General features: G+C 43.7%; 3 protein-coding genes, 1 long non-coding RNA gene and 1 other non-coding gene across 10 annotated transcripts; 2 read left to right on the top strand and 3 right to left on the bottom strand.

Annotated features, from left to right (window-relative positions):
- Positions 1-2,465: 2,465 nt before the first annotated feature.
- LOC4345166 (uncharacterized) lies at positions 2,466-5,470 on the bottom strand. Of its 3 annotated transcripts, XR_010734659.1 has the most exons (6): positions 5,269-5,470; positions 5,052-5,165; positions 4,889-4,973; positions 3,956-4,074; positions 3,348-3,437; positions 2,466-2,777 (listed from the first exon to the last, which is right to left on the bottom strand). It is a non-coding gene; the product is annotated as an uncharacterized lncRNA (long non-coding RNA). The 3 variants fall into 3 exon arrangements; XR_001547894.3 differs by lacking the exon at positions 3,348-3,437; XR_010734660.1 differs by lacking the exons at positions 2,466-2,777; positions 3,348-3,437 and adding an exon at positions 3,487-3,805.
- An 11,560-nt stretch (positions 5,471-17,030) lies between these two features.
- Positions 17,031-24,071, top strand: LOC4345165 (tobamovirus multiplication protein 2A). The gene is made up of 7 exons (XM_015795483.3): positions 17,031-17,220; positions 17,337-17,635; positions 18,087-18,186; positions 18,758-18,838; positions 18,934-19,038; positions 23,337-23,549; positions 23,628-24,071. Exons 2-7 carry the CDS (start codon positions 17,388-17,390, stop codon positions 23,733-23,735), a joined length of 855 nt encoding a protein of 284 aa, XP_015650969.1. The 5' UTR covers positions 17,031-17,220; positions 17,337-17,387; the 3' UTR covers positions 23,736-24,071.
- Positions 24,072-28,236: 4,165 nt separating this feature from the next.
- Positions 28,237-43,958, top strand: LOC9270913 (putative F-box/LRR-repeat protein At5g38386). 4 transcript variants are annotated; one of them, XM_015793654.3, is made up of 6 exons: positions 28,237-28,386; positions 29,336-29,447; positions 41,633-41,837; positions 42,319-43,079; positions 43,183-43,335; positions 43,444-43,958. In XM_015793654.3, exons 1-6 carry the CDS (start codon positions 28,244-28,246, stop codon positions 43,627-43,629), a joined length of 1,560 nt encoding a protein of 519 aa, XP_015649140.1. In that variant the 5' UTR covers positions 28,237-28,243; the 3' UTR covers positions 43,630-43,958. The 4 variants fall into 4 exon arrangements, with proteins under 4 accessions (XP_015649140.1, XP_015649139.1, XP_066159400.1 ...); XM_015793653.3 differs by having other exon boundaries at positions 43,183-43,353; XM_066303303.1 differs by lacking the exon at positions 29,336-29,447.
- Positions 43,959-47,785: 3,827 nt separating this feature from the next.
- On the bottom strand, positions 47,786-49,481 carry LOC112936220 (uncharacterized). Its single transcript, XM_026020036.2, has one exon. The coding sequence runs from the start codon at positions 49,341-49,343 to the stop codon at positions 48,000-48,002; it is 1,344 nt and encodes a 447-aa protein (XP_025875821.1). The 5' UTR covers positions 49,344-49,481; the 3' UTR covers positions 47,786-47,999.
- Positions 49,482-53,452: 3,971 nt separating this feature from the next.
- LOC112936281 (small nucleolar RNA Z247) lies at positions 53,453-53,591 on the bottom strand. The gene has a single exon (XR_003238408.1). It is a non-coding gene; the product is annotated as a small nucleolar RNA Z247 (small nucleolar RNA).
- Positions 53,592-71,761: the final 18,170 nt, after the last annotated feature.

Below are 71,761 nucleotides of genomic sequence, written 5' to 3'. Positions count from 1 at the left end.
TAATATTCACATATTGTCTTACTTTACCGTCCTTTTGCTTTCACTACAAACTATTCTTCTAAATTTTTTCTACAAGGTTCCGCAGCAACGCGCGGGGTACCTTCTAGTTCATTTTATTTCAAACCCACAACGACGGCGAGCACAGCTTGACGCTGGTGGCTGCGTCCAAAACACCCTTGGCCTTCAGCGATGACGGCAGCTCCTGGTGACCTTCAGCGACGATGACGATGACGCATAGTGCCGCCTGTTGACGGTCCTTAAATCATAATATTTGACCATCAATGCTTGCATATAATGAAGTAAAAAATATGGTATCCAACTTAGTGGTAGGGATTATTACTAATCATTTCTACTAGTGTTGATGAAATATGTATATGTAGGTATTTTATGGATGAAAACCACTCGTCATGTGAAGAAATACACCTCCGAAAAATCAGGATGCGTTTTACATGGATTGGAGGGCCCATATGTCAATCAAAATCACTTAGAATTAAGCCAAATCATAGCACAGGATGTTAGGGCCCCATTAAGCAACCTTTCGGCCGAAGAAGAGGCCGGGAGGTGGGTTTTTGGGTTTAGCCAAACCACCAGTTTGGCCGAACCCATCCTGAGGCCGCTAATCGCCATCTTTCAGTGTACGCTCCTGATTACTTCCCGATGATGATTGTAGAGTAGTTTGGACATTTCTTATGGCTGTAACCGTCATATGGATGCTATAAAAGGAGGACTCCATCACACTTCACAACACACAACTTTGAGCTAAATTTACAAGATGCTCTATTGTATCTTTTGTACATTAGAAAATAGGGTTAATTTGATCCATGCCATTACAAATGTAGCATATTAAAAAAATACCATTACAATTCGCGTTATCGGTTAGATGCCACTGAAAATTTCTAATATTGGAACCATGCCACTCCCGTCACTATTTCCATCCTTCTCCCTCATGCCGCCAATCTCACCGTCACAGCCGCCCCCAACGCCACTTCTGCTGGCCACGGATTGGGAACCATAGGAAGAAGCGCCTGTGCTGCTGCTGCCGACTGTCGCCGCCGGGAGACCGTGCTGCTGCTGTCGGCTATCACTGCTGCCGCCGCCGCCGCCGGAAGAGCGTTCTGCTGTGGTTGCCGGTTGCTGCTGCCGCTCGTGTGGGGACGGCGTGTTGCTGCTGCTGCCGATGCTGCTGCCGGCTGCTGCTGCCGCCGCCGGCGGGAGAGGAGAATGAGGACACTTCACCTGCAGATACATATACCCACAGTTTCTGACTTTCTTCTCACTTCAGTTGGCCATGCTGCCTTGATGATCGATCGATGCAAACGCAGGCAGGAGGATTCATTTTCATGGCGTGGTCAGTGTCGCGGCTGGATTTGTTCGCCGCCGTGCTGGCGCTGGAGCAAGCTGTCGCCGGCGCCGCGACCGGAGACTGCCCGACCACCTGCGGCGACGTGGCCGTGCCGTTCCCGTTCGGCATCGGCGCCGACTGCTACCACTCGGCCGGGTTCAACCTCACTTGCGACTGGAGCAACGACCCGCCGCGACTGCTCCTCGGCGACGCCGCCGCGTTCCAGGTGCTCAACGTCCGCCGAGGATGGGACTCCACGCGGGCGGGCACAGCGCCGCCGCCGTGGTCCACGCTGACGCGTGAAGCTGTGCGGACGCCGTGCTCGCCGCCGCAGCTGTCGCAGACGTGCTCGTCTTCGCTGCCGGATTAAGAAGAAGACGGGAGAAGGAAGGATGAAGACGGAAAATGAAAGAATGGATGGAAAACGTGACAGCAGTGGCACGGTTTTAATTTTATAAAATTTCAATGGCACAGTTACGAATAGATAAATTGTAATAGCATTTTTTTGAATAGGCAAATTTGTAATGGCATGGATCCAATTAACCCTAGAAAATAGGTAGAGAGTGAGGGGAAGCTCTGTAGGAGTGCCTAGAAGTTTGGCGCACTCTTCGACTTCTACCTCGACGAGTATAGCTTTCTATGAGGAATTATAGAGGAGTACCGGAGCTGTTAGTACACTCTACTCTGGATTCGGAGAAACTTCTTCTATTAAGTAAGCATTCTGCATCTTTTCTTATGTCATTTAATTACTTAGTATAAGTAAGATAGATGTCAATCTTTGCGGCTTCATTGTTTAGTCTTCGTACTAAGTGCTATAGTACTAGGACTCTGGATAAAGAAGGAAGTACATGCGCAAGTATTAGAGTAGTAATTAATACCTTAGACGTGGTGCCTAGGTTAGAGATTACATATGTTTGCTGTGCATCCCACGGATTTGTCAAAGGTAGACGACAGGTGGTGACAGCCCTGAATTCCCATATTCGATGATTCAGGATACCGTATGTCGTATGATGTGAACTAGAAAGAGCCACGCGCTACGCTGCGTGTGTTGGTGCTGACATTAGAAGGTTTGTCATAATAAAAGCAACAGAAGGTAGATATAGCCAACATTACATTCGAACCATGCCACCAAAGTTCAAATATGAGTTGTTTTGATCAATTTGTTTGGAGTGCTATCTGTATGATCATGTACACTTGAGCAAAAATAGCAACCACAGAAAAGTGGCGCATACGTACAGTGGATTATATTAGGGAAACTAAGTGGTTACAAACCGTAATTAGAAGATGGTCTGACATATGTACAAACGGATCTCTTCAATAGAACTTGCATTGCAAAGAAATGTAGTGCTTTAGCTCGATAAAAACATCACATCATAACGTTTATCCATAGCAATTTTGCACATGAGCTGGTACTGGATGCTGCTAAAGCTATCCCCTACATTATGTCCAAAAATTTCATATTAGATGGGCATTCATAAGTATTCTCAAGAAATATTTTCAGCTCACGAAAAGGGGAACAAAACATTGAATCTATAAAACAAAAAAATGATTAATGAAATCATTGCATGAAGTCAACTTATAATGAAGGCCTCATAATCATATTTGTGAAAACAAAAAAAATTCAATCCAAAAGGATCGATCTTCTAAAATTCCAATAACATGCAGTGCAAGGCCAAAAAAAAAAATCAAAGCAGGAATATTACTTTAGAGGGAAAGAAATATTAACTGTCCCAACTACACCCATTGGAGCATATGGCAGGACCTATCTAGAATGGTTTGAACTAAGAAGGGATTTCAACGAATTGAATGTCACATGCCATAATATACTGAAGTAGAACTTCATTTGCAAAGCACAAGAGATCCACGCAGTATAGCTAGAGATATGGAGGCATGATCAATTCAGGTATAACATATACTCTTGATGTGAACGCTGATAAGAAGTTCAATAAATCATGGTCATTAATACAAATCAACTGAGGTTGATACTTTTCTAGCATAAAAGTACCTATGGGAAATGCAAGCATTGATCCTTTGGGGTGACCACTTGATGTAATAACTTATTGAAACACCATGGAAAGAACCTCTGGACTGAGCACTGGATGTAATGTGTTATTGAAACACCATATTGAAAGAAAACTAAGGTATGAGTAAACTATGCCATGAAATGAAAACATGGTTATTTTGGTCTATTAAAGTTCTGACAGATATCAGATATCAGATATATCCTTTTTTGGGTTTGGGATTGTTGTGACCTACAAAAACCCAGTTTTAAACTACTGCAGCTGTTACAATATGCATGATTCACACATAATTATACAGCTTGATCTAGAAACGATTGCCGACAGGTTTGCACCAAAACAATAAAAGCCATCTAGTTTATTTTTACACAAACGATCTATCTGAATATCCTTCATTCCAGAATTTTGAGGCTGGAAAAGAAAAGCACAAACCTCCCCTGTTTTGCTGAAAGAAGAACATAAGCAGGGCATGGATAGAACATAAGCAATTGTCTCATGCATCAAAATATAGTATGAAGTCTAGATCCATCTATTGCACCTGCAAATAAAAACTGGGAAAGTGTACTATTCCATACAGTGGAATGCAGATAATTACCTTGTTGTGCAGATCTGTATAAAGGTACCACAACACATTTTCATCCGAAAGAAACAATTGCTCATGTTTGCCACAATGCATCGAGTTGTTGATGTCAACTACTATTATAAATGGCAAACCTGAAATTAGGAACATATGTTTTAATGTGAGGATGGGCACCATCACTATCAATAAGTTCCAAAATGCTTGTGTGAATCACATATAATAGTAATTGCGTAAGAAAGACCACATAAATATTGTAGATTCTATCATAAAGAAATAGCCAAAGATAACAGGTTACATATTTAGGAACCGGAGGTAACATTTTGCAAAAATCAGTAGAAAAACAAACAGAGAACTATAAATCTATGGACCTAGAGTAACCTCTATTCAAAATGCATATGGAGTTAAATAGATTAAGTCAACTAAGATTTGGATGTATAAGAACGGTACCTATCCAAATTCAATGGTTGGATTTGGTTAACTGGTAATATGCCAGGATTGTAACTTGTCAGGTTTACAAATAATGCTTGATGGTGTATGCATAAAAATTGCTAAAGATTGTCCAAATGAACACCATTAATGCACTGGTACTCTGTCAATTCTACCAAAAAAAATGATGGGCAATAAATTCACAAATTTTAAATATAATTTGTTGGAAATGGAAGGAAGCTGAGGAAACTGAAGAGACGCATCATCTGCTCATAGCATAAACATAGTACATTGCCATTAAGCTAAACCTAAGTAATCTGATGAGAAATCTAATGACCACATATAACACCACCCTAGTGAAGACAGGAAAAGAGCATCTATGTCTCAAAATAGAAACACAGCTGTAAGCACAACAATTAGCAAGTGAAAACTGCAAGAAGATGGGGTTGTCTTTCCACATCATCCATGTGAAACTGAATGGACAGGAAGGTATGAACAGGGGGATAGCAGCGTTGTGCATACCGATATGGGATCAGTCCAAGAGTTGATGGGTCATGGTCTGCTAGATGTGGAGGAAGCACCGGTGGCCAGCGGAATCGATCAGAACCTGCGTCAGCATGAACATATGGAGCGAAAAATTAGGACTCCGGAAAGGGAGGGAAGGGGAAGGGAGTGTAGACCTCACCTCACCATAGACGACTAGAAGGTCGAGATCGTCAGGCGGAGATGAACTAGCGTCGGCAGCTTGCGATGACACCTAGCCCACGGTCGAGGCGGAGATGCTGAAGAGGTCGGAGTGCTGGCAAGGCCCAAATCCATGCCAGCGCAAGGACATGACTACAGGGGAGGGGAAGGGAAAAAGGGCGGCGGATGGTCCAAACCAGGAGGGAGAGCACGCGTACCTCCTCAGCTGTGAGGCGCTGGATCCAACAGCCGGTGAAACTTGGACGACGAACGGTGGTTGCGGTGAAGAAGCTCGGCAGAATTAGGGAGTTAGAGGGAGGAAAAAGGATGGCGGCGGAGGAGGCGACGCGGGTGAAGCGGCGGCGCTTTCTTCGCTGATTCCTCCTCTCGTGAGAGAAAACGCGAGGAGACGGTGTGGTCGGCTGGGTCGGGAGTGCGGCTAGGGTTTTTGTGTGCTGACGTACTTCAGAGATCTGGACCATCCAATCTCGCTTTGCCGATCCTACGGCTCCGAAAGAGCAACCAAGCTGGCCACGTGGATAACTGGATCGCTCCTAGCCCGAGATCGAACGGGTCACGATAGCTGGAATCAAAATGCAATTAACCAGAGCTCAAGGTGTTTTCTATAAAAATCGATGACGTGGCAAGCTAATTTTTCACCTATCCTATGGCGTTTAGGTAAACAAATAATCTCGCTTTGCCGATCCTACGGCTCCGAAAGAGCAGCCAAGCTGGCCACGTGGATAGCTGGATCGCTCCTAGCCCGAGATCGAACGGGTCACGATAGCTGGAATCAAAATGCAATTAACCAGAGCTCAGGGTGTTTTCTATAAAAATCGATGATGTGGCAAGCTAACTTTTCACCGATCCTATGGCGTTTAGGTAAACAAATATACAGGATGTGTTTTAATCCCCATTATGTACGCCCGTACGAGTATATGACGTCTGACTCTTGCCTGAAATCTTCACTGCAGGATGTGTTTTAATCCCCATTATTATATTTTTTAGATAATTTTAATCCCCATTATTATGTTTTTTATGTATGTTCTGCATCCGGCCGCCGGTGCAAGCGACGAGCCGATGGCAAATCATCGTTTGGCCTGTCTATCTATCACTGTTTACTAAATATCCATAAAAGTTCTTAAGCTACCACTTGACATCCTACAAAACGCTTTTAAGTCATCCTACGATACTCTAATAAATTAAAAAAATTCCTAAAAATTATAAAAAAAAACAAAACATGTAACCGTTGATTTTTATTAAATTGGTGAACTTTATCTATAACCATTAGATTTATCTTAAACAAAATAATCCACCACCCAAACCGGGGTCCACCTGGGCCACTAGGAACGTACGTGCGTACGTTATTGGTAACGTGGTCCTCGTCTCAATTCCTTCCTCTTTTTCCACGTGTTCCTTCTTCTATTTTTATGTTCTATTAGTTAGAAAAGAAAAAAAATTGTGTTAAACCTATAACATTTAAATCATACATCTAATTTCTGATGCTCTTATATCTTTCAATTATTTATAACTAAATTTAAAGTTAAAGCCTAAATTTCACTGTAATTCCACTTTGATAAGAAATGTTATTTTGGGTTATATTTTCTGACTTTTGTGTGCCCCTAAAGAAATTATAAAAAAATATGAAACAATAATATTATTATAGATTTTTTATCATCGTACATAACTTCAAAATAATTAAATTAGATCTACAATCATAAAAAGTAAAATGAACATAACTGTAAGTAATGCTCCCAAAATATATTAAAAAGCAATAGTTTTGCTAAAAAATAAGCAATAACATCTAAATCAAACAACCAATATTGATCCGCTTATTTCTTTAGATTATTTCAAATCTAAAGACATATATTCACTCTAATTCAACTTTGAAAAGAAATACGTCACTTTAGGGTTATATTTTCTGATTTTTGTGTGCCATTCAAACAATTATAAGATTATTAGAATTAATAATGCTATATATTTTATTATCGTGTATAACTTCACAATAATTAAATTAAATCTATAATGATAAAAGTACAATGAACCTAACTCTGAGTAATGTTCCAAAAAATTACTCCCCCGTTCTACAATGAATATATTGAAGAAAAGACGAGTAAAAAGATGTATCTTAATCAATCTTTTCTTATATTTAGTTAATAAAGTAATAGTAACTAAGACACTATAATATATAAAAAAATATATATTATAATCATTTGCAGTCATACTGTCTTGTCACGCCCAGAAATTCACGAACCAGAAATTCTAAGCTGAATGTGCATTAAACCCCTGTCCAGGACCAGCCAGGGTACACAAACGACAATTGTTGACATAGAGATCCACGTCTTACAAAAATATAAAAGATTACAAATGCAGCGGAAAAGATAAAAGCGAGCTAAGCCTGAAGACTTGACTCCTGCAGCGGGCGACTCCATTCCACAGGCATCCTTGACGGCAGTGACGAAACCAACTTCTTCGAGACATCTCCAACTGAGAAGCACTTCAACTCTGGTGTGGGGGAAAAGAGAGCAAGACTGAGTACTACCCACTGTACTCAGCAAGTCATACCGGAAGAAGAGGTATGATGCAGGATATATCCAAAGAAGGCTAACGATTCTTTTGCATAGAGCAAGCATTTAAAAGCAGTAGTTGAAAGCAGTAAAACAACTGTATTAATTAATCAATATTAACCAATCACTACTCAACGCTACACCATATTGAGTCAGACCCAAACCACTACCTGAACTAACTAGTTCATTAGCTAACTAGGGGTGAGACTAATCACGGTGAATCTGGTCGACCGCCCATAACCGCGGGCACGGCTATTCGAATAGTTTTACTCTGATTAGAGGTGTACAACTATACCCACAAGACATAGCTCCACGACACGTTTCCGTGCGCCGACATGCCACCACGGCATACCGGAAAGAGGCCGTGATAGGACCCTTCGCATAACCCCCTCTAACCGATCGCACCACACCTCAGGGTTCGCCCCAGTCCCCAGCAGGCAACGGGCAGCCCCCCTCTCGTGCCGCGGTGAATCCGGAAGCCGATCAACCGGACACCCCGGCCGACCCAACCCCATCACGCCCACCCTTGTCTGGGTACGTCGGCTAGAGGAAAGCTACACTACAAGCCCAGCCGTTGCCCACACTGGCTTGTGGTAAGTACGATAAGTTCTTCCAGGGCATCCCGCGAACCGGTCCTTAATCGCCATGGGCACGACTAGCAAAACCATGCACCCACAGCCCACCATGTAGTGTATTTTAATTAAGGGTTTGTTGGAACCATGCCACCCTATATTTGCAAAATTTGAGATATGCCACCCGTATCTCAATGACATGTAGGACCCACATGAGTCAATGACATGTAGGTCAGGGTGGCATATCACAAATTTTGTAAAATTTGTGTGGCATGGTTCAAATTGTCCCTTTAATTAACTAACACCATTACGGTGGCACTAATCCAAAGCTATACCAATAATCAAAGTTTATGCATTAATGTGATCCCCCTTTGTGTACTAGTTGAACTAAGCATGGCTAAGCATTCCCTAAACCAACATCTAATCATTTTGATACCCAAGTTATCAATGGCATAAGGTAAACAATATATGGCTGAGTAGTAGGACCCATCCCACATGATATTATAAAACAATGCAACATTTAATAGAAATGCGGGACATTTGTAAATTGGGTACAATATGATCAATTGTAATGCATGACTTGCCTTGCTCTCGCATTGATGAGGCCACAGCAACGTCTTCGAGAAACTGTGGATCGACGAAAAGGCCAAAATCTACGCGACAAACAAAGCACACAAGCAAAACATGCTATAAGTCTACTGAAACAGGGAACAAAACCATTTTTAATGGATTCTAGGGATTTTTATGAATTTACTGAGACTTGAATGGACTTAATCGGAGCTCGGATGAATTAGTTATAAATTTTAGAAGATTCTATGTGTTTATTACTATAAAGAAAAACCCTTAATTATTTATTACGCAATAACTCATCCCAGGGCTGACGTCATCAAGGAGGGGGGCGGCGCCGGCAAGCGGGCCCCGCATGTCAGTGGCTCAAGGGGGAGGAGGTGGCACCGGCTGGTGGGTGGGCCCCACCAGGCAGTGGCTCAAGGGGAGGGGGAGACGCCCGGTCGGCTCGGCTCGGCTTCAAACCGGCCAGCCGGTTAGGCGATGCGGCGGCGGCAAGCGGCCACCGACGGCGCAGGCGGCCGGCGGCGCGGGCGGCGGTGCATCGCGGCGACGCGCATGCGGGGAGTAGCGGCGCACGCGAGAGGAAGCTAAGGGGAGAGAGTTCTCACCGAGGGGTTCGGCCAGCCGGGGGAAAGGCGACGGCGAACGGCGACGACGAGCGACTGGGAGACGGCGACGAGTGGCGAACGAACTCCGGATGGGCCTAAGGAGCATAATGAGGAGGATTAGAGAGAGAGAGAGAAGGTTTACTGTGAGCGGAAACCATGGCTGAAGGCGGCGGCAATGGTGGTGCTCACCGGCGCGAGGTGGACGGCAATCTCCGGCGACGGATTGCGACGGACGAGGAGTGGACGAGGCGGCCCTCAGGCTTGCGAACCTGATGGCGGCGGCCCTAGCGGCGGCGAGCGGCGACCGGAGGCGGTGGTTGGCGGCGGCACTAGGGGAAAACAGTGCGGCGGCGATAGAGGGCTCGGGAGAGCGCGGCAAAAAGGGGAAAATGGAGAAGGGGACATGGGGTTGCTTTTTATGGGCGAGGAAGGGGCGGACGAGGTCGGGAGGTGGCTGGATTTCTCACCGACGTGGGGGATGGAGAGAGAGAGTGGGGGGAATTCGAATTGAATCCCGCCCTTGCGAGCGCGCGCGCGTGGGCGGGAGAAGGCGGGGCGTGAGGGCGGCGACGTGGGCGCGGGCGCAGGTGCGGAGTGGGGCGCGAGAGTAGCGGCGAAAGTGGCGGCGTGGGCGCACTGATGAGATCTCAGCAACGTCTTCGAGAAACCGCGGATCGACGAAACGGCCGAAATCTATGCGACAAACAAAGCACACAAGCAAAACATGCTATAAGACTTCTGAAACAGGAAACAAAACCATTTTTAATGGATTCTAGGGAATTTTATGAATTTACTGAGACTTGAATGGACTTAAACGGAGCTCGGATGAATTATTTATGAATTTTAGAAGATAATCTATGTTTTTACTAATAAAGAAAAGTCCTTAAACAATTTATTGCGCAATATTACCCAGGGCTGACGTCATCAAGCGGGGGGGGGGGGGGGGCGCCGACAGGTGGGCTCGCACGTCAGCGGCTTGAGGGAGAGAGGGAGGGAGCGCCGGCATGCGGGCCCCATGGACAGTGGCTCAAAGGGGAGGATGTGTGCGGCTGGTGGCTCGGCACGGCTCAAGCCGACCGGCCATGGAGCGGCGGCGGCGACGCGCAGCCACCAGCGGCGGCCGGCGGTCGGCGAGACGGCGGCGGGCGGCGCACATGCCGACGATGGCGGCCGAAGACGACAGCGCACGCGCGGAGGGCGGCGGCGCTCATGGGAGAGAGGAAAGGAGGGAGGAAAAGGGATCCTCACTGGCAAGTATGGCGGCCGGCCCGGCGACGCGGAGGGCAAACGGGCGGCGGCGATACCTACGGGGTGAGCGGGGAGGGGTTATGAATCTAGGGTACGACCGCGACGACCAAAATGGCCGGTCGGAGATGGATGAAAATGGCGAGCTCACCGGCGAACGTGGGGAACGGAGCTCCGACAGCAATTTGCGGCAACCGAGCGGTGGACGAGGAGCGGCCGGCGCCGGGGATCGCGAAGGCGGCGGTGGCAAGGCTATACAACGGCCCTAGCGGCGGCTAGCGGCTGCCGGAGGCGGCGACGCGTGGGGAGAGCGGTACGGCGACTGCGCACGGCAAGCGAGCGGTGGCCGATGTAGCTCTCGTGGTGGCGAAGCTATAGGCGGCGGTGGTGCGGCGTGTGGCCGGAGGTGGGTGGCAGGCGGCGGAGCTCGGGTGCGCGGCGCGAGCGCGGTAGAAGGCACGGGAGAGTGCGGCGAATGGGGAAAACACGAGTGGGGGCTCAGGGAAGTGTTTTTATGGGCGCTTGAGGGGGCGGAAACGGCCGGGAATGGCCCCTATTTAGCCGGCGACATGGGGAGTTGAGGGAGAGAGAGAGAGGGGTGGATTCGAATGCGAGGTGCGGGCGCGAGGTGCGGGCGGAGTGGGGGCGCGAAGAAGGGTGGGAAACAGCGGCGGCGTGGGCGGTTTCAGTGGCAGAGACGGTTGCCGCCGGCTGGAGGAGGAAGACGGGGCCGACAGGTGGGCCCCACCTGTCGGTGACCCGGGGATAGGAGGGAGGTGGGAACGAGCCGGCCCAGCAAAGGGGAGGGGCGCGGGAGAGAGATGGGCCGACGGCCCATCAAGAGAAAAAGAAAAAGGATTTTTCCTGGGATTAAAATTGCACTTTGATGATTTTAATTGGTTAAAATTACTTATAGGGCTCTGAAAATTCCACTAAAAATCCTGTTAATGTATTGCGACATGTGGAAACCAAGAAAAATCCCACAATATCATTTCCAATTATTAATTGCATTGATTAATTAAGGAATTAGCTTTAGGTTAATTAGAACAATTTCTTCGGATGATTTATTCAACCAACTTTTAAAAAGAAGAAGGGGGAAACTCAATCTTTTCTTATATTTAGTTAATAAAGTAATAGTAACTAAGACACTATAATATATAAAAAATATATATTATAATCATTTTTTTTACCAGGATATATTATAATCATTTGCAGTCATACTGTCTCCCCTTCGACTTTCTCTTCCTCTTCTCTCTCATTCAATTCGTTTCTCTTCTAATTTTTAACTAATTAACAATTTGATATAAAAAGATCAATAATTAGAAAGCTAAATGATTATAATTTTTAAGTTATACCTTATTTTTAGTTTATTTGAAAGGTTGTTTCATTTATAATTAAATAAATAAAAATATTACCCATATTTCACTATAAAAATAAAAATACGCCATCTGAACATGGATACCTAACCTTTGGATGGTAACCAAATACTAGTATATATCCTCTGTAGTGTACTTAATGCATCATATGTTACATCTTAATAAAAAGTAAAACCTTAGAAATTGTAAGAAAAGCCATCTGATCATTCGTTTCCACTTAAATAGGTGTATCCATTATTTTTAGCCAATAGGTATACTTTTAGAAAGATCTTAAGCCGCCATGTGTTATATCTTAAATTAGAAAAAAGCATATATCCTATGTAGTGCACTTAATGCATCATATGTTACGTCTTAATAAAAAGTAAAACCTTAGAAATTGGAAGAAAAGCCATCTGATCATTCGTTTCCACTTAAATAGGTGGATCCATTATTTTTAGCCAATAGGTATACTTTTAGAAAAATCTTAAGCCGCAATGTGTTATATCTTAAATTAGAAAAAAAATATATTAGAAATTTTGGGGAAAAATGGGATCATCAGTTTTCACTTGGAAAATAATAGGAAAAAAACACCTCTCCACTTTGCCCTCACTTCACATGCGCCACCACAACACTACCCATTCCTTCGTCTCTCGGCTTGAGATGTCCACTCTCCCCTCCACCCCTCCCTAATTTTTTTATGACTTGAGATCCATAGCGCCTATATTTTGAAAGAGAAAATGTGAATAGAGACTAAATTAAATATTTGGAGAAAATCTAATAAGTTCGTAAAAAATGGTTCTTCTTTTCGCTAAAATTGGACCAACCATTGCATGTTCCATTTTCATAATAACTTTTATATGCTTAGATATTAATGGTACTATAGTATTGGATGTTTCCCTGCATATTACTAAATATATTAGCCAAACAAAGAGCAGTATATAGTTGTTTTAAAAGTTCTATTTGTTCAAATTAAATTTGATTTTTTGGACTCATGTCGATAAGGTTTTTTTTTTTAAAAAAAAAGATATAGGATAATACATATACAAGGAAGGAAGTGATATCTTATATGTGATATGGATCATACATGTCACGAAGAGTCTTCTCAACTAACTATAAGGAGGATTAACCGATGGTACAAATAAAACATGTTTACTAATAATACTAATATTTAGGATTTGTTAAAATAGTTACTACAATTAAACTAGACAAAACACCTTACTTTTATTTGTACTTAATTTGTTACACAAGTTTTCCAAACAAGCTAAATCTAACTCCACATTTTTCAATATTACATATTTTAAATTTAAAGCTAACAAATAGTTGAGAAAAAAATGTGTAAGCAATACCAATAAAGAAAATTTATAGAAAATAAGATGTCATACAGTTAATATTCCAGTTATATAAGTTTTTCAAACACAATCTAACTTCGTAGTTAAGAGGGTAACCACTTAAAATTAGCATTTCGCTTCAGCCTTCTCTTCTTCATCCGACGAGGGTTTCGAGCCTGCTTCCTCCTTCGACGCAAGAAGAGCCTGTTGCTCCCCTTGCGACCCCTCGTCGTGTAGCTTCAGCATTCCATTCACCGCCCGTTGGATCCTCTCATCTTCATCGTCTGCTTCCTGTTCCACACTCCTCGTCACGCGCTCCACCGCCACCGACGCCGACGCCGCCGCCGACGACGAAGTAGCGTTTACGTGCTCCTTGCTGTTGCTCTTCTTCTTCTTATTCTTCTTCGCGTTGGCCGGTGGTGGTGCCTTGCCCTTGCACGGATCGTCCTCGCCGTCGTCGCTGTCGCTGTCGTCGCCGTGCAGCACGACGAAGCCGAGGGCGCCGTCCGGGTGGCCGGACTTGTCGGCCTGCGGCAGCCTCCGCGACCGGAACTCCAGCAGCTTGACGTGGACGCTCCGGGTCCATTCCTCTCCTTTGTTGACGCAGACGGCGAGGCCGTTGTTCCGTAGGAACTTGCCCCACTCGCCGATGAACCGGTAGCCGCCATTGGAGGTGAGGTACCTGCACGTCGTCGCGTACGTGTCGCCGCCATGGTCCAGCATCGTCACCTTCAGCCCGGGCCTCTCCTTCTCCTCGTTTTTATTCTTCTTCTTCTTCACCTTCAGCCCGGGCTCCTCCTCCTCGTCGTCGTCGTTGTTCTTCCTCCTCTTCTTCTTCTTCTTCTTCTTCGTCTCCTTCGTCTCGTCCGGATTTTTGTTGACGATGATGGTCTCCTCTCCGGTGAAGAGATGGGTTATCGGGCAGTTGAAGACCTCCCCTTGCTTGCAGGAGATGAGGAGCCGGTTCTGGTTGAGGTCCACGTCGCTCCGCTTCAGCGACTTCGTGCACACGTACCTCGGCGCCGTCGCGCCGAGCGCGTCGAGGCGTTCCCGCAGCTCCGCGCTCAGGTTGTCTACTATGTCGTTGTGCAGCTGGCCGTTCATCGCCGGCGGCGGTGGCGGCGGCGGCGGCGGCAGCAATCTGGGCATGGCGGCGGCGGCGGCGGCGGCGCGAATGCCGTCGTGCATGAGCTTCTCCCTGGGAGGTAATTTGGTGGTGATGGGCGCCGTCAGTGCTGCTTCCGCCGTGACTTTCCGCTTCCCGAACTTGATCTCGCGCCGGCGTAATTCATTGGCCAAGGCAGGGTCCATGGCCGTGCTACCCGCCGGAGCGCCGCCGCCGCCGCCATGCCGTGTTACGGCCGGTGGTGTCTCGCGGTTCCTGCTTCCGCTACCCCCGAATGAATCGACGCGATAATCCACCGCCACCTTCCTCTTCTTGGGTGGAAGAGACGGCGGCGAGGAATCGTCGTCCACGGCGCCGGAGCAGCTGCCGCTCGTTGCCGGCCTCTTCTTCGGTGGTGGTCGATCGCCGCTGCCGCCGGCGCCACCGTCAAGCTCGTGCACTGGCATCAAGACGTAGTACGAGGTTTCGGTTTCGACGGGGCGTCTCGGATTATTGGCGGGCACGGCGGCGGACGGCGGCTGCGCTGGCCTGCCCACGTCTTCGTCACCGCCGCCGCCGTGATGGCTTTTAGGATCCGGTGGTGACACGACCACGGCGGCGGCGGCGACGTCGCATGGAGGGTCCTGAGGCGGCGACATGGGGATTCAATCTGATCTCGCTCCAGGTATGGGCGCCAGCGAGGCAGCGACGGCGAGCACGTCACGTAGGTGCTGAATATTTATACATTAGTACGTGGGGGACGAAATTAAGGAGATAGATATGGGGGGAGCGCGTGAGTTGATCACGAGAGCACGTAGGTAGCACTAGTCGTATATAGGACGGTCAGAAGAGAGATTGAGAGATCAAGACAGAGACGGACGGCGACAGAGAGGCCGAGTCGGGCAGGGATGCGAAGAGAGTTTTGGTTCGTTCCGTATGGAACCGGAATCGTAACGAGTCCGGCTTGCAGAGAAGAATCGGAAAACTGATCTTTTCATCCTTATGAAAATATCCCCTTATTTTTCATCTCTTTAGAAAATTGTCTGTGCATTGTGATGAGTATGGATGATTTTAATTATACATATGTACATTTATTTTAGCGAATGCATAAGAATAAAAGAAAAGGCCATGCCTTTTCTTTCAAATTCGATACTAGTTATGAAAAGTTCTGAAAAAATTGACAATATAGAATATAGTGATATCTATAGATTCACCTAAAATCAAAATCAAATTGAAATTCAACCTACACATTGAGAAATAGAAAAGACAAAATTACCTGTAAACAATATGTTACTATTAATACGCTAAATTTGTCTTTTTATATCTCAACGGGTGAGTTGAAATTGAACCTAAATGTTTGTGAAGTTATATAGAAAGTTGTATGGGTGTTGTTAAATTTTTTTACGATTTTTCATAACCGTCTGGATGGTTTTTAAATAAATAAGAGATATTCCTGAAAGAAATCAAAATAGTTTCCAAGAAAACAAGTGAATTCTAAACCCATACATACTAATTTTTCTTACTAATTGATGTGTCATGCTATGAGTGCATCTAGATTTTTTATAACTTCCATCTACTTAAATTAAACGGTCAAGATAATTGCTTGTAAAAGTTTAGTAAGAAAAATTTAGGACGCGACTCTGGCTCGGGCATCCGATGGGAGGAGGTTAAAATCAGGCGCTAACGTTAGCATAACGTTATCGCCCGATTTACGTGCAAAACTACTTTAAACTGATTTTTCTCTTAAATTACTTATCCAAATCATAATCCGATTGCACCCTTAAATTCATTGCAATTAAATCTTCAAAACAAGACCACACATGGATATATTCCGATGAAAAAAATTAGCTTATTATTGAATTATTTTTAAATGTTGCACGATGTTTCACTAGGTATATCGGAATTGTTTCACTAAGTAGATCGAAAATGTTTCGCTCATTTAAATCGGGTGTTGTTTTACCTTATATAAAAACAATATTTCAGCAAATAGCGAAATAATGTTTCGGTTCACTGCAACATTTGATTTTTGATTCATACATAATGAAACATTATAAGTGCACTAGGTAAAACATTTTTCAGTGGAACAAAAAATGAAACGAATTCCCTTATTAGGGTTTCCAAAATATGTGGGTTTTTTTATTGCAATGAAATATTTCAGTTCACTGTAACATTAGATCTATACATAGTGAAACATTATGAGTACACTAGGTGAAATATTTTTGGTAAATTAAAAAAATAATCCAAATTCCCTTAATATAGTGTTTCCAAAATATATGGATGATTTGTTGCAAAAGAATATTTTAATTCACTGCAACATTAGATCTATACATAGTGAAATATTATAAGTATGCTAGCTTAAACATCTTTTGTGGAACAATAGGAGGAACAAGTGGGTGGGTCCAGTGGGATGTGCATGTGGGGGAGGGGGAGCGACCGATTTTCCCACCCCTCCGGTCGACTGATCCTAATCATCATTCTCTAAAAATTTAATACGTGGAGCAGTGCTCTATAAAAAAAAAACAACCCACCCATTAAAAAGGTTGCCGTTGCCGTCCCTACCGCCAGCCAACATCCTAAATTCCATGTGTAAACTAGGCCCAAACAAAAGTCGCACCATAATCGTGTAAAATAGAAAAAAAAATCCCAGCTTAATTGACCCTATGATCTGACGCCCTTCTCCAATCGATCTCTCCCCGTCCATCCCCTCGATCGCCCTCGACCCCCCTCGCCCGCCGCCTCCGCCGATCCCCATCCGTCGAGCACCGCCGCCGCCGCCGCCGCCGCCGCCGGCGTCCCGCCACATCCCCGCCTTGCTGCCCGGTGAGCATCTCGATCCTCTTTGTCATCGCTCCCTACCCACAAGTCCAATTCGATCCTATCCCGATGAAATCTGCGAATCCATCTCAAAATTTTGGCCCTGTTTTTTTTTTTGTCAGATTATATCATTATTACACCTTGCTGCGGCTTTTATTGATTCGTGAATCGTGATGGCGTGCCGGGGCTTCTTCGAATGCCTACTGAAGCTGCTCAACTTTGTCCTCACGGTCGCCGGCCTCGCCATGGTCGGATATGGGATTTACCTGCTCGTCGAGTGGATGAGGATTTCCGGCGGCGGCGGCGGGGCACCACCGTCGCCAGCGCCGCCTGCTGAGTTGCTTATGTTTGGCCGCCCGATGCTCACGGCTGTTGCCCTAGGTGACGGTGGCAGTTTCTTCGACAAGCTCCCTAAAGCATGGTATGGGGAATTCAGTATTGTACCTCTCCTTTTTTTTCTTTTTCTTCCTGTTAACATGTGTTAATCGATGCATTTGGTTGCGCTTGATTGTTTTCTCCATTCAAATTATTAGGATTCGCAAATTCTCACACTACCTCCAAATCAGAAGCTTTATTTGATAAAGGGATAGCAACGATTAGGTGAACTATACCTCTGATGATGAGTACCTTTGGAACAAGATAATTAGCAAAATTTGTGGTCTCGAAGATTTATACTCTAGTGTGATGAATTTATGATAGATTATTATCCCAACTGATCCATCTCTTTCTTGAAGCTAAGAGTAGATTTTGTTAGAAGTTCTGTAGGCACTTTGAATTTTTCCTTTTTAGATTCAGCAATAATAATAGTAAGTTCTGCATTCTACTGTGGTTGTTATTAATGAGTTTATATACCATTCATCTTCTCCATGCAGGTTCATCTATTTGTTCATTGGTGTTGGTGCAATTATCTTTGTGATCTCTCTGTTTGGTTGCATTGGAGCTGCAACAAGGAACACCTGCTGCTTGTGTTGTGTATCCTGATAGTGTTGTTCTAAGACATCACCTCTCTCCTCTTCAAAATACATGTGTGCAACTACCTTTTTGTGCAGAGAAAAAAGGAATCCCCCACTGAAAATTTCATTTCAACGTTGAATTGGCATACATCATTAAACACTATAGTCAATATTACCATGAGGAAAGATTTATTATTAATCCGACCATCATGTGGTTGGATAAAAACATGGCTACCCACTAAAAATGTAGGTCAGTCTAGAATTTGTAATGTATTAACCCTTTTTTAATATTGGTACATAAAGGATGTTTAAAGTGACCATGCAAAATATGTTTTGCCAGATTGAATATAGAATGTACTTGGAAAACATAGAACTTATATCTTGCGTTCAGCATTATATATTGTCATATAAATAACCAATAACAGTAGTATATTGCACACTGTGTCGATTTCTAAAACTTATATTTGCAGTTGCAAGTAGTACTTTGAAAGAGGTAGATGAGTAAAAAGGATTTATATCTCAATGCTTAATTATGTTTATTGCGATCCCTAACAACAATTTAGTAAATTTCTTTTCTTTAACTCTATAAGTACGCTTTCTTGGTCATATTGTTGATCCTTGTTGAGGCTGGAGCTGCTGCATTCATATTCTTCGACGAAAGCTGGAAAGACGTGAGGCTCTTGTTTGCTGCTAGTTTTGGAATAATCAACTAAATAATTGACTTGTCCTTTTCTTGTTCACTGTACTTGCTGTAACTTCTGTGCAGGTAATTCCGGTGGACAAGACTGAGAATTTTGATGTAATGTATGACTTTCTCAAGGAAAACTGGGAGATTGCAAGATGGGTTGCTCTTGGTAGTGTCATTTTCGAGGTAAGAACAAAATCTAATTGTTTTACTGACCATAAGTTCTTCAATTGCATTAGACATTTTATTTTCTGAACTGGTGTACCCCTTAACTTGTGCTGTGTGGATTCCATCATCATTGTTCAGCAGCCATCCTTTTTGTGACAAACATCCAAATCTGATATTCTCTGTTTTTAAGGATTACACTAGCATTCTCAGGGTTAGCAGAATACATAAACACATGCACATATAAATTAATAAGTCGCAGATTGTTAATAAATGCAGTGATCCTTCTTTTCGAGTTCACAACACTCGCAGCCTATCATGAGTAAATAATAAAAGATTTTGAAGAATAGAAGCTGTAATAACTCCTAGATAATGTTTGTCTGTGTACTCCAAATTGGTTGCCACTCCTTAGGTGACTGACGTTTATGATAGAAAGTGTTAATTGGAATGTTCACTCAAAGAGAAAATGCAATTATATCATGCAGTCCAGTACAAATGAAAGGCTTAACTAGTTTTTTTTTGGGCATAAAATAGTGGTTGTAATTTGAAACGTAATAAGTAGACTAATAATTTAAAACTATAAATAAATTATCATTCAAAATGGATTTGACCAAATAGCTAAACAAACTGTTTCAACAAATCTTCCAGTTTTGATCTTCACAAATCTAGCTGCAGGTAACCTTACTATGTATTGCAGAACTGGTCAGATAGTCTTACACTCTCGTTGTTGTTCAACTTTACACAAATATATATTTGTTGTATACTGTGCAAGCTATATGCCCCTTCCTTAGGTGTATGACAAGTATGAGCATAACAAAATCGTCATGCACAGACCCTCTTCACAAGTTACTTTATTCCTCACAAGGGAGCATAAACAGATTCGTGGAACCTCATCCTCCTGCCATATAAACCTGATCAGCTAGTCTTAGGACTAATTAACATACTCAGCTTAACCAGCCATACAGAACTTTTGGTTTTGATATTATGGCTTGGCTCGATGTCTTACAATGTTAAGTTGATGAATGATTATGGTGATCCACCAGTTTTTATGGACTGATATAGGGCTTGTTTGGTACAGCTCCAACTCCTAAATATAACTCTAGGAGTTGAGTCTGGAGTGGAGTTGTGGAGCTGCCTAAACCCAGCTCCACAACTCTAGTACATTTTGTGAGAGAGCTCCACCCAACTCCACTCCCAGTTTTGGTGGAGTTGAAACTGTTTGGCTGAGCTCCAGCTCCAGGAGGGGTGGAGTTGGAGCTGGAGCTGTGCCAAACAGGCCAATAATATAGATGCACAGAGCCCTTAACCTATGTGTAGATCTCTAGGTTCACATAGTAATCAACTGGTGGATGATATTATTTTTGTTTACAACCACACACAATATGAGATCATTGAATACTGGAGTACTCCCTCTGTCCCATAATATAAAAGGGATTTTGAGTTTTTGTTTGCACTGTTTAACCACTCGTCTTATTCAAAAAATTTTGGAATTATTATTTTATTTTTTTGTTACTTTATTATCCAAAGTACTTTAAGCACAACTTTTCGTTTTTTATATTTGCACAAATTTTTTGAATAAGACGAGTGGTCAAACAGTGCAAGCAAAAACTCAAAATCCCTTATATTATGGGACGGAGGGAGTAGTTGATTGTAAAGTTGCTTTGCAAAAATATTCCCTGCTGGTCTAAGCGTCTACTCTAAAGTCTGCACTAACTTATATTGACAATGTAACTACCAATTAATTGTAACCAACTAGGGTATATAATGTTTAGGGTTAATGCATATACAAGGCAGGATCAGGGTCACTGGGTTCATAGTCACATATCATATGGATCGCTGCTTGGATCAACAACATAGTCATGTTCCAGTTCGCTGCGTGACTATAGAGAAAAAGGCGAACTAAGCAGCCAGACTATCACTTGCCATCTCCATGCTGCCAACTTTGCTGCTTGTGGCCTCCACTGCCTCTCTATTCATTGCCTGCAAAGGTGCTGCTCACTAGTTACGATCTCAAGTCGCATATGATCTGGATCGCTGCTTGGACCAACAACAGTCACGCTCCAGATTGCTGCATGACTACACAGATGAGATTGAACTAAGCAGCCAAGCTATCACTTGCCCTCTCCATCGCTGCCCACTTTGCTGTCTGTCGCCTCCACTGCCCCGTTCATTGCCTGCAAAGGTGCTTGAGTGGATGGTGTATGAGACAACAGAGTAGAGATTAATTGCTTGATAAGATGGTGGATGATGACAGTGATGGCTCTCTATCGCCCATTGTGTCTACGTGCATGTGTGATGCCTGCCTTGTGGTGAAAGGGCAGGTAAGCCATAGTGCCCATCAGTTAATGGTCTTTTGGGCTGCGCTGAATGCCTGAACCAAAACCTTATTCCTTTAACTTACTCCTTTTACGTTTTTTGTTTCCACTGAAATAGCTTGTGGTCTGATCAATTATTCTAATTGTACATCAACCCTTACTCATTTGTGTCACGTCCTGACTCCCGAGTTCCTAATTAGCTTCCAGACAAACTGGTGTCCTTTGGTGGGATAATAAGGGCAGCAGTATTTAGGGGCTGGGGCTGGTATGGTGTCCTTTGCATAGCCTTGTTCAATAAGACTTGGCATTGGGTATGCAGAAAAAGAACTGACTTTGCCAGATGATTTAGCTTGGTTGAGCTAGAAAGTTCTTGCTGCGCCAGGGGAGCCGAATTGGTTCTTCCGTGATGCTGCAGATTAAGCCATGTTCTTGTAATGGCATCAACTTACATGTGTTCATATGGGCATATGGACATGTAGCATGATACCATAACTAATCTCTGACTGGCCACTGGGTGTTGCTGCAAATGGCTCTGTCGTTCCTTTATTCATTCTTGATGTGATTTTGATTCCTTATTATCCAAGCTGCTTACCTTGCTTTCTTAGTCATAGCATAGACATTAGTTTTGCTTGGCTAGGCAAGCTGTACCAAGGATCTGAATGTACCTTCCCATTTGGAATGCAGGATTTTTTTCCTATTTCTGGCAGGTAGTTAATTATTTCTCAAGAGGTTCCTGTGTTCCAAATGAGAATTAACAATCACCCTGGAATAATTTCTAATAAAAACCATTAACTTAAAGAAAAATAATTTAAAAGATGGGTGCAAATGTGCAATTTGATCAAAGAACATAGCTTGCCCTGTTTGAAGTCCTGAAGACTTGCTGTCCTCCTTTGATTAAGAACTCCTGTACTGTGCACGAATCATAGCAGAAAAAAACAAAAAGCAAAGAGAACAGAATGGAACCAAAAGAAATTCAAATAAACGAACAAAAAATGCTAGAAGGTAATCAAGAATTTAGGAACAGATGTAAATCGTCTCATATCTCAGAAGTGTAGAAAAGGATTTGCCTTTATGCCAATCAAAATAGGTTTCACTTAACCCTAACCCAATGGTCTGTAGCCGCTTCACAAACTCCACACTGATTAGGCACGTATCATACCGGTCCACGTAAGGGACACAATGATGCCCTTTATCGCTCAGTCAGAAGCAGTGAGAAGCCCACAGTCCAGATGTCTTGTACATGAAACAATGAGAGGCAACATATCCTGGTGGTCCTGTGCACAGAACAACTTACCCAGCTGTAATGTGCTCACAAGCTTGTGTGACCCAAGCCAGCAACTGCCCTTGCAATGCACATATGTTCACGTTTATTGCTTGCCATTACCATGGAGTGCTCTTGTGATCACAATGACACCACCCATGCTCAGATGAACCTTAGCTGCATTGAATTGAACTCGTAAACTATTCTGGGGCTAAGTTAAATATAATTTGATTAGCTCCGATGTGAAGTGATTTTGTTTTGCTAAACATATTGTCAAGTAAAACTTAAGATAATTTACCTGGTTGATATTGCAGTTTTCTGTAGGAATATGAGATGTTTTTAATTGGAATATGGTTTGACTGATGGGGTTTGAATATTAAATGTGTTTTATTTGGTATTTTTGGAAGTGTAGATTGTCTGGTTTCAGTAGTCATTAGCTCACAATGGGGTTGAAGGAGCAAAACTATGATTTGGCTGGTCTGGTTGCTGCTATGTTTGAAATGTAGAAACACATGCAGTTTAAATTTTAAAGTTCAGAAATGAAATTTACTTTATTTAAGTTGAACTAGGGTGGGTCGAGAAGTATCCACAGGTTGATCCACGCGTTTCCCTTAGAATCAGGTGGTCTGGAATTTGGTGATGATTATAGCTCTGGATTCTTATTGAAAAGTGCTTATGTTTTCTTCGACAGCTGGTTAGTAGAGTGATAGTAGAGTAGTTATATAACGCTGGCCTATGTGCAGGTATTGCTTTTCCTTTTAGCACTGGTTGTCAGGGCAATGAACAAACCTGCTGAATATGACAGCGATGATGAGATCATCGCAACTTCTAGAAGCACTAGCATCCGGCAGCCACTAATTCATTCACAAAATGTTCCTGCTACTGGTGTTCCTGTTGCAACCCTTGAGCAACGCGCTAGCAGAAACGATGCATGGAGCCAGAGGATGCGTGAGAAGGTACGTGCATCGTGGACTGGCCTCAACAACGCTAATCATTATCATACTAACTAAACACTGTATTTCTGTCTAATGCAGTATGGTCTGGACACAAGCCAGTTCACCTATAATCCGTCAGACCCAAGCAGATATCAGCAAAATGGTGCCCCTCCAGCTGAAGAAAGGAACCGCTGTGTTATACTGTGAAAAATTACTCCATGACGTACTCCGGTATGGTGTTTTTTTCATGGGCAGGCTTGTGCAGTTGGTTGCACCGAGTAATTAATTATTCAGAGTGTCGTGTGTAAAGAGGGCTATTGCATTGTCGTTTTGACATATTGATGTGTTCTCTGAATGTTCTATGCACCGGTAAATCTTCTCATGTGGAGAAGCTGCTATTAGATACGCCATTTTATTTGCCTGTTTTTGGGTGTATCTTTTCGTATTTTTCTCTCGACTAGCTTTCATCCTCAATTCCTCATTGTACAGCCGTTGTATTCAGTTTGGCGTTATAATCATGTTTGTGGTGGTTGGTTTGTGCTATGAAGGCCAGTATTCTTTTTGTTTTCTATTGTATTTATTGATGAATAAAAAAAAACCATTGGGCTCGCTCGACGGATGCATTGACTGGACAATCTCAAATCGAAGCAATGTTCGGAGAGACATGCTGTCAATGCTGGTAAAATCGGAAGCCAAGTCCCTGCATGATCTCTGACGTGAGTTACAGGGTTATGTGTGCACGTAGAGCACGGCTAACAGTACCCCAAAATCGTAGCCCATCTATTTTTTTAAATTTATTTCTTTTTAAAACCTCTAACGAGGATTGAAGAATTAAAAGATGCGCCTTTCTAAAAAGATATTTTAAATTTAACTTTCTAAAATGAAAAAAAGTAGGCCATCTTCAATCTCTTTCTAACCTCCTGTGCGATCTCTTCACGCCTGTGTGATTTTGCTATGATCTCTACCCTCCTCTCACGTGATCTCGTGGCCCTTCCTCCGCACGATCTGGGGTTGAGAGCAAGTGCACTATTGTGGAGAGCAAGAAGTCGGGCGTTCTAATGATCCTCTCCTCTCGCGTGATCTTGTGGCCCTTCTTCCTTCGCATGATCGGGGATTGGCAAGTGCACTGTTGTGGAGAGCAAGAAGTCTGATGTTTTACCGTGTGATCTCTGCACAGTTCGGATTGGGAATGAGCACACTTCCACATAAGTGGAGAGTAGTAAGTCCGGCGTTCTCTCGTCTGATTTCTCTCTTCCTCTCACATGATCTTTGTGGCCCTCCCTCCATACATCTGGGGATTGGAAGCAAGCGCACTCCCACATAAGTGGAGAGCAAAAAGTCTGACGTTGGAGATTTCAATTATTGGTATTTTTCTAGAAAGCTCCTAACATTTAGGATTGGGATCCCATTTAGAAGCTTATGGCAGCTACAACTTATCCTAAATTAAAAGCTTCCATGAAGAGATGTAGTTATAAAATCCAAAAAATGAACTAGAAACCATAAGCTATTTTTCCTAGCTTCTATTGATTCTCACAAACTTGATTCTCATTTACTGCTTCTCATAATCTAAGGCTGGTATTAGATATGCTCTTATGGGCTCTAAAACCATGGGCCACTAGGAACCTTCCACTTTAATCTACTCTCCAATTGCACACAAAATTCATTCGTCCTATGTCATGATCATTTCTCCAAGTGCATCATCAGGTGACTGCCCTGCTCAATGCTCACCTGGTTCCTGGTAAAGGGAATATTTGCTACTCTCCCAGATAACGTATTCTCAAATATCACTCTCTTGGATGAATTTGATTTTTTTCACCGGAGAGAGAATATTTCTTGCTTGTACAGTTGTATGATATTTTTGAGCCCACGAGACGCCATGCCACTATTTTAGCATATCAATGGAGAGATTATTCCTTTCTCATACATCACTTTGTCTCTCTCATCCCCTCCTTATCCGCTAGCCAGCTCCTAGCCTGGTGAAGATGAAGGCATATGAGCTCAGCGGAGCCACGTGGGCTTCACTCCGAGGGTGCAAAGGAGTGCCATGATATTGGTGACAAGTCGCAAGGCGCCATGATGTGCTGGTCGTCGGTGGACGAGGACCGCGGCCGACAAGGTAGCAGCAATAAGCAAATCAACATGCGATGTAGCCAGCGGCTCACATTCCACCAGCGCCTCGTTGCCACCGTCAGCTCATCGTCAAGAGATACCTGCCCCATGTCCATTGCCATGGCCGCGAGATGCTCTTCCACTAGAGCCATAGTCGGCCCGTCATTGAGGGCCCCACTTTCGTCGCTACTGCCGGTGTCGGCCACTCCTACGGTCTTGCCTCTTCCTTGCTGACCTCGTCCTTGCGGGGCAGATCTGAAGCATGGCATGGTGGCAGAGACGTCGCTACTGCTGCTCATCCTTGCGTTCTGCGCGCTTGGCGGAGCAGTTGAGAAGCGGAGTGAAGGGGACGACTCGCTAGCCAGGGAGCTCGTCGACATGGAGATCCTTGCCAGAGCTGAGCAACTCATTGGCTAGGGGTAGGGAAGGGATGAGGGAGACCGAGCGAGAGGGAGGAAAAAGGAAGTAGAAGGGCAAACTCGTCTTTTTCTCTCCCGTGCAGTGTTGTGGAAGATGGAATGCGGATGTCGGACGGAGCGGGTATCGCCAAACGATTAATCGGAATATGACAGAAATTTAACGTTTGTGAATATGCAAATATTGTTATGCATATTGTAGATTCATATATTAGAAATTCACTACATAATATGCTACAATTAGGAAAAGGTGAAAACCATGAGAGCTATTATACAGATATAGAAATCTGTCTAGTATCAGTGCATTGGAAAAATATTTTGCATGGATTATCTTCTGTTCTTCGGAGAGAAACTTTAGGCTTGCACATCCTAGACTTGCAGGTTGCAGCGGCATCAGATAAACTAGAGGAATTCACATACTGGAAAACAACAAATGGGATAGGGTAGTCGTTGTGGGCTGGTTCAGCCTTTTGATCAGGCCAATTATGCGGCCGATAAGACGCAAACGGGAAGATTAATCGGTAGTGACGGGATTTTTTCGTTCTAAAATGATTAGTGAAAACCGTTTTGTAAAAACGTGACGGACTAATCACCGTCATCGTATCAAGCGTTTTCCACAACACTGCTCCCGTGTCAGTCGCGATGGAATGATGAAGTGGCGTCTCATTGGCTGAAAAATGACACATGAATTAGGCCGTGTTTAATTCCTTGTCAATTTTTTTTTACGTATACGGACACATATTTAAAGTATTTTTTTTCGAGGGGACAGGCAGTGAGCTCCTGCAATTTCACTATAGAAGAGAGTTGATCCAGTTTATAAGAAAAACCGGACCCAAAAACCTTACAACGGCACAGTTAATTTCAGGAAAACCGGTGAAAACCTAGCATTGATAAACTGAACGCAAAAAGAACAGTAGTCCAACAAGGGAAGAAACTCCTGAAACGAAGCTTTCAAGAAGGTAACGCCGACAGAACGGCGACAATGTCCGATCCTAATGAATCTAAGGTTTTCACTCGGAGAATTCCCTTGAGGTGGAGTTGAAACGAGGGATCCAAAAGCAACGCCTTCGAGAAGGTGAACGGTGCCCGAGGGCGTCGCCGTTGCTAGCACCGGAGCGGAGCAAGATTTTCACCTCGGAGCCCCTGTCAACCAAAGCATCCACAGCGGAAGCTCCCAAATGCCACCTGCACACCGAACGTACCTGCAATATTCACACCACTTGCACGGCGACCGGACTCCACACCACTCGACCCCGACTGAGGATGCGCCAGATCTGGACCTAGGAGCCCGATTCAGCCATCCTCCTTGCACCACCGTTGCCAACCGACGCCAAGGGCGATGTCGGGCGATGGAGGCCGCCGGCGCCGCACGATCCTTCCACCGCCGGACGCCGCGCCATCGCCGGATCCGCGAACAACGCCACCGCCTTCACCGTCCCCGCCGCCCTCACCCTCCCTGCCGCCATCGACTACCGCCGCTTGGAGCAGCGCGCCCTAAACCATTGCCAAACGCCGCGTCGTCGTTGGATTCGCGGAGCTCCACCACCACCGTCGCCATCCCCACCGCCATTGCCCTCCCCTCCGCCAACGCCGTTCCTATCCCCACCAGATCTAGCCGGAGCGGCGCGGATCTGCCTGTTTTCGCCGCCGCCTTCCTGGGTGACTCCCTAGGTCACCCGAGCGCGCGCGAGAGAGGGGCTCCACCGCCGCCGTCCTTGTGGCCGCACGGCTTTGCCGGCGGCCACTCGAGCGGCGGCGAGGCGGAAGAGGGAGGTGAGAGAGAAGGGGCAGTCGGGTCGTCGCCTCCCGTGCCGTCCATAGGGGAGAGCGACATGAGAGGGGCTTGCAGTTGTCACAGATTGGTCACAATATTTAAAGTATTAAACATAGACTAATAACAAACCAAATTACAGATTCCGCCTGTAAACTGCGAAATGAATCTATTAAGCCTAATTAATCCGTCATTAGCAAATGTTTAATGTAGCACCACATTGTCAAATCATGGTGCAATTAGGCTTAAAAGATTCGTCTCGCAATTTACCTGTAAACTGTGTAATTGATTTTTTGGTCTATATTTAATGCTCTATGCATATGTCCAAATATTTAATATGACGGATTTTTTCGGAAGTTTGAAGAGAACGTTGTTCATAAAAGCGGCGTTCGAGAATACGCTATCCGGGAGCCGTACATATGGTCTCAAACCTCCTTGGGGGCAAAGCTTTCTTGTCGCAGGAGAAGCAAAACATCATCGTCCTCGCTATGGAGGGCAGCGGAGGCGGCGACTGGAGATCCCAGCTACAACCGGAAGCCCGAGGGAGGATCACTGCCAAGATGTGAGCGCTGCCCCTTTCCTGTTTCCTTTCCCCCCAACACAATATTTGATGTGTGTTACTTCCTCGCTGCAATATCTTCCGATCCGGCTTTTTTTCCTCCCAAATTGCTACATGGCGGTAGCAGGTTGATGGTTCTTGGCGCTAGGTAGGCATGAATTTGCGATTAAGGGCTGTTTCTTCGGCATCGATCTGAACCTTCGAGCAGTTTCAGCCATTTCCAGGGGATGTTTGGTTGCGTCATCAATTTCCCCAATCTCCATGGCTATCAGGGAATCTGTTGGGTCACTTTCTGTATGGCCTATATTTGGTAGCCTAACAATCAACTAGTCGGGCCTATGTTTGCTGATATGGAGGAGAGAGAAACGAGGAAAGGAGAGACAAAAACACCGCTACAGTTAACAGCTGCTTAGCCACGACTTTTAACCTCTATAAAATGGAAACTTTGCTGCACGAGGAAAGAATAGTAATAGAAAATATTTTTGTGGATTAATGATTTAGTGTCTTTGTTGTCTCCACCATTGTAAGGGCACAGTCTCTAGATAAACATGCATTATGTAAGAGTTTGTATGGGCTATACCTTTGAACATGCGCCCTTAGAGAGGATCGATGGCTGTCAAATTAAAAATCTGAAAAAGGCTCAAATACATGGTAATGAAAGTCAAATAGCTCTGATTCTTGAAACTTAGGAATCTAGGAAGGGTGCAAACCTGCTTGCTAGAACCTTACTTTGGATCTTTGCCAAACATAAATACAAGTATGCCTGTGCCATGTTACTAACGCACATCTGTACACATAGTTGACCAACAACATCTATAGTGTTCTCCTAGACACAAGTATGCTTGTGCCATGTTTTACTGCTTGATTTTCTTAAAAATGTGGAATGCCCATCATTGAGAGTTTGGAAGTTATATTGTACCAAATCATTACCTTTCCTATGTTTGATGCATAGATTGGAGTCACTAAATAAGAAACTCGGAGCAGATTTTGCCAAGGGATTAGTGGATCTACAAAGAGTTTCTGCCAGAATTGAGGGGAGATTTTTTTCAATCTCTTGTACACAGGTGCGGTCTTTTTATTATGCAACTTGTTTTTTAAGTTCCATTATGCGTGATGCATGGATGTCTGTTGTTAACCTAAACCACAAGTTCTGGTCTTTGGCAAAGCTTCCAAGTCCAAAATGACACTGGTGGAGAAACCCTTTGTAGTCCCGGTTCGTAACCCCCCTTTAGTCCCGGTTTCCAAACCGGGAGTACCAATCCGGTACTAAAGATCGCTATCTTTAGTCCCGGGTGAAATAACCGGGAGTAAAGATCGATCTTTAGTCCCGGTTGGTACCAACCGGGACTAAAGATGGCTCAGCCACGTGGCCGGCTGAGCCATCTTTAGTCCCGGTTGGTGTTACCAACCGGGACTAAAGATAGAGCTGACCTTTTTTTTTTTTTGCATGCCCCTGTTGCTGCATGGTTTATATATATATATATATATATATATATATATATATATATATATATATATATATATATATATATATATATAAACCATGCATATATATGTTTCATATATATGTTTCAATACATATATATGCATACATATATATATGTATTTATACATATATATGTTATGCAAATGCATATGTATATAGATATATATATGAACAAAATATATTTACATTATAGAAAATGTGTACACATGCATATAGAACATATGTAGTCATGTATTAATTACAATCCATTATATGTCCTAGCTAGCTACGATTTCGACGTAGTAGTACTCGCTGTTAGCTCAGAAGCTAAGGACCGGTGAATTGTGTTTCCGTCGTAGTAGAATTCACCCTTGGGATCAAGGATTTCTTCGTTGATGAATCCCATGAGTTGTTCTTGAACCGCCGCGATAAATTCCTTGTGTGTGGTCAGGTTATCCCTCATGCGAATAAACTATATGAATGTATGAAATTGATTAGTAATTAAACAAGAAATCGCTACGTAATGAAATTTTGAATTTATTTGTACGTACATCGAGCTCTCTTGTGGTGATGATTTGGTCTGCAAGGCAGTGGCAATACTCGCACACGTAATAGCCGCACAAGTTAGTTCCCTGCTTTTGCTTTGCGCACTACAAATAAATGACAAACAACGAGAGATCTAATTAATATACACTTGTATGTATTTGAATCGGAGAAATATAAATGTAGAGCATGTGTACTCACAGGAAATTTGAACTTCCGCCTAAGTCTTTCTCTCCATTTGCCGCGGACCAAATGACGGAACCGATACCAAGCCCTACATGGAGTTTAAAGCTATGATTCGTAGTAGCAATTAACATAACAAGATTTTCTTAATTAACAAAGGAACTTATGACGGTACCTGTCTATAAGTTCGAAAACCTTGTCAAACGTAGACTCTTTTTTATCCATTGAGTCATATACGTTGACGGTGCAGGCCTCCAGGTCGATGAGTAAAAGCACCCAGTGGAATCTGCAATGTGCGTGGGATGCATTACATATGAAACACTTAGCAAGTTCGTACGGGAATGAAATTTGGTATGTAGGAAGACAGTAAAATTAAACTAACTCTGTGTTGTATGGCAACAGTATGAACGTCTTGTAATGCTGCGCCTTCAGGAGATGGACGAGATTGTCCTCTGTTTCTTGTGGATATTGGTCGAGCATTGCGACGTTTACTTTCCGAGGGTCGATGAATCCAGTATCGAAAACCCTCCGCCGTCGGGCCCTTTGAATCTCCATTCTACAACGATAAAAGGGAGTATATTATTTTCTATGGTCTACTTATATACAAGGACCTAATTAATTAAAGGAGACGTATAGTAAGAAATCTAACTGAACGATATACTTATAAAATCCAGCAACTCATAATAGAGACGTCGAGGGCGTCCAGCTGGTATAGTTCGTAGATTCCCCTGAAATTGATCCAGAGAATGTCATCTCCTTGCAAGAAGTCCGTGTCCCTGATCCTCGCTCCGATCATCTCTCTACCGGTGGCGCTCATCTCCATGTACAGCTGATGGAACTTGTACATTTGTGTGGGTAGGGACTGCAGCAGCTCAGGCTTGACAAGCGGTTTACCGAGTTCGTACATGTATTTCACTTCCGCCTTTTCGATTGGTGCGACTCCTAGCAATTGATCCGTAGTTAGACCGGTGTCAGTAATAAATTGTTCTATCGTCATTTCTTTACCAGTCACCAACGGCTCGATCTCCTGGTTTGGTTGCTCTCCAAGCTGAGGGACTGGTTTGGACTTTCCAGAAGATGCTTTCTTCAGCGTTCGCTCATAGTCCGATAGCTTGATGGCCTCCTTGACAGATGCAGACATACCCCTGAAGAAGTTCCTGACACTGGGGTCTATAGGAATCTTCTTTTCTGGACTTCGAGGCTTGAATTGTCTCTTGACTTCTGATGCAACGTAAGCGTCAAGCTCCTCTTGCGTGCAATCGTACCCCGGGTCCTTGATCTTGGCGGCGTCAACTTTCGCCTTCTTTGTTGCCCTTGTGTGGGCAAGCGGTGGAGCTAGGGGGGCCCTTGACTTTGAAGGTGCCGGAAGAGGAGCTTGCGGGGGAGTAGGTGTAGGAGCACGAGGAGGAGTCGGTGCAGGATCCTGAGGAGTCGATGCTGGAGCCTGAGGTGGAGACGGTGCTGGCGGAGCATGAGGAGGAGACGGTGCAGGATCCTGAGGAGGAGATGGCGGAGCCGGAGGAGATGGTGCACGAGACGCCGCTTGTCGCCCAGGGAGGATGATGTACCGCCTGCGCCATAGAATAATGGCATGGCATGTGTCTCGTAGATGCGTCTCACCGTCTCCTCCAGGGTAATCCAGCTCGAGGTCCTCGTACGCGCCTTCGACCAACTCAACTTCGACCTTGGAGTATCCTGCTGGAATCGGCCTGCAGTGGTAAGTACCTGAAGGGTCCGTTGGGATGGCCATGCCCGACGCCACCTTCATGTTGTGAGAGATTATTTATTAGTAATCAACATATATAAGCAGCAACTAGCGGAATGGCTAAATCTTACCTTTATTGATAAGTTCTTCAAAGGAATATGCAGCTCACATGGTGTCCGCTGAGTGATGTCATCAACGGGACAGGTCGATTCGTCCTGTGTTTGCATGGCGTCCATGCTCTGTGATCCTACCTGCCCCGTTGAGGCGCAGCTGCTACGGTTTCCTGACGTGCTCACCATTGCAGGAGGAATGGTCGGCTGGGGATCATGGGACCGATGTGCGGCCATGCGTTCATCAACCTTCCTTGCCACCTCCTCTTGCATGTTGAGTTCGTAGCTCGATACCCGGAACTCTAGGTCTGCAATCTTCGCCTCGGTATCTCTCTTGCTCCTCATCCGACTCCTGTACGTGTGGATGTCCTCCTTGAAACCAATCTTCCAAGGAATCACCCCTTTCCCTCGAGTTCGTCCTGGATGCTCTGGAGTCTGCAGGGCGAGTGTCAGCTCGTCCCTATCTCTGTCTGGTCGGAACGTGCCCTGAGAGGAGGCTTCCACTGCATCTGTTAGTCGTCGCGCAGCCTCTTGTATCTGATAGCCGAAGACCAGTGAGCCATCAGCTGGGTTGAGCGTTCCACCGTGAGCATAGTACCAGAACTTCGATCGTTCCGGCCAATTGGCTGTTGCCGGTTCGATACCCCTCTCAATCAAGCTAGCCTCCATCTGCTCCCACTTCGGCATCGCGACGCTATAGCCTCCTGACCCCAAGTGGTGATGGTACTTCTTCTTGGCGGCATTTTCTTTGTTTCTTTCCATCATCGCCTTCCCTTGTTCACCTGTCTTATATGCAACGAACTCGTCCCAGTGATCCCTTAGCTTTGGGAATGTGTCGAAGTTCGGTGTCTGCCCCTTCAGTATATACTTCTGGTACAGATCTCCCTTGAAGCTCTGAAATTGTTCTGCCATTTTCTTCAGAGTCCACCTTTTCACTTTGTCCTCTGTACCCGCAGGAAGGGTGAATGTCTCGAGCATTGTGGTCCACAGCATCTCTTTCTCCGAATCTGGGACAAAGCTCTCATGATCTCCGCGTGCCCTTGTTCTTCGCCAGTACACCGTACTGACAGGCACGTTATCCCGCACAACCCAACCGCTGTGACGTACATAGTTCTTGGCGGCTTCGGCCGGGGCACTAGGACGTCCATCTTCTTCCACTTCCGTTATGATGTGCCGACCCTCAAGCTTCTTCGCTGCACCTCGTTGCCCGCGTGCCCTCTTCTGTCCAACGGAGGGTTGACTACCACTAGCCTCCTCCTCCTGGTTCCCCTCCACATCCCTTTCCACGTGCCCCTGCTGGTTCCCCTCCGCATCCCTCTCCACGTTCCCTTCCTCGTTCAAGTACTGGTTTGGATCCTCGTTCCCCTCTTCTTCATTCCAGTACTGGCTGCTTCCCTCCGCGATTGTATCGTACAATATCTGTTCCTCATCGCGGTCAGCCATCTGTTGATACAAGAAACATCTGCTAAGTCACGAGACATTTATGTTTTAACAATCTAAGTCATGTATGCTAAGTGTAAATGTCGTACATTAGAACCCTACACAACCTTACGTGCTAAGTCTAATTACAAATCGTGATATAAGCTAAGTCTAGGTGACGTATATTATACAACCCTAGCTAGTAAATAATTATATACTAAGTCTAATTACAAATAAAATAATCTTATATTAAAACTCAAATAATATTACATGCTAATACTAAAATAGTCATGTATATGCTAAGTGTTTCGTGCGTATATGCTAAGTCTAATTAAGACTACAATAGTCAATTGCTACTTGTCGCACCAATTCCGTAGTCAATAATTACATACCAAGTCTAATTACAAATAAAGTAATATTATATTAAAACTCAAATAATATTACATGCTAAGACTAAAATAGTAATGTATGCTAAGTGTTTCGTGCGTATATGCTAAGTCTAATTAAGACTACAATAGTCAATTCCTAGGAGTCGCACCAATTCCGTAGTCAATAATGTCATACTAAGTCTAATTTGCAATAAAATAATCTTATATTAAAACTCAAATAATATTAGAACACTACACAATCTTATATGATAAGTCTAATTACAGGTCTAATAATCTTAATTAATTGCATTACAAATATAACAATCATTTATATTATTACGTCACTTGCTTGCTCCAATTCCTTCTAGGGCTAGCTCTTCCACTCAGGCTTGACGGACGACTCCGACAACACGTCTTTTCTGCAAGATAAAAAAAATGTATTAGGATAAATGCGAAGTAACATATATATATATATATATATATATACATGTATATATATATATATATATATATATATATATATATATATATATATATATATATATATATATACATGTATATATATATATATATATATATTGCATTTCACGTTAACGTTCGTCCTCGTTCGTTCGCTCGTTCACGTTCCCTAGCTCGTTCACGTTCGTTCGATCGTTCTCGTTCTCGTTCACGTTGTCGCGGCAACGTACGTTGACGTGTTCGTTCTCGCTCTCGTTCGTTCGATCGTTCTCGTTCTCGTTCGTTAACGGCGGTGTGGCGGCATCGGGGCGGCGGTTGGCGCGGCGGCGTGGCGACGGCGGCGGCGGCGTGGCGTTGTGGGGCCGTGGCGGCGGCGGCGTGGCGTGGCGGCGGTGGCGTGGCGTGGCGTGGCGGCGGCGGCATTGCGCGCGCGGCGGCGAAGGCGGCGGCGGCGTGGCGACGGCGGCGGCGGCGTGGCGTTGGCATGCAGCGGCGGCGTTGCGCGGCGTCGAAGGCGGCGGCGTCGAAGGCGACGGAGAGAGATCGAGATCGGAGAGATCGAGATGCATGAAGGGAGATGCGGCGGCTCTCACCCCAGAGATGCGGCGGCAGCGGAGGAGGCGGAGGCGGCGGCGAGGACGACGAGCTCGAGACGACGGCGAGATACGGCGGCGTCGGCGCGGGGATTTGCCCTAGGCAGTGGCGGTGAAGGAGAGAGGCCGAGAGAGATCGATCGGCCGAAAACGTTTAAGTGTTGGTGAAGAAGACGAGGGCGCACCGGGAATATATATACCCCTGGATCTTTACTCCCGGTTGTTCTCAACAACCGGGACTAAAGATATCTTTAGTCCCGGTTGTTGAGAACAACCGGGAGTAAAGAAAAAATCTTTACTCCCGGTTGTTGAGAACAACCGGGAGTAAAGAAAAGATCTTTAGTCCCGGTTGTTCTCAACAACCGGGAGTAAATATCTTTTCCCGCTATTTCGAAATTCTTTTTAAACCCGGTTAGGGTTAAGAACCGGGACTAAAGATTATAGAACTGCATATGATTTTCGCTTACATATGTGTTTATAAAATAGAAGTTAATGCATTAACATTATTTAAAGTACAAAGATTGATGACAATTACTTCGAAAAATTATTTTTGTCTGTAATAAATTAAGTGGATAAATCGTAATAAGCAAATATATGACTTATAATTAATAAAAATTCCAATATATATATATTCTTAGCATATATATGAATGATATTATTATATTGGTAAAAACTCTAATTAAGATATTAATGTACATACTGCATGATTTAAAATTAATAAAAATTGTAATCATCATATGTACTTAGCGTAGGAATTATATTAAATTAAATGCTAAAAACTCTAATTAACATATGTAAATGCCACATGCATGATTTAAACCTTTTAAAAATTCGAATAGTCATATATAAGTAGCATATGAAAGATAGTAAATTAAATTGTGAAAAACTCTAATATATGAATGATAGTTTTAAAAATATATTAAATTTAATACTTTTAAAAATTCTCCAGTCAATTATAATTAGCATATGAATGATAGTAAATTAAATGTTAAAAACTCTAATTAACATATGAAATTGCCACTTGCGTGATTTAAAACTTTTAAAAATCCTCTAGTCAATTATAATTAGCATATGAATGCTAGTAAATTAAATGTTAAAAACTCTAATTAACATACATATGAAATTGCCACCTGTGTGATTTAAAACTTTTAAAAATTGTAAGTATCACATATAACTAACATATACATGATTTAAACTTGTTGAAACCTCTAATAATCGTGCGTAATTAACATATGCCATACATCAATTGATTTATATGGATAATCAATACATCCAAAATAGTTTACATCGTGTACACAATAATTACGGCATTACATCGGCGGTGACGGTTGACCGCACGTACTTTCTCCTCACTATTGTTCCCTCCTTGTGATCGCTGCGTGAGTAAGGGGTGTCTTCATTTGATAGGAGGATGCTAGGGTCAATCGTCACCGTGAAAGGGGGTTGCCCATCCAACTGATCGTAATCCTCGTCAGTCTTGTCCTCAACTCCGACGATTTTTCTTTTGCCTGGGAGAACCACTTGACGCTTAGGCTCATCAGGCCCTCTGCCCTTCTTTCCTTTGCTAGACATGTCCTTCACGAAAAAGACTTGCGTTACATCATTGGCAAGGACAAAAGGTTCGTCCGAGTATCCAACCTTGTTAAGGTCAACAGTTGTCATCCCACTGTCATCAATCATTACGCCTCCACCAGTCAACCTAACCCATTGGCACCGGAACAGAGGAACCTTGAGAGGACCATAGTCAAGTTCCCATATGTCCTCGATGGCACCGTAATACGTGGCAGTTGTTCCATCGTGTCCCATGGCATCGACACGAACAGCGCTGTTTTGGTTCGTGCTCTTCATGTCTTGGGCTCTCGTGTAGAATGTGTACCCATTGATCTCATATCCCTGGAATGTCGCGATCGACCCAGACGGTCCCCTCGCCAGGAAGGCAAGTTGTTGGTTGATCGACTCGTTACCCATGAGATGTTGTCGTAGCCACGCGGGGAAAGTATCAATGTGATGCCGTGTAATCCATGCATCGGACTTACCGATGTTCCTGGCGCGAACTAGAGCCAAGTGCTCCTCGATGTAAGGAGCTACCAATGAAGAGTGTTGCAGAACAGTGAAATGGGCTTTACGGAATAAATTGTTGTCTACCGTCATTATTGCTTTCCTTCCGAGAGTTTCCTTTCCCCGTAGTCTCCCTTCATGGCGTGATTCAGGTACCCCGATTGGGTGAAGGTCTTCGATAAATTCTACGCAAAATTCGATGACCTCCTCTGTTCCATAACCCTTGGCGATGCTTGCCTCTGGACGAGCACGGTTACGAACATACTTCTTCAGAACGCCCATGTACCTCTCGAAAGGAAACATGTTGTGTAGGTACATAGGCCCGAGAATACGGATCTCTTTCACAAGGTGACAAAGCAGATGCGTCATTATATTGAAAAATGAAGGTGGAAATATCAACTCAAAACTGACGAGATATTGCACCACTTCATTCTGAAGGGCTTCTAATCTATCCGGATCGATGACCTTCTGCGAAATTGCGTTCATGAATGCACATAGCTTTGTTATTGTTGCCCGGACATTGTCTGGAAGGATACCCCTTATTACAACTGGTAGCAGTTGTGTCATCAACACGTGACAGTCATGAGACTTTAGGTTTGTGAACTTCTTCTCCTTCGTGCTTATTATTCGCTTGATATTCGTGGAGTATCCAGACGGTACCTTTATGCTCTCCAAGCATTCAAACATACTTTCCTTCTCTGCCTTGCTAAGAGTGTAGCTGGCTGGACTCAAGTAATGGCTTCCTTTCTCCTTTGGTTCCGGGTGAAGGTCGCCGCGTTGTTCCATATGCTTCAGATCATTACGTGCTTCCAGTGTATCTTTCGACTTTCCGTATACACCTAGGAAGCCAAGAAGGTTTACGCAAAGGTTCTTAGTGAGGTGCATCACGTCGATTGCGTGGCGTACGTCCAAGAATTCCCAATATGGTAACTCCCAAAATATAGAGTTCTTTTTCCACATCGCCGCGTGACCATCTTCGCTCTCTATATGCTGGCTTCCAGGCCCCTTTCCGAACACTACTTTAAGATCTTTAACCATAGCAAACACTGTTTTCCCGCTGCGATGTTTAGGCTTCGTACGGTGGTCGGCCTTATGTTCGAAGTGCTTGCCATTCTTCCGTACCGGGTGGTTTGCTGCAAGGAATCGACGATGACCCATGTATACAACCTTCCTACAGTGCTTAAGATACGTACTTTCTGTTTCATCCATACAGTGAGTGCAAGCCTTGTACCCCTTGTTGGACTGTCCGGATAGGTTGCTAAGTGCAGGCCAATCGTTGATGGTTACGAACAGCAGCGCTCGTAGGTTAAACTCCTCCTGTTTGTCCTCGTCCCACACGGGGACACCTTCCTTCTTCCACAACTGTTTAAGATCTTCTACCAGTGGTCTTAGGTACACGTCGATGTCGTTACCAGGTTGCTTGGGGCCTTGAATAATAATCGGCATCATTATGTACTTCCTCTTCATGCATAGCCAGGGGGGGAGGTTGTAGATACACATCGTAACGGGCCAAGTGCTATGGCCGCTGCTCATCTCTCCAAAAGGATTCATGCCATCCGTACTCAAACCAAACCGTATGTTTCGTGCGTCCTTTCCAAATTCTTTAAATTTTCTGTCGATGTTTCGCCACTGCGAACCATCGGCGGGGTGTCTCAGCATCCCGTCCTGTTGACGCTCTTCAGCGTGCCATCGCAACATTCTAGCATTCCCCTTGTTCCTGAACAAACGCCTTAGCCGTGGTATTATAGGGAAATACCACATCACCTTAGCAGGAATTCTCTTCTTTGTTAGCTGCCCGTCAACTTCTCCTGGATCGTCCCGTCTAATCTTGTATCGTAGTGCTTTGCAAACAGGGCATGCTTCTAGGTTCTCATACTCCTCACCGCGATATAGGATACAATCATTCGGACATGCGTGAATCTTATGAACTTCCAGTCCTAACGGGCGGACTATCTTCTTAGCCTCGTACGTTGTCTCGGGCAATTTGTTTCCCCCCGGAAGAATGTTCTTGACGAGTTTCAATAAATCGCCAAATGCCTTGTCACTAACCCCATTTTTTGCCTTCCATTGCAACAACTCCAGAGTGGTATCCAACTTTTTGTGCCCCTGCTCGCAACCTGGGTACAACGAAGTTCTGTGGTCCTCCAACATCTTGTCCAATTTATGTGCCTCCTTTTCACTTTCGCAGTCTTCCCTGGCGTCCTGCAACATCTGACCAAGATCATCCGCAACGTCGTTACCATCAGCAGCTATTTCCTCCTCGCCCGTTTGATTTCCTTTAAATCCAACATACTGAGCAAAGTCCGGAATATTGTCGTCTTCCACTTCATCTTCTTCCATTTCAACACCTTGCTCTCCGTGGGATGTCCAACAATTATAGCTTGGCATGAACCCCGACTCAAACAAGTGGAAATGAATAGTCCTGGATGCAGAATACTCCTTCTGATTCTTACACTTATTGCATGGACAACAAATAAAACCCCTTTGCCTGTTAGCTTCGGCCACTCTCAAAAAATAGTGCACGCCGTCAATAAACTCTTTGGACCGCCGGTCAGCGTACATCCATTGCCGATCCATCTACATGAGTCAAAAAAACCGCACACAAATAATTATTCTTACAATAATGACAGTCATACAATAATTATAAGATATCTTTATTCATACAAAAATCATAAAATATTACACCAAATAATTCTTAAAAACTATTTGTAAAGTTTTAAACTAATTTTAATGTGTTTTACTTCTTTTAATTTTTATTTTAGTTTGTTTTCTATTATTTAATATTAACTTTCACTAGAGTTTTCCTTCTCAACTATTTTATAAAACCTTGTTTAGCAAATGAACTAAATTTCTATATATTCTTTCTTCCCCACACACATTTTCTCTCTCATCAACTTACAACTAAATTTTGGAGACAAAAAAAGTGTGCAAAACATAGGTGCAAATGTAGTATGACAAAAAAAACATTGGAGGATGAAGTTGCAAACCTTTTAGGCACCTCCGATTTGTATGTAATCACCAAAATAAATTCAATAGAAATTTTGGCATGACCTCCCCTCTTTTTTGAAGAAATTTTGAAGCTTGCTCGGGTAGCTGGAGGAGGAAGAAGACATATATATAGGGGTGGGACTTTAGTCCCGGTTGGTAGCACCAACCGGGGCTAAAGATCACCGGGATCATTAGTCCCGGTTGGTATTACCAACCGGGACTAAAGTTAAGATCTTTAGTCTCGGTTGGTAGCACCAACCGGGGCTAAAGATCACCGGGATCTTTAGTCCCGGTTGGTATTACCAACCGGGACTAAAGTTAAGATCTTTAGTCCCGGTTGGTGCTACCAACCGGGACTAAAGATCCCGGGGGGGCCTGACAGGTCCTGACAGCATTCGAACCGGGACTAACGATGATCTTTAGTCCCGGTTGGTAACACAAACCGGGACTAAAGATCAAATATGCCCGTTACCCTTTTGAACCGGTTTTTATTGCATCCGGGACTATTGTGGAAATCGGCCGACCGACGAAAGATGGTTTCTCCACCAGTGTGAGTAACATTGTTTTGCATCGTTCAGATATATCTCTGATCTTTTTATTCTATGCATGTTAAGCAGGTGTTTGCCTAATATTCAGTCTCAGCTTTAAAAAGAATTTGCAGGGGAAAAACTGGCTCCCATGACTTTTCACTAAGAAGAAACCTCAGCCAAAGCCAGCCGAGAAAGGCCACGAACCCTGGCCCCTTGACACGTGGATCCACACCCCATGGTTCAGGCCTTAACAAATGCTTTGAGGCCCCTGCCCCATACACGAGGGCCCACCCACCATAGGTCGTTTCTTAACAAGTGTTTAAACCAAGGGGCCAGCGTGTGATGTTTCTTAAACCAACTCTGAAAATTCGCTCCCGAGTAGAGTCGAACCCAGACACTGGTTGGTGCTAGTAGAGTGCTGCAACCACTAGGCTATAGACCCGTTCGTTATCCATTCTTAGTTTCACATTTGCACATATGTATTTCATTGTGGTTCAGACTTAGAAGACCTTTTACCTTTATTGTTTGTATAAAGTTGGTAGTATGTCTGTATGTGAGAAAATCATATTTTTAATTCCCATGGTATAGGAGGAGGTTATTAAAGTGGTCCAACATTGGTCATGAAGTGGCTGGGATTAGTTTTTAGCATAAGTGGGTGATAACTGAGAAGGCCCAATAGCAGAATGGGAGATTCCTTGGATGTCGTCAGTTTTCATAAACAAGCACTCGTCTTTCGTCAAAGGGTGGTAGCGTTAATGCCTAGTGTTGATTTCATATGTATCAGCATGACATGCTAAAATTTGATAAATTTTGTTCCTATATGTTCAGAGTGACTATCTGAGGAGGCTTTCTCTCAGAATGCTCAAGTTGGAGACTGAGCCTATTCAACTAGGGCATCAGCAGGCAGTTGATCAATCTTCCGAGTCCAAAGTTGGTCAGTACCCAACCTCAATGCTTCAACAACAGACCAGTTGTGATCAGCAGAGTCTATGCATTCAGGTAGATACCAAGCTCCAGGAGATGCCACCGAACGGTAAGTTACATTTGAATTTCTAGTTTATAGGGACCATTTGATCCATAAGAAATAGAAGTAATATCTAACCTAAAGAAACTAACGATCCCAAGATAAGCACATTGATGTGTTGGAAGGAAACTCACCAAACATGAATAGTACTTGTGGTAGATAATACCGTGCTGCGTGCACATAACACAAGGTTGTTGTTCTGTTTATATTGTCTGATTGCATAAAGAAACATAAATCTGGCTAAGGTTAATAATTGATCATTTGGAGTCCTTTATATTTATTGTTATTGAAGCCACAACCATCTAATAACTGGCTGGTATGGTTGTAGTATTATCGCTGGAATGTATATTTACATAGGGAATCACATATACCCAGATAACAGGTTAAGACCTAATATTGGCATAACATCTAATTGCTTTAGTCTTTTATCCTGAAAATTGAACACTTGTTCTTACTGAAAACAGAACTTTGATGGATGTCTTTATTGCAGAACACTTGCTCGACCAAGTTCCTCCACGAAGCCAGAAGAAGCTCTGCATGGATGACAGGCTAAGTGACCTTCCTGATACAATTCTACACCATATTATGTCTCTCTTATCAGCACAGGAGGTTGCACGTACGTGTATCCTGTCCAAGAGATGGAAGGAGCTTTCGGCCTCAGCACCATGCCTTGATATCTGTGTAGATAAGTTTGGAATGGACAGGGTGCGGTTCAGTGAGTTTGTAGCACATTTGCTGCTATCCCGGGCTCCTAATTCACTGCATACATTTCGTCTTCACTCTTTTGCAATCGACCATGCCAGCTCTTGGATCAATCGTGCAATTGAGCTCAAGGCACAAGTGCTTGAATTCACCGAATATATAAGATGGGAATCTTTTTACTTGGATCCACAGCTTATGGCTTTTGCATCTCAATACCTGAAATGTTTGAAGCTCACCAATGTTACTCTAGACTCCAATGCGTTTGAACCGCTAAACCATGCATGCCCAGCTTTGGAAAACCTTCAGTTGTCACAGTGCTTCCTTGAGGTGCCTGAGATTTGTTCAGCTTCATTGAAGAAGTTGGATATTATGGAGTGTTCTCTTTTGATGAATCTTCAAATTCAGACCCCTCGCTTGGTCTCTTTACGCTTCAGGTGTCTTCAATACAAATGTTCTTCATGCAGTAGGTATCCTGTAATTACAGCAGCAGTGACTCTATGTGATCTTCCGAATGCCGAGAACATAGACTTGTCATGTTCTGGGAGACAGGTATGATTGTGATGGTGTTTTCACCCTCTTTACATTCTTTTCGCCTGAATTATATCCGTGAAAACTGCATTTATCTGTTGTATATTTTTTGTATGTTTGCAAGGTTACATTTGGCAGAGAAATTCAAAAGTTCCCGATGTATGGCAAATTAACAAGCATCTCTCTTGGTGAATGGTGTCTTTCTGACAAGTTCTCTCGATTATTTTGCCTCCTTCGACACTCACCTGAACTTAAGGAGCTTACTCTTAAGCTTGAGGTGAACAATATCATAGATGTATAGTTCTGGCTATAAGATACTTTTCTCTTAGCACATTACGCAAAGTCTTGGTGAAATGTTTTTAAGTAGCACTTTTCCGAACTTCAGGTGGAACGTCAAGACCACAATGGAGAGGATGAGATTCGCTTGATGGTGGGAAGATCATTTTCAGCCGAAAATCTTAAGAAGGTAACAATCTGTTGCGCGGAAGGTGATGCAAGGGCCGCCATGTTGGGAAATATGTTCCGTGCGAATGCAACATCTCTCAAGGAAATGCATATCAAACACTATTAGATGCTGAACAACGCTTGCCTTGTATCTGTTGGATTTGATTTGCCAGTGGAGACCTAAAAATTTAGGGACAATTACTCATTTGATCCTGTTTTGAAGTCTAACTACCAATGACACTACTTTAGGTTTGCTCATTTGAATATCAAAATTGACCTTATATTGTGAAAACCAAATGATAGTGTTAACTAAGGGGCGAATTGTCCTTTTTTTTGCCCCACCTCATTTGATCATGTTATATCAACGCTTTTTTTTATTAAGAGCATTTTGAAATGTTTGTAATGAATTTGGCATAGCTTTGATAATTTTGAATAAGTTTAACGGAATTGTCTTCAATTTGACAAGTTTGATTCAATTTAACATATTTTTTTTTTACAAAATTTGACCACATATTATCCAACAGCAAATTCAAGTCTAAACGGATGCCCAACAGCATGTGACAACACCGATAAATCCAACAGAAGAGAGCTCTGTCCAGCGGTAGTGATGGTGCACACAGAGCAGCAACCATCGCCGCTTCTCCTTTCTCCATGTGCCGCAGCCATCGCCATCCCACCCTTCTCGCTCGCTGGCGCCGTCGATCCTCCGCGCGCAGCAACCGCCGGTCCGCCGCTGTCCCCTCCGAGCGTCGACGCTCCTCTGTGCGCTGGCCAGCCGCGTTGCCGCAGGCCCGCAGCCATTGCCGTCCCTCCCTTCGCGCGTCGATCGGCGCCGCCGCTCCTCCGTACGTAGCAGCCGCCGTTATCCCCTTCAAGCGTCGCTGCTGCCACCGCTCCTCCACGCGGAGCAGCTGCCACCGTCCCTTCCAAGCGCCACCGCTCCTCTCTGCGCCGGCCGGCCGCGTCGCCGATTTATATGTTTGGATAGGGTTCGTATAACCATAGGTATTTTGGTCAGTTCACGCTAGCAATTTGGTCAGACGGCGGTTTCAATTTTGAAAAACGTGGTTAAATGAGAAAACAAAAAAAAAAGGTAAATTAATTATTAGATCTCAAAACAGAGTCAAATAAGTAATTGCCACCAAAATTTATCCTCATACTTATACAGTATCGTGCTGCTTTGCTGCTTTGCATCCACGCACTTTTTGCGACTAAGCTGAGGAACAAAAAGGATTCTCTACCAATGATGAACAAAAATGTAACAAGATCTGCATATCTACCATGCAAGAGTTGTCCAGAAAGATCGCTAGGAGACAGAGTTGGGGAATGCTCTCACGCTTCAACAAGAAGGATACCGCAGTCTCGACGATCACCATGCCTCAAGAGGTAAAACCAGAGGTAAGTGGTTTTGTCTCGATCTTGAACGAAAAATTGCTCATACGATAGATGCATCCGTCAACGCTGGTGTAGCCAATAAATTTGATGCTTTTAGCAAGCATTTTGAACATATGATGGAGAGGCCACAAAGTGAGACAAAACCTACATTACATGATCCCTATGCATCCATCACATCTCTATTTCAAAACCTTTTTTTTAAAAAAAAATCAACGCGCTAAAAAAATCCACCCTAAAACCCTAAATTGTATATTCCTATAGAATTTATTTAGAGGAGAAAATTTTCGGATTGAAATTTATAATCAATTATATATATTTGATGGTAAAAGAACAAATGATTGGAGTATATATCTACCACTTTAAAAACACAGTCATTCTCCTTCCATCCTTTTATCACCATCACCACCGTGTGCTAACAACTGTAGGATCCTACTTTCTTCTTAGTCTACACAACTAATTCCTAGTAATATGGGCTTAGCCCGTGATCTATGGACACATTGTGGGTGCAGGCAATGGCGTATTTGGTTGCCTGCACGCCCATCCGATCTAGGTCCAGCTTGTGCAAATCACACCTCGAAGCCAGGCTTGGAGGAAACACGGAAATTGGCTTAGGCTAGAGTATGTTAAGTCATGCATGTGAACAACTAGTTGATTGTCTAACAAAGAGGTTACATCCTAGTGAAATTCAGTCAATATGTAATAAAATGGACATGATTGATATCTTTTGCCCATCTTGAGAGGGAGTGTTGATGTAAATATGTGATGTGTCTAGGACCTATTTGTAAAATGTTCAGAGAATAGAATAGAGAAGAAGGGGGTGTGCAGGAGAAGCAACCCACCCTGAAAAATCCCCCAATCGAGCAAGACCAATGATGCAACTATTTTTCTGAATCCACTCTGGCAGGAAGTAAGAGTGATAATATATCTGGCCTAAAGAAATTTTCTGAATATAGCAATTTACCCAATCCGATCGATGTACTGGCTTTGATATGTTAGAAATTCTAAGTAATTTTCCTTGCAAACAAAAGCCACTACCTTGCAAATATTTGGGACTTCCTTTGAGATGTTAATTGACATAATAGGAGAAAAGACTAGCAGACTGGGAAGAAAACTAACTTTGTTTGATCAGGTCTTGCGAACTGCTATCTGAAGCTGGCTGCTCAATTCTGTGCCATATAAGCGTTGCCAACATAATGTAGGAACGCTAAATAACTGGAATTAATTGGAATGGTCACTGTGCTAGAACATGGTTTGTTGTCCAAAAGATCTAGGCGATCTGGACATTGCCAATCCGAAGTTTTTCAGTAGAGCCTTGCAACTTAGATGGTAGTGGTTTGAATTTTCAGAACCCAGAAGACACCATGGGTGGGGTCCCGGTGCCCATGTGATGCAATTTGATAGTTCCTTGTAACAAGTTACTTGTTCTCTGCAAGCACTAGCATCACAAATTCATAATTCGAAATGGTGAACATGCATATGCTTTTGGACAGACAGATGGATTCAAGAATGTCAATCACCAAATGAACTAGAACCAAACTTGTCTCTTCTTTCATGTAGGAAGAAGCGAACTGTTAGAGAGGCAATTTACAAGGAACAAATGGATAAGGAGATCATATAGAAGTAACAAATGTTTGGTGATTTCCTGGCAATCTTCCATTGTGGACAAAATTGCAAAACATAAGTTTCATGGGTCATTTGGCATCATCTGGGATTTATATGCTAGTCTGTTTCGCAAACATGCCTATCTACTGTCTGCAAGCTAAAAACAGAGCAAATATGCAAGTTCTTTGTGGCTATTATTGCAGGAGAAAATATTAACAGCCGATGAACTACAAGCTAGAGGATGGCTGAATGGTGATATTTATTCTGTGATCAAGTACAGGAAACTACATAAATATTTGCTTCTTCAATTCAATGACTATTCTCTCCAAACAAGTATAGCTCAAGATATATGATTCAAGTGGTAATAACCTGACATCCTGATGGAATGAATCAACGGTATGCAAAAATAGAAGCAATAGAGACATTTGTTGAGGTTTTTTGGAACGGAAAAGCGGCACAAGATAGTGCCTTTTCATTGAATAAAACAGGAGAAAATACAACCCCTAAGGGTAAAAAGAAAAGCTGTTACACGTAATATGTACACTATACAAGATGTGGGGCGAACTCTCGTAGACGCTTGGCCCCTGCCAGAACCCATAGGCCAACCTCATCTTTGATTTTTGTTAGCAGGGAGCTCGTTGCCATCTCTTTATGGTCAAAGATCCTCTGATTCCTCTCTTTCCAAATCTCCCAGACAACTAACAGGATAAGGGATCTGAGTCCCTTACATTTGTTGAGGTTTTAACTCTTAGCTATATAGGTCTTCTTTCATTTTGTTTCTACTTGTAATAAACTTTCTTCCAGCTATATGGAATTATGGATTGCATAGCCATCTTTAGAATGGTTGGTTTAAACTTTAAAATCGACTGAAAATAGTAGAAAAATGTGCTGCCATATGCATAGATAGTTCCATAAAATAGACGTGACATGTACCTTTACTATACCTGCATGTCTTCCCCGCTTAATGATATCTAATTTGTCATCTAGGAGTTAAGAAAACAAGAATCACAGTAAATTAAAGTAGTTATTTCTCTCACTTATTTTTTATAAATTCAGAAAAGATCATTAAATTATTACTGCAGATTGAAATACTAACATACTTCATATCGTTGTACGTGTGATCAACTGACCATGCAATGTGTCTGGCCTTTTCACTACTGAAAAAAATGACAGTTTATCCGGCCCCTTTTTTCAAAATATATCAAAAAAAAGTTACTTCATTTGTTTTAAAATATATAATGTTGTTAACTTTTAAAACTGACTTTTATCATTCATTTTATAAAAAAAATAACTATATGTAAGTATTCCTTCCATCCTAAAATATTTAGCTATCCTTCTAGTTCAAATTTGATTATTCGTCTTATAAATGTAGCTATATTTTGAGTTGGAGGGAATATCATTTATCTGTGTTTCTACAATAGTTGAAAGTGGTAAATTTACCTTAATCTATCTAAGTTTTTGCATGGAACAGAGTTTGTCTGTTCGTACCCATCTCAGCCGTCAGTCTTTTTTTCTTTTTTCTTCTGATGATTCGGGCCCATTATATTTCGACGAGGACGACGACGAGCCTGTGTCGCTCCATAGCTTCACCATCCCCAGGCACGCATCCTCTTCTAACATATTCCGCGGCGCCGCCGACACCTCGTGCATTGGCGCCACCACGCCCACGGCCGCCTCCGCCGACGACGAGGACGACGACGTCGACGCCCTTACTACATGCTCCTCCTTGCCGTTGCTCTTCTCCTTCTTCGGGTTGGCCGGCGGCGCTTTGCCTTGGTATTCTTCCTCCTCCTCCTCCTCGTTGTCGTTGTCGTTGTCGCCGCGGCCGCGGCTCCCGTTCTCGTGGTGCAGCACGATGAAGCCGATGGGGCCGTCGGGGTGGTCGGACTGCTCGGCGCCTCTGGCCAGCCTCCGCGACCGGAACGCCAGCAGCTTGACGACGACGTCCCGTGTCCATCTCTGGCTGTCGGAGATGGCCATGCCGTTGGTCTCGACGAACTTGCCCCACCCCTCGATGAACCGGTAGCCGCCATTGGACTCGAGGTACCTGCAGGTCATCCCGTACTCGTTGCCGCCCTGGTCGAACACCGTCACCTTCAGCCCCAGCTTCTCCCTGATCTGCTTCTCTTCCTCCTTTTTAATCTCCTTCTTCTTCTCATCCTTTTTGATCTTCTTCTTCTTCTTCTTCTCCACTGCGATCTCGTCCTTCTTGTGGACGATTTGCGTCTCCTTGTCGGTGAAGAGATGGGTGATCGGGCATTGGTCGAGGTCCTCCTTGCGCTTGCAGGAGAAGAGCAGCCGGTTCTGGTTGCGGTGGACGTCGCTCATACGCAGCGTCTTCTCGCAGACGAACTCCGGCTCCGTCGCGTCGAGCTCCGAGAGGCGCCTGCGTAGTTGCGCGCTGCAGGTGCCTAGGTTGCGGAACCGGTCGTCCGCCGCCGTCTTCTTCCTCTCCGGCGGTGCTGCCGCGGTGACCATGTAGCTGATGATCCTCCTCGTCGGCGGTGATCTGGGTGGTGGTGCGGCGGCGGCGGCGGCACGAATCCCGTCGTGCATGAGCTTCTTTCGCGGCGGTTCGGTGGTCGCCGTTGATGCTTCACCGGAGACTTTCTGCTTCCCAAGCTTGATGTTGCACCGACGTAATTCCCTTTCCAGGGTAGGGCCGTCAAGACGTGGTGGTTGCGGTGGTGCTGCCGTATTACTACTACCTGCTGCGGCCGGAGCTCCGCCGCCGTCTTCCATTGGAGTTTCTGAGACGGGAACGGCACTGTTGGTTTGGTCGGAAGCGCCGCCGCCGCCATGTCGGAGATCCGGCGGAGGCAGAGTATCTCGGGACGACATCATCGTGTCTCGTACCTGCCAAAATTTTGAATCGTCAGGATTCCATGTGTAGAGAGGGAGACGATGAGACAGAGACAGAGTAGAAAAGGCGAGACAGAGATAGAGAAGGCGAATTAGGTAAATCCTGTAAAAGTGGATTAAAGCGATGCCCTTTGCCTCGGGTCGCCCTGCGTGTTATATAGGACAGGAACAGCCCCTACCGTGGCTTGTTACAACAGAATCCAAAGATTACAAGGATAGGATTAGATCAGAACAAATAAACTACATCGCAACAACCTTATCAGGTCACATGCGATAACAACCAAAACAACCAAAACCAATTCTATCTTTAACACCCCACCTCAATCACAACTTACCCAAGTTGAGATTGTTCTTAAACATCTCAAGCCGTCGAACAGGAAGAGCCTTTGTGAAGCCGTCGGCGACTTGATCATCAGTTGAAATAAACCGAATGTCTAGCAACTTTTGTGCAACCTGTTCTCTCACAAAGTGAAAATCTATCTCTATATGTTTAGTCCTTGCATGAAAGACTGGATTAGCAGACAGATAGGTGGCACCAAGATTATCACACCATAATCTTGCGGCATTTGGTTGTTTTATTCCAATTTCATCTAACAATTTTCTTATCCATATTACCTCAGCCGTGGCATTTGCAAGTGCCTTGTACTCAGCCTCTGTGCTAGACCTAGACACCGTCGCTTGTTTTCTGGCGCTCCAGGAAACCAAGTTAGACCCTAAAAACACTGCAAAGCCTCCGGTGGATCTCCTGTCATCAACACACCCTGCCCAGTCTGCGTCGAAAAAAGCACTGATCAAAGTACTTGCTGATCTGTTGATCTTTAGTCCAAGACTTACCGTTCCTTGTATATACCGGAGTATCCTCTTTACAGCACTCCAGTGATCCACCGTAGGTTGCTGTAAATATTGGCATACTTTATTGACAGAAAAGGAAATGTCAGGCCGGGTTAGTGTTAAATATTGTAAAGCACCCACAATACTCCGATATTGTGTGGCATCATTCTGTCCCAGAACAGCTCCTTGAGTTGATGACAACTTTTCTGAGGTTGATAAAGGAGTGTTGGTTGGCTTGCACTTGGCCATGCCAACTCGCTTCAGAACTTCTGTAGCATATCTCTCTTGGGACAACACTAGCCCTTGGGAGTTTTTCTTAACTTCAATCCCCAAGAAGTAATGGAGATCACCCAAATCCTTGAGAGCAAAATCCTTCTCAAGATCCTTAAGTAAAGCTTTAGTAGCCTGAGGAGATGAGCTTGCAACAATAATATCATCAACATAAACTAGTACAAACATTGTATAGGTACCACGGCTATAGAAAAATAGTGATGTGTTAGCTTTGGAAGGTACAAAGCCTAAATCCTGTAATTTCTTACTCAGGCGAGAATACCAAGCTCGCGGAGCTTGTTTTAAACCATATAATGCCTTGTCCAATTTACAGAGATAATGTGGGTGTACCTTATCTTCTTATCCTGGGGGTTGCCTCATGTAGACTTCTTCTTCCAAATAACCATGCAAAAAGGCATTCTATACATCTAATTGTCTGAGACTCCAACCATTAGAAACAGCAATAGATAGAATAAGTCTGACAGTAGCAGCTTTAACTACCGGACTAAATGTGTCCTTATAGTCAATCCCATAACGTTGCTTAAATCCTTTTGCAACTAGTCTTGCCTTATATCTATCTATTGACCCATCAGATTTTCTTTTAATCTTGTATACCCACTTACAATCAATCACATTTTTTTCTTGTACTGGTGGAACTAGATGCCAGGTTTTATTATGCATGAGAGCTGTAAATTCTTTATCCATAGCAACCTTCCAATTTCTATTACTAACAGCTTCTTGCAAATTGACAGGTTCACCTGTTTCTATCAAAAAACCATACCTGACAGTTCCATCAGTGTACTCCTTGCGTTTCCGGATCCCTCTCTGTGCACGAGTTACTGGCCCAACTGGTGCAGTGACAGCAGTCTCTTCAGGTACTGCAAACGCCTCAGTGCTAGTCTCTGGGTCCTGTGTACTATCTCCAGAATTGGTTGCCGCAGACGATCCAGGGGCTGGCTCTCCGGTCGGCGTGCCAGAGCCATGTGACGAAGACAGCTCGGGCTCCAATTCCTGCATCTGCCCTTCACCAACCGGAGAGGCTGCTTCATGAAGGTCAGCGCCTGCTGCACCTGCTGTTGGCTGACGTGCATCTGCTGCCTGCTGACATGACGGAGACTGCTGATGTGATGGATCCATGCTGCCTTGTGCGCTAGAAGCTGGCTGTGCATCCTGCATGAAATATTGCCCGTTTGACCTTGTTTCTGCACCTTTGAAGCTGAAATTTTGTGCTGCATTTGCATCACCATCTCCCGAGTTGATTACAGCTGCACTAATCTCATCATTTTGGTTAGTGTCAGGGTTAGGATTATTAACCAGTGGTTCAACCAACAATTCGCCCCCGGAACCAAAGGATGAGGAGGGTTGCAAGTGAGATGGAAGCAGAAGGATTTCAGCTCTAAGTTTGGCGCCAGCATTAGTGTGAAGAGAAGCAAACGGATAAACCTGTTCATCGAAAGTAACATCACGCGAGATATATACTCGTCCTGAAGATGGATCGAGACACTTAAACCCTTTGTGGAGAGTACTGTAACCAAGGAAGACACATCGTTTTGATCGAAAGGAGAGTTTATGGGTGTTGTAGGGTCTGAGGTTGGGCCAGCAGGCACAACCAAACACGCGCAAAGCAGCATAGTTGGGTTTGACATGAAGGAGACGCTCAAGAGGTGTAGTATAGTCGATAACTTTGCTGGGTGTTCGATTTATGAGATAGGTTGCAGTTACAAACGCCTCATCCCAGAATTTAAGAGGCATGGAAGCCTGGGCTAATAAGGAGAGACCTACCTCTACTATGTGGCGGTGTTTTCTCTCGGCGGCTCCGTTCTGTTGATGGGTGTGTGGGCAGGAAACATGGTGCTCTATGCCAATGCGCTGAAAGAAGGTGTTAAGCCGCTGGTACTCACCCCCCCAATCGGTCTGAACAACCTTGATCTTGCGTTCAAGCAGCCGTTCTACCAGGTTCTGAAAGTCACGAAATTTTTCAAAAACTTCAGATTTGTATTTGAGGAGATATAGCCATACATGCTTACTATAATCGTCAATGAAGCTCACATAGTAACTTTTATTACCAACTGAATTGGGTGCTGGGCCCCAAACATCTGAATAAACTAAATCTAAGGGACCAGCAGAAACACTGGTCGACTTCTGAAAAGGGAGCTGATGACACTTTCCCTGTTGACACGCATCACAAACCGATGCTTGACTAGAATCAGGAATTACAGGGAGATTATTCTGACTAATGACTCTATTAACGACAGCAAAAGAAGGGTGGCCAAGGCGGTGATGCCACCTCGCCGTTGAAGGCTTGACGACACTGTGAGCTTGCTTATTCATGGAGGTAGAGTGGCTGGATGGAAGTGGATAAAGGCCTCCTCTACATCGGCCTTGAAGAAGGAGCTTCCTCGTTGCCAGATCCTTGATAAAGAAGACATGGGGATAAGTTTCCATAAAGGCATGATTATCTCTAAGGAAATGATGAACATAAACTAGGTTCTTCTGCGCAGTTGGTATATGTAAGATATTTCGAAGGAGAAGATTTCTGTTTGAGGAGCGAATTGTAGTATGACCCACACAGTTAATATCCATACCTGTGCCATTCGCAGTGTGCACTTGATCATTGCCGTTGTACTTCTCCTTCACCGAGAGCTTCTCGAGCTCCCCGGTGATGTGATCTGTGGCGCCTGTGTCCAGGTACCAGTTGGTGTCGACTCCGTAGGAGGTAGCTGCGCCGGCCACCTTCTCTTCTCCAGTGAAAGAGGTATCAAACCTCTTCCAGCACTTGATGACGGTGTGGCCGATCTTGCCACACAGCTGACAGGTTGGCCGGTTTCCATTGTTCTTGTTGTCGTTGCCGCGGCCAAAACCGCCACGGCCTCCATTGCCACCTCCGCGTCCGCGACCGCGTCCATCACGCCCTCCGCCGCCGCCGCGCCCTCCACGCAACATGGAGTTAGCTGAGGACTATGTGTCGCCTTGAAGGAGTTCCATGCGCTGCTCAAAGCTCAGGAGCAACGCATAGAGTTCAGCCACCATCAGAGGTTCCACTCGTGTTGCCACAGAGGAAACAAGTGGGTTGTAGTCGTAGTCGAGGCCGGCAAGGATGTAGGAGACCAGATCTTCTTCATCAAGAGGTTTTCCTGTAGTAGCTATTTCATCAGCAAGAGATTTCATTTTACTTACATACTCGGCAACACTCTTGTTGCCCTTCTTGGTGGTGGAGAGCGCCATGCGGGTGTTCAGGACCCGCGCCCTGGACTGCGACGAGAAGATTGCATCTATGGCTTCCCACACCTCAGAAGCCTTGGTGAGAGTTGCGACTTGAACGAGTATGTCGCGCGAGAGCGACGACAACAGGTAACTGAGGACCTGTTGCTCTTGTGCAACCCAGGTTGCATACGCTGGATTGGCCACCTTCTCGGTGACTTCCTTCCCGTCCTTGTCCTTGCTTGCCACCACCAGAGTTGTCGCCGGAGCGACGGCAGTGCCATCAAGAAATCCCGCCATCTGAGCTCCTCTCAGTGTGGCGAGAACCTGTGCTTTCCACAGCACATGATTGGACTTGGAGAGTTTCTCCGATACTGACTGCCCATGGAGAGAGGGAGCAGGAACGGAGGACGACGAGGCCATAGATTGAAACTGGGTGGAGGGAGAATGGCTCTGATACCATGTAAAAGTGGATTAAAGCGATGCCCTTTGCCTCGGGTCGCCCTGCGTGTTATATAGGACAGGAACAGCCCCTGCCGTGGCTTGTTACAACAGAATCCAAAGATTACAAGGATAGGATTAGATCAGAACAAATAAACTACATCGCAACAACCTTATCAGGTCACATGCGATAACAACCAAAACAACCAAAACCAATTCTATCTTTAACAAATCCCTGTTCCGTACGTATCATCCGCGGGGACGAACCTCCGCACGGCCGGAGAGGCAATCCGACACCAGGGTTGTGGGATTCAATTGCAGAGAAATCTTGGGCCTCATCTAAATGGACGCGAAGAGACGGCGCGGTGGCGCATCGACGTCGACGGCGACGGCGACCTCTTCCCATCCTACGTCCGCGCTCTCCGCTGCCTTCTCGCCGTTAACACATCGTTTTCTTCCTTTCTCTCTCCGGCGCTAGGGTTTGCATCGGCGCTAGGCTAGGGTTCTTCGTGGAGGAGCTCCGGGAGCGGAGGGGGAGGGGGAGGAGGAGGAGGAGCAGGCGCTGGCGCCGCTCGCCGCCGCGCTCGAGGCGGCGCTCGCGCTGCTCCGGCTCGGCCGCGAGGGGAGCCGAACATTAGGTTTCTTTTTTTTTTTGCGGGGAAACATTAGGTTTCTTGATTTCTTGATTAGGTGAATTTCTGATGGTTGACAGCGGGTGTCCTAGGTGAACTCGGTTCTTGATTTCTAGGGATTTTTCTCTCTTACCAATTTCGTAACTTAAAACTTATAATACGATTGAACACCCTGAGTTTATGGGGTCTGCTGGACCATACTTGTTTGTTGGTCGCCACCGCCGCCGCCGGCAGCAGCACCGCCACCACTAGCAACGGCAGCATCCGGTGGCACATCATCTCTAATGGCAGATCGATCGATCTGAGCTCTAAGCTGAGCTGAGCTCCTTGTCTTGAAGATGAAGGGGACCTCACCTCACCTCACCCTGCTCTGTCACTCTGGTTGTCTCTGCTCTGTGTTTGTCTGCAATGATAGGAGCTGTATGTATATATACTCCATATCTCTTGAGATCTCATCTCAGCTAAAGCCTCAGCATCAGTAAAAGGCAGTAACTTCACTGTCAAAGGTTGGATGGCCAGCTGCCGCTGGTAGATTTACAGCTTTGTTGTTGAAAATTTTGTACACATATGCAAACAGCCATACTTTGTCTGAAGAATAGAATGAGACAAATTCACTGCCTATTTTTATTCGGGGGTAATTAACTTCAGTTTGGTGATGATGTACAGTGAGACAAATGCACTGGTTTTTTATCAGGGGGGTAAATTATCTTCAGTTTCATGATGCTGCTACTCATTTGTAACTGTATTAGTTATCAATTATCATAGCTTGCATCAAAGAATTGCTTTAATCACAAAAAGTTGCTCTGCTAATGCATTTCTGAAACTAGGCTGACTCACATGGAGAGATGCCCTCTATCAGTTTATTTTCATATTATCATGCTTCAATAATAAGTACTACCTCCGTTTTTTAATAGATGACGCCATTGACTTTTTCTCACATGTTTGACCATTCGTCTTATTCAAAAATTTTATACAAATGTATAAGATATAAATCACACTTAAAGTACTATAAGTGATAAAACAACTCATAAAAAAATAAATTATAATTACGTAAATTTTTTGAATAAGACGAATGGTCAAACATGTGAGAAAAAGTCAACGACGTCATCTATTAAAAAACGGAGGGAGTAATTATTTTCTGAAACTAGGCTGACCCTTACATTTTTCTTTTGCTATTCTGTTCATACATTTGTCAACTAGGGGGCCTCACATGTACAGATGCCATCTGTCCAGTTCTTCTCATATCTGCACTTTGATACTAATAAGCAATTATTTGAAATTATACTTGTCTGGCACATGAATTTTTTGCCTTTAGGTAACATTGTTGCAAACTTAGTACCTTGCATCAAAGTATTGCTTGTTTCTACTCCTATGCCTGAATAAATGAATGCTTACTTACTACATATTCAGAGACCGAATACTTCAGAAAAGTTACAAATGGTGCCAAACAGGAAGGAATCAATTAGGCCCCGTTTAGTTCGCTAATTTTTTTTTTCCAAAAACATCACATCGAATCTTTGAACACATACATGAAGCATTAGATGTAAATAAATGAAAAAACTAATTACACAGTTAGGGAGGAAATCGCGAGACGAATCTTTTGAGTCTAATTAGTCCATGATTAGCTATAAGTGCTACAGTAACTCACATGTGCTAATGACGGGTTAATTAGGCTCAAAAGATTCGTCTCGCGGTTTCCAGGCGAGTTATGAAATTAGTTTTTTCATTCGTGTCCAAAAACCCCTCCCGACATCTGGTCAAACGTCCGATGTGACACACAAAAATTTTCATTTCCTCAACTAAACACACCCTTAGGCCTTAGCTAGGAATTGAATCATCTATACGGATTATTTTAGTTGTACTATATTTTTCTAAAAAAAATATTTTAGTTGTACTATTGGAAGACTATAATTCTTGTCCTATATATGCTAGATACTGGCCTCATGCATGCATATGCTAACATTCCTAGGCAGGTCTGTATTTCCCTCTAGGTCATTATAATGTGATTAGGTCAAAATAAAGTGACATCGTGTCTATTTTTCTTTGCTAAAGGGGTATTTCATAGGTTTGTCTTAGTATCGTGTTTATACTGTCGTATTGAATGATCCGAGTCGATTGCTTTCGGTGCATATAATGCACACAGCTCTAGTTTTCTGGTTGGGTTGGCTCGATGGCTTTATACGAATTAGCGGTTTTTGATCCCTCTAATCCTGTTCTGGATCCAATGTGGAGACAAGGTATGTTTGTCATTCCTTTTATGACTCGTTTAGGAATAACCAATTCGTGGGGTGGTTGGAGTGTTTCAGAAGGAACTGCAACGAATCCAGGTATTTAGAGTTATGAAGGTGTGGCAGGGGCGCATATTGTGTTTTCTGGCTTGTGTTTCTTGGTAGCTATCTGGCATTGGGTATATTGGGACCTCAAAATATTTTGTGATGAGCGGACGGGAAAGCCTTCTTTGGATTTGCCCAAGATCTTTGGAATTCATTTATTTCTTGCAGGGGTGGCTTGCTTTGGCTTTGGCGCATTTCATGTAACGGGTTTGTATGGTCTTGGGATACGGGTTTGATAATTTTTTTTCCCAACTGATGGTTGTCTTCCAATGTGATCACATTGGTGTGTTTTTACTGAAATAGCACCACTACCTACATATTGATATCCCAAATTTTACTGACTGGTGCAGGAAAGCGACGATAACTGGAACATCAGAAGCTATTCAGGCAGCAGAGTCTATGATAACGCAGAGGATGGAGATTGTCAAGTTAGGAGAAAAGAAGTCTGATGCCAAATTAAGAGAGGATGGAGATTGTCTTTTCTAGTTTTAGCACTATCCGCAAAAAAAAGCTTGAGAGAAAATTTAAGATAATCTATTGTTCCTTATTGAGTCTGATTGTGTTAGTAACTGGAGTAGTCAGTCAATCAGCTGTTCTATTTATTCCTTATTTTTGTTGGGAATAGGATTATATTTCATATTTTTTGATGACTGAAATATTAATGTTTGATCAACAATAGCAGCAGGAAATTTTATGATATTATTGTTATGATACATGATGAACAAATTGAGTCAATATGTGACTACTAGGAGGCGTTGCTGCTGCTGTTGTTGAACTGCTGTTGCTGCTCCTGGTAGGATTCAATCCTGGCCGCTGTTGTTGAACTGCTGTTGCTGCTCCTGGTAGGATGCAATCCTGGCCGGATCAATCCACAGGTGGTTTGATTAGTGACTCCACCTGGATCCATTCAATCCTGGCCTGGATCAATTCCTAGCCTGGATCAGTGCCTACCCTGCCGAACAAGGCCTAAATCAAAGACCGCTCGGAAGCTGCCTGCGCTGGTCGTGACGTGCTCGTGCGGCATTGCGGCAGGAGGGACTGAATCAAGGTGCTAGAGGCATTGACCGAACGGTCAAGCTATATCAGCAGCCGGTACAGAAGAGTTCTGTCAGATTCATATATTGATTAGTACTATCGCATTTTTCATTGATTTTTATAGATTTGTACAAGATGGTGTACGCGCAGTAAGTAGGGAATTATTTTCAATGCTACAAGTGGTAATTTCATGTATAAATGCCAACGGTTCACATCTTTTGCCATATGGCTTACATGCAAGCTGCTGCAAAAAAATGAATTTTAGCACTAAATTCTGAAGCTGATTTGATTTTTTTTGTCAAAGTTTATTTTTCAGCACTTAAATATTATATCGGTAAGAATATATAAAAGTTGTATCTATAACTTTTTATTGTTAACGAGCTTGACTTATTTTCAGCATTAGGCCAACCAATGAGGCCTTAGGGCATCCTCAATGTTTGTGGTGTAGTATAAAATTATTTTTCCATTCTATGAATAGTGAGCCATTGTTAAAGCCATATCCATAATGCTATGGTTAGAATTTAGCCACAAGATGGGCTCACATAGAATGGAAAAATAATTGTTTCATCTCTTGTTCATGAAGTGAATGAGAGAGAAAAAATATTTTCTTTTTGCTTGTGGTAGACCTTAAACATAAGGTGCACCCTAAGCTAATGCTACTTTCCACAATGTATATGGCTCACTTTACAAGTGCAATCATTGCCTTAAGGTCATCTTTTTTTACAAGTGCAATCATTGCCTTAAGGTCATCTTTTTCATACATTGTGGTTGCCCTTAAAGGCTCGGGTGGATTTTAATCTGGATGATTTCATCGTGATAAGGAAAACACCAAAATAAACCATCCATTTTAGCCAAAAGTTTTGTGTAAGTTATTTTCACAAGCAACCCAAGTTTAGTCCTCCGTTCACCACTATCCACATGTACACTTTTGGTCCACACGCATATTGGTTATGAGCAAAAATAAGTGAAAACCTGTGCGCGTAGGATTCGAATGTGGTTTTCCTTGACAATGAGCAAAAATTGAAATGTTTTTGCCCGTATTTTGGTACGTTATATATGTTTGAGTCAGTTTTTAAGTTCGTCCGCTTTTGAAAATACAAATCCGTATGTGAGTTGGATTTTAAGTTTGTTTGCTTTTGGAAATACAAGAGGAGTCATATAAGAAATATCTTTAAAAAAATTCGTATGCTAACTGAGATGAAATACGAACTCCTGATTGCAGTCCATGATTTTCTTTAAAAGAATATTCATGTGAATTCCCATAATGAATTTTACCCTAACTAAACCATATAACAATAATAAAATTAAAATAGTATTTACCCGTTGCAATGCACGGGTATTTTTTCTAGTCCATTAACAGGTTCATAATAGTGGTGGACACAGGATTTTGGTGACGGGGGTACAGAGTTTGTGAAGCATAATCCAATGACAAAATAAATGAAGTGCTAATATGTGTTATTAGTGTGAATAAAAATCATCACTATACAAAATTGTACAATGGCTAAGAAAAAATGAAAATACCCTTGAAAAGGGATGATTTTGTGCTTAAGAGCAGCTGTTTTTTCTTTGTCCGATGGCGCAGGCCCGCTGCAATTTTTTTTTGTGGGGAAGAGCAGCTGTTTTAACATAGCTGATCGTGCACACACAAACTATACATGTTAAATCACATTTGTTTGTTGAAAATGGGGAACAATTGTATTGTCGACTGGCTGTACCCGCCTACGGTATTTGTAGAGTAAGAGAATCGTTGGCGTTAGGTATATGAGAGATTGAGTAAAAAGGGACAAGAGACAAAGGATTTTTATAGAGGTTCATGCCCCCTTGTTAACGGGTAATAGCCCACTCATATTAGCCGAAGCCGATGTTGCCTTTATATATCAATATCTCACGAGTACAATATTTGGAATGACCTAATCTACTCTCTGCCCATCTAGCGATATGAATCTCTAACATGTGGTCGACGGCTAGCGTAGTCTACTTTTTCGAATATGAACTCGGCAAGATTGGAGTTGTCTTGATCTGTATTGGTTTGTATTCCATGTCCCCTCTCCTCTTGGAGTGCTGTATTTGTGTCCTTAGGTGGTCTTTTGTCTAAGTAGAACCAGAGAGGCAAATTCTACGTCCATCGAGGTTTCCTCTGGTGGCACGATGACAAAACTATTGTTGTGGTCGGAAGGAGTGCCGCCACCGTCATGTTGGAGATCCAACAAAGGTAGAGTCGTATCACCGGATATATGACGACATCGCATCGTACGCAGATGCCAAAATTTTGAATCATAGGGAAGAGTAAAACTCGAATTATATGTGTGGTGTTGGAGAGGGAGACAATCAGATGAGACGGAGGCCGAGATGGACATGACGAGTCGGCCAAATTCCTTATAAAACCTATATATAATATAACTGTTTGCACCAATACGTGTTGTTGCCGCAGCGGCTGGTCCTACTGGCATCGTCCATGGTGATGGACCTCCACATGGAAGGCGAGGCCATCCGATGGCCAACACAACACATGCGCTTCACGTCATAGCCGTCGCGCAGGTCGGCAGGTCCTCGCTGGCAACTCGGCCCCAATAAGTCACTTTAGCTCGCCGCCAACCTCAAGTGGCGCGTGTCCTTCGAACTTCATACCATAGCTTGATCAAAGATTCATTTCCTCTGTACCCCTAGGTGGGCAGGTTGGAAGGGGTCGTTATTCATTAGGAGCTCCCAGCCGAGCCAATATGCGCGCCCGTTGCTGACATGAAGGGAGCTACCCAATGCTTCAAATCTCAGGCTAAGCCTTATAGTTACAGTTAAGCCATTTAATGGCAAAATTTACTACAAGATATCCACAAAAAGTGTAATTAGCTAGAAAACAATGCAAGAATGCATATCTATTGTGGAACACAAAAAAACTGATAATTAACTGTTGGACACTCACGGTATTATTTTATTATATCTAGAGCAAATAGAGAGAAAAATAGCCGCGGAAGTACGATTTTGCGGCTCGCATATAGCTCCGACATCGCGGTGGCCACAACATTTCCGGCACCGGTGTGGTCCTCATGTTGCAGCAACGACAAGCATGGGAACGATGCGGAGCCACAGGCCCAGGTGCGTGGGCCCTCTTGAACCCCTAGAGAGCTGCCTCGCCAAACAACGGCAGCGGCAGCGGTGGCGGCGTCGGAGCTGTATGCGAGCTGGACTTGGTAGGCAGGGGCAAAATTGTATTTTTGCGACTGTTTCTCTCTCCATTTGCTTTTGGATATTATGAAATAGGGAAATTTTGCTACAGGACACTTCGACTGCGTGGTTTTAGCCATAGGACACCGCCCGAACTCACTTTTGGGGGAAAACACTCCATAAACATGGTAATTTACCAATGGACACCGCGTCGATAAAATAATAATTTCCGGTTAAAGAGGAGAGAGAAATCGCGTGAAAGTTCTAAAATACCCGTGGGCCCACTTGTCATATCTTCCATCTCTCTTCAACGGAAAGCGTCGTCGTCCGTGGAGTGGAGCGCCAGGAGCATCGGCAGTCTTGTGTGTGCATGATCAGCTGTTTTAACATAGCTGATCATGAACACACAAACTATACTTGTTAAATCACATTCGTTTGTTGAAAATGGGGTACAATTGTATTGTCGACGGGCTATACCTGTCTACGGTATTTGTTCAGGTATTGGCTAACTCTGGATTCCAAGTGTAGTTTGTGAGAGGGAGACGATCATACAGAGATAGAGATAGAGACGGCGAGACCGAAATAGAAGCGATGAGTTGGGTAAATCCCTATGAATGTTCCATACAAATACGTGTCATCCGTGGGGACATACCTCCGCACGGCCAGAGAGGCCATCCGACACCAGGGTTCTGGGATTCAATTGCATAGAAATCTTGGGCCTCATCTAAATGGACAAAATTTGGAAATTCCGAAGATCGAATGCAGTCCTTTTCTTTCAAAATCAGGAAACAATGGGTAAAATCATCAGAGGATCTCATATAAATATCAACACACACAATCCATTAACAGGTTCATAACAGTGGTGGACGCATGATTTTGGTGTCGGGGATACATAGTTAGTGAAGCATAATCCAATGAGAAAAAAATGAAGTGCTAATATCTGTTATTAGTGTGAATAAAAATCATCACTACACAAATTGTAAAATGGTTATGAAAGAAAATGAAAATACACTTGAAAAGGGATGATTTACTTAAGAGCAGCTGTTTTGACATAGCTGATCGTGCACACACAAACTATACATGTTAAATCACATTTGTTTGTTGAAAATGGGGGACAATTGTACTGTCGACGGGCTATACCCGCCTATTGGCTAACTCAGGATTTCATGTGTAGTGTTTGAGAGGGAGACGATCAGACAAAGATAGAGATAGAGATGTCGAGACCGAGATAGAAACGACGAGTTGGGTAAATGATGAGGACATCCCAGCTACACTTGACGTAAACAAGGGTGATGGTTTACGTCATAAGTCACATGAAGAAAATGAAGATGACGTAAACCAAGTTGATGGATTACGTCTCAGCAAGAACGATCCAGCATATCATGGTCAATTACGTGCAACCGTGCTAGGAAGATATAACAAGAGGTGAACTCGCTCTTTGCTCAACTTAACCCAAATTTTAATAAGAATTTTATACCACCTAAATGCTCTACCTTTGTATTGCTAGTTTTACGCCCGAGGACATCATCACTATGCCAAGAAGGATGGGTTACGTTGAGGACGACAAGGGTTACGTCAAGGAGGAATCAGCCCATGCCCAACGAGCAGCCGTCTACGCCAACAAGAAGATGATTTACACTGCAAAGGCTCAATTTCCAAGGCTTGTGCGACCCATCCAGTCATGGGATGGCTGCATGGCATACATGGTTGGAAAGAGGGACAAGTTTAGATTCCAACGCATCAAACCCTACCTAAATATTATTTTCCAAGAAGAAGTTATGGCACTTTTACTGAACCTTGCGCAGGAGCTAAAGGGCTGTGCGCGAACCCAAGAAAACTGTTTGCATTCTCATTTATGTTAGGCTTGACCACCAAAACGTGGCTTCTTATGTTCACACCTCATCTAGGAGGGATGTTCCTATTATAAATAGCCCCCTACTGCATTCATTAGACAATTTTTGTTCAATTGAAAACCTCATGTATGAGAAATTGCTGAAGATTGTATAAGTGTCTTACCTCTTTATTCTTGTGAGTTCTTTTGGACTTGTGAGAAGGCAACTTTGGTGCCCCCTAGTTCGTGCTCTATGGCTTCCAGTTCGGCTGCACCATATTGTGTGGATTATTCTCGGATTATGGTTCTGTGATTGCTCGGTTTGACAGGTCAGAGTCCAGGAGGCTTCGGATCGTTATGAATTTGGAAATTCCAAAGATTGAACTTAGTCCTTTTTTTTTCAAAATCTGGAAACAATTGGTAAAATCATTAGAGGATTTCATACAAATATCAACACACACAATCCATTAACAGGTTCATAACAGTGGTGGATGCAGGATTTTGGTGACAGGGGTATAGAGTTAGTGAAGCATAATCCAATGAGAAAATAAATAAAGTGCTAATATGTGTTATTAGTGTGAATAAAAACCATCACTACACAAAATTGTAAAATGGCTAAGAAAAAAATGAAAATAGTCTTGAAAAGGGATAATTTGCTTAAGAGCAGCTGTTTTAACATAGCTGATCGTGCACACACAAACTATGCATGTTAAATCAAATTAGTTTGTTCAAAATGGGGGTACAATTGTATTGTCGACGGGCTATACCCGCCTACGGTATTTGTTCAGGTATTGTCACGCCCATAAATTCACTAGTAATTTCCGGACTTATTTGTGCATAAAATCCTGATCCAGGAATCAGCCGAGGTACACAAACTGACAATTTAATATACAAATTCATCAAATTAACTAAAACGATAAATACTTACTTAAGAGGCACTTAGTCCTCACCATGAAGAAAACTGCAGCAGAAAATAAAATCTAGCGAAGCTCCGGCTCCACTCCCATAGGCAGCTCAACTGGGGTATAAGCCAAACGTCTTCTCCTTCGCAATTTGTCTTCAACTGAGGTTTGATTGATTATTGCAAGGTGAGCATATGACATACTCATCAAGCCACACAGCAAATATGCAAGTGCATAAGGATACCAAAGGATGGCATAATATAGGGCTCACTTGCAAAAGCAGCATTTAGCAAACAATTGAGAATTGTAAAACAGTAGAGTAATTAATCATCAGTATTAATCAACACTGAACAGCACACCCATGCTGCCTAGGCCCAACCATTCTGAACAACCATACCTGGCTGCACAGATCTATCTCCAAACCAGGAATATACCATTCCAAACCAGGAGCTAATCAAATTATTACCAGTTATAGCATCATTTATTATGGTAAGAAGTGTGAGACTAATCACGAAAGACATTGTTAGACCTGCCCATGACCGCGGGCACGGCTATTCAAATAGTTTTACTCTGGCCAGAGGTGTACCACTGTACCCACAAGACACAACCCACCAGCATGTTACCGTGTCCGCGCAGACACGTCACCATGTTGAGTGATTGTGACAAGACCCCTCGCATAACTCAACTCAAAGCAGTGCACCATTCCTGGATCATAATCACCCCCTTATAAACAAGGCATGGACTCCCCAGCGACCCCCGTGGGCTTATCTCCGCCACTTCTCAGTCTAGTGCTCCGTAATGAGCCTTGTTATACAAAGTGTCCAGCCGTTGCCCATTCTGGCTTGTGGTTGGCACGGTTAATGTTTCACAACCGAAAATCGTGAACCGGTCCTTAATTGTCATGAGCACTACCATCAAAACCATGTGCTCACAACCCACCATTATCAAGTTTTAGTTGGCACATTAATTAATTAACCAATCACGATTGACCATCGTGAGCTATCATTAAATATCCATCATTAAGTAATAGTGAAACATTAGTTATCCCAATCGTGTGCTAATGTTTCTAAGCATGGCTAAGCAATTATGTCTAACATCTAGCTGAACCAATATATAAAGCTCAACTAGTCAAATTATAATAACCCAAGGTATCAAGGAATAGAGTAATCAATGCAAACAGGCCATAACAAAGGAACAGGTTCACACCACCCAGTGACATTCAAAAATAAATGCACAGTTGAAATAAATAGAGAATTTAAATATAGGATCAACATGCTCAAAGGAACTGTGTTTGGGATCTGTGTGACTTGCCTTGCAATATTCGGTCTTCAATTAATCTTCTTGAATACTTCCAACGCACTCGCGGACCTTCGAAACGACGGAAACAACAAGCTAAAACGCAAAACGAGGAAAACGACTAAGAAACTCCAAATAAACAATACATATAAAGTAAACAAACATGTAGATCATAATTTTAGATGAATTATGAGACTTGAACGGCCTCACTCTGACTTCATATGAATTTATTACGAATTTTACAAGATTTAACTTAATTAAAGCCCATTTAAAAAGGATTAAATAAATTTAATTCAATTTATGGATAATTTTAATATGTAGATCTTTATTTTATACAACTTTAGAGACTTGAACCAACTAAATCCGAGCTAAGATGAATTAATTATGAATTTTCAAAGATTAAATAGGATTAAAACATTTATATGGATTTTAATTGAATTATGACGCAATAAAGAATTATTTTTGAAAAGGAAAAGAGGATTATTACGTCAGCGGGCTCGGCTCACGGTGGACCGGGTGCACAGCGGCGGTCTACGGAACGGACGGCCGAGATCTACCCTATCCAAAACGAACGGCCGAGATCAACTTGATCTACCGCGGTTCACGGGACATGGCAACGATGACGTCAGCGATGACGTCATCATCGACGGCGGCTCGGCCTCGCGTGCTCGCTGGCGAATGATAGCGCGGCGGCGCGAACGAAGGACACCTACGGGTTGCGGGCAACGCGGCGAACTCACCGGTGACCAAAACAGCGGCAGAAGGTCAACGGACGGCGACGGCGACGAGGAAGAAGCGGCGGCGACCTTCTGTTTGACGACGACGGCGGGGCTCCGGCGATCTACAGCGACGAAGGAGGGGCAGACAAGGTCGGCGACTGTCACGCCCGGAAATTTACTAGTAATTTCCGAACTTATTTGTGCATAAAATCCTCGTCCAGGAATCAGCCGAGGTACACAAACTGACAATTTAATATACAGATTCATCAATAACTAAAGCGAATAAATACTTACTTAAGAGGCACTTAGTCCTCAACATGAAGAAAACTGCAGCGGAAAAATAAAATCTAGCGAAGCTCCAGCTCCACTCCCACAGGCAGCTCAACTGGGGTATAAGCCAAACGTCTTCTCCTTCTGGATTCTTTTTCTTCAACTGAGGTTGATTGATTATTGCAAGGTGAGCATATGACATACTCAGCAAGCCACACAGCAAATATGCAAGTGCACAAGGATACCAAAGGATGGCATAATATCGGCTCATTTGCAAAAGCAGCATTTAGCAAAACATTTAAGAGAAGTAAAACAGTGGAGTAATTAATCAGAAATTTTAACCAACACTGAACAGCACACCCATGCTGCACAGGCCCAACCATTCTGAACAACCATACCCGGCTGAACAGATCTAACTCCAAACCAGGAGCTAAGCAAATTATTACCCAGTATAACATCCATAGCTATTGTGAGAGGTGTGGGACTAATCACGAAAAACATTGCTCAACTCGCCCATAACCGCGGGCACGGCTATTCGAATAGTTTTACTCTGATCAGAGGTGTACCACTGTACCCACAAGACACAGCCCCACATCATGTCACCATGTGCCTCAGTACCACCACGGTACCTCGGAAAGGGGCTGTGACAGTACCCCTTGCATAACACAATCCACCGCAGCGCACCATTCCTGGATCATAATCACCCCCTTATAAAACAAGGCATGGACTCCCCAGCGACCCCCGTGGGCTTATCTCCGCCACTTCTCAGTCTGGTGCCCCGCAATGAACCATGCTATACAAAAGATAAAGCCGTTGCCCACGCTGGCTTGTGGTTGGCACGGTTAATGTTTCACAACAGTAGCTCGCGAACCGGTCCTTAATTGTCATGAGCACGACTCTCAAAACCATGTGCTCACAACCCACCATTATCAAGTTTTAGTTGGCAAGTAATTAATTAACCAATCACGATTGACCATCGTGAGCTACCATTAAATATAACCATAAGTGATAGTGAAACATTAGTTATCCCAAATGTGTGCTAATGTTTCTAAGCATGGCTAAGCAATTATATCTAATATCTAGTTGAACCAATATATATAAAGCTCAACTAGTCCAATTATAATAACCCAAAGTATCAAGGAATAGAATAATCAATGCAAACAGGCCATAACAAAGGAATAGGTTCACACCACCCAGTGACATTCGAAAATAAATGCACAGTTGAAATAAATAGAGAATTTAAATATAGGATCAACATGCTCAAAGGATTGTGTTTAGGATCTGTGTGACTTGCCTTGCAATAATCGGTCTTCAATTAATCTTCTTGAATACTTCCGGCGCACTCGCGAACCTTCGCAACGACGGAAACGACAAGCTATCACGCAAAACGAGGAAAAAGACTAATAAAAACCAAATAAACAATACATAAAAAGTAAACAAACATGTAGATCATATTTTTAGATGAATTATGAGACTTGAACGGCCTCATTCTGACTTCAAATGAATTAATTATGAATTTTACAAGATTAAATCTATTTAAAGCCCATTTAAAAAGAATTAAATAAATTTAATTCAATTTATGGACAATTTTAATATGTAGATCTTTATTTTACACAACTTTTGCAACTTGAACCACATTAAACTGAGTTAAGATGAATTAGATATGAATTTTTAAAGATTAAATCGGATTAAAACCTTTAAACTGATTTTAATTGAATTATGACGCAATAATGAATTATTTTTGAAAAGGAAAAGAAGGATTATTGCGTCAGCGGCTAGGGTTTGGTGGACCGGGCGCACGGGCGGCGGTTCACGCGAACGGACGGCCGAGATTTAACCGATCCAAGATGGACGGCCGAGATCGATCGGGTCCACGGCGGCTTACGGCGGACGACCCCGATGACGTCAGCGGTGACGTCACCGACAGCGGCGGCGGCTCGGCGGAGAAGACGGCTCGAACGGCGCACGCTCGCCGGCGAACGGCGGCACTAGGACGCAAACGGAGGGCACCAAGACGTAGAGGACAACACGGCGAACTCACCGGTGACCAAAGGAACGGCGGAAGACCAACGGACGGCGGCGGCGACGAGGAGGAAGCGGCGAAGCTCTTCGGGTCGACGACGGCGACGGCGCTCCGGCGGTCTTCGGCGGCGGCGAAGCGGCGGACGGGGACGGCGGCGACTTGGCGATCCCGACGGTGGCCTTCCCGAGTGACGACGACGACCGTAGCGACGGCGGCGCACGGCTGGACGAACGGCGGCGACGGCGGCGCAAAAGCTCCCGAGGCTAGGGCGCTACACACGACGGCGGGCGAAGGCGAGGGAGGCGACGGGTAGAGGAGAGCTTGGGGGTCCTTATAAAGGGGCTAGCGAGCGGCGACGGAGGCCCACGGCGACCGGCGGCGAGAAGGAAACTTTAGGGTTTGGGAGAGAGAGGAATCCGATTCGATCTCGATTCCATCGAGTTTCCAAACCGAATTGACCAGAGATTCCAAAAGAGAAAAGGAAGAGGAGATCGAGAAGATCATTTCCCCTCTAAAGATTTCACCGGAGAAGGAAAGAATCGAGCGGATTTGGAAGGAGAAGGCGGCGGCGGCGCGCTAGGGTTTGCGGGCGGCGGCGGCCGAAGGAGGACGAAGAACCTGACAAGCGGGGCCCACCTGTCAGCGGCGGAGAGAGAGAGAGGAGAGCGGCGGCTCGGCAGACTGGGCCGGCTGGGCCGAGGGAAAGAGAGAGAGAGAGGGTTTTGGGCCGGCTTTCGGCCCAAAGCCAAAAGAAGACTTTTAAAACCTTTTTCAATTTAAATTATTTCTTAAATGCAATTCCATTTACTAAAAATACTTCCTTAGCTCAAATAAATCCCAGAAAAATCTAGGAATTATAGATTTAAGCAAAGTATTTAACAAAATTTTATCTAGCCCAATTTTATGTTGAGATTTAACAAATTAAACTTAGATCTTCTCTTATAAGCTTTTAAAATCATTTCTAATAATTCCTTTTAAACAACAATTTATAATTTAAGGATTTTTAAACAAGAAAAGCTCTTAACAATTATACTTAGATCATTAATGATCAAATAATTACTGAACTGTTCTTTGTATTATTTAAGAATTTAGCTCTGAAAAATCCGAGAAAATTTCAGAGAGTTGATTTAAACATGGAGAATTTAATAAAAATTAAATCCATCCATGCCTTATATTTAGGAAATTTTATTTCCCACATTTTACTTCACTTGTAAATTAAAGAACATTTAATATAAATTCTATTAATAATTTATTAAATAATTTATAAATCCTGAAACAAAAATCAGGATGTGACAGCGACGTCTTGACGATCACGACAATGGCTTTCCCGAGCGACGACGACGACCGGAGCGACGGCGGTGCATGGCTGGACGAACGGCGTCGACGGCGGCGCAAGAGCTCACGGGGCTAGGGCGCTACAGACGGCGGCGGGCGAAGGCGAGAGTGGCTGTGGGTAGAGGGGAGCTCGGGGGTCCTTTTATAGTGGCTAGGGGGCGGCGGCGAAGGCCCACGGTGACCGGCAGCGCGAAGGAAAGTCTAGGGTTCGGGGAGAGAGACGAATCCGATTCGAGATCGAATCCACGGATTTCCAAACGATTTTAGCCGACGATTCCAAAATAGAAAAGGTAGAGTGGATCTCGGGGATCATTTTCCCTCTATCAATTTCACCGGATCGGGAAAGGGATGAACGAATTTGGAAGGGCGGCGGCGGCGCGACTCGGCTAGGGTTCGGCCGGGCGATGGCTGGAGGTTGACGACGGCCCTGACAGGTGGGCCCCACTTGTCAGCGGGCGGACGCGCGCGCGCGAGCGGCGCTCGGCTGCAGGCTGACCGGGCCGGGGAGAGAGAGAGAGAGCTTTTTGGGCCGACTTTCAGCCCAAAGCCAAAAGAGAACTTTTTAAACCTTTTTCAATTTAAATTATTCATGAAATGCAATTCCATTTATTAAAAATACTTCCTTATCTCAAATAAATCCCAGAAAAATCTAGGAACTATAGATTTAAGCAAAGTATTTAGTAAAATTTTATCTGGCCCCATTTTATATTGAAATTTATTATTTAAAATTAGATCTTCTCTTTTAGGATTTTAAGATCATTTCTAATAATTCCTTTTAGACAACAATTTATAATTTAAGGATTTTTAAACAAGAAAAGCACTTAACATAATTATAATTAGATCATTAATTGATTAACTAATTACTGAATTGTTCTTTGTATCAATTAGGAATTGAGCTCTGAAAAAATCCGAGAAAATTTAAGAGAGTATACTTAATCATAGAGAATTTAATAAAAATTAAATTCATCCATCCTTTATATTTAGGAAATTTTATTTCCCACATTTAACTTCACTTGTAAATTAATGAACATTTAATATAAATTCTATTAATAATTTATTAGATAATTTATAAATCCTGAAACAAAAATCAGACTGTGACAGGTATTGGCTAACTCAGGATTCCAAGTGTAGTGTTTGAGAGGGAGACGATCAGACAGAGATAGAGATAGAGACGGCGAGACCGAGATAGAAACGACGAGTTGGGTAAATCCCTATGACCGTTCTGTACCAATACGTGTCATCCATGGGGACAGACCTCCGCACGTCGGAGAGGCCATCCGACAATAGGGTTTTGGGATTCAATTGCAGAGAAATCTTGGGCCTCATCTAAATGGATGAAATTTGGAAATTCCGAAGATCGAACTTAGTCCTTTTTTTTTTCAAAATCAGGAAACAATGGGTAAAATCATCAGAGGATCTCATACAAATATCGACACACATAATCCATTAACAGGTTCATAACAGTGGTGGACGCAGGATTTTGGTGACGGGGTACAAAGTTAGTGAATCATAATCCAATGAGAAAATAAATGAAGTGCTAATATGTGTTATTAGTGTGAATAAAAATCATCACTACACAAAATTGTAAAATGGCTAAGAAAAAAAAGGAAAATACTCTTGAAAAGGGATGATTTGCTTAAGAGCAACTGTTTTAACATTGCTGATCGTGCACACACAAACTATACATGTTAAATCACATTTGTGTAGATGTGAAAACACGAGGCCTGGAAGATCTGCTTAACTTCAGTGCAGGTCCAAAAAATCTTGCCTTTAGGTTCGTGAGCGTGCCAGTTGATTTGATCCTACAATCAACAAGAAATAAAGACAAAGAAACCGCGGTTAAATCCATAAACGATAGCCGATCGGCTAGTTGCCGATGATATATCATTTATCTCCAAGCCGATGTCATATGTGAATTGATCGGCAATCATGAATAAAATGAAAAAGAACTAAATCTACTCTATCGGCTGTAGATATTAACAATATGTAGTCCTTATGTCGATATATACTTAAATCAAATGATTGGGATATATCGGTCGCCACGCCGAGACAGTATAAATCACTCAGATCGAAATATATACTAACAATGAGACTATATATGTTCATAGCATAGCCGATC

Source organism: Oryza sativa, chromosome 8, assembly GCF_034140825.1.
Source record: "Oryza sativa Japonica Group chromosome 8, ASM3414082v1".
NCBI lineage: Eukaryota > Viridiplantae > Streptophyta > Magnoliopsida > Poales > Poaceae > Oryza > Oryza sativa.
The sequence above is the reverse complement of the archived record's forward strand: the minus strand, read 5'-3'. Positions and strand labels throughout refer to the sequence as shown.

What these genes read in the sequence shown, in the direction of transcription:
- LOC4345165 (XM_015795483.3), top strand. Translation starts at nt 17,388, where the DNA reads ATGGCGTGCCGGGGCTTCTTCGAATGCCTACTGAAGCTGCTCAACTTT. An exon ending in GACAAGCTCCCTAAAGCATG is followed by an intron (nt 17,636 to 18,086) that starts GTATGGGGAATT and finishes TTCTCCATGCAG; the next exon opens with GTTCATCTATTTGTTCATTG. An exon ending in ACACCTGCTGCTTGTGTTGT is followed by an intron (nt 18,187 to 18,757) that starts GTATCCTGATAG and finishes TAACTCTATAAG; the next exon opens with TACGCTTTCTTGGTCATATT.
- LOC112936220 (XM_026020036.2), bottom strand. Translation starts at nt 49,343, where the DNA reads ATGATGTCGTCCCGAGATACTCTGCCTCCGCCGGATCTCCGACATGGC.
- LOC9270913 (XM_015793653.3), top strand. Translation starts at nt 28,244, where the DNA reads ATGGTCTCAAACCTCCTTGGGGGCAAAGCTTTCTTGTCGCAGGAGAAG. An exon ending in CCAGGAGATGCCACCGAACG is followed by an intron (nt 41,838 to 42,318) that starts GTAAGTTACATT and finishes TCTTTATTGCAG; the next exon opens with AACACTTGCTCGACCAAGTT. An exon ending in AGGTGAACAATATCATAGAT is followed by an intron (nt 43,354 to 43,443) that starts GTATAGTTCTGG and finishes TCCGAACTTCAG; the next exon opens with GTGGAACGTCAAGACCACAA.